The sequence below is a fragment of the Cryptomeria japonica genome, chromosome 3, assembly GCF_030272615.1.
Source record: "Cryptomeria japonica chromosome 3, Sugi_1.0, whole genome shotgun sequence".
NCBI classification, from domain to species: Eukaryota; Viridiplantae; Streptophyta; class Pinopsida; order Cupressales; family Cupressaceae; genus Cryptomeria; species Cryptomeria japonica.
In genome coordinates, this window is record NC_081407.1 from 286,418,910 (window position 1) to 286,490,998 (window position 72,089).

Sequence of the window (72,089 nt, forward strand, 5' to 3'; positions counted from 1 at the left end):
TGGTTATCTGACAATCCACAGACTGCGGGTAATATGTGGTTCTGCCATAAAACTCATCTACCTCTATTACCATCAGCTGGACACAGATAAGACAAAAGTCCCATTTACCCCCTTTTGTTATTGTATCCTGGATATCATCCATTTTCAGGGATAGTATTCGGGTACATAAGCAAAAGGTGGTAAACAGGTGATTCATAACTATGGATGTTCACTTCTCAAAATGAAAATTATCTAGAAACTCTGTTTATGAATATGCCATATTGATGACTTTATAATTTCAGATATATGAGGTTAAGATTTTAGAAACATCAGAGAAGGATGTCAAATCACGTTGGAATACTACATGTGACTAACAATCTGGGCAAGTGTTTTGAAAACTAACCATGCAGGAGGTACAGGGCCATCTTGAACAAATGACAGGATGAAAGTTGCTAATATGACAAAAGACTACATGCAATCAAGGCTCAAACTCTTAAACAAAGCACAAGGAGAATAATGACAATTGAAAAATAGTAATATGGGCCTGTAAGGGAAAGAAATTATCTTCCCACTTGCTCACCCTAGCCTGGGGTGTTATTGTATTATTCTGAATCTATGCTTATTGTAATTAGATGTAGAAACTATCTGGACTATGGTCCCAGGCAAGGCCAAATGTTTTCTTGCCTCCACTCTTTCCTACCGGCGCCCGCACGAGTGGAGTGATGTAAAAAATTAATTTTGATTAATAAATTTTTTTGGCTACAGCCTCTTACCGATCAAAAAAAAAAAGTTTGGACAAAAGTTGTTATTATGTTAAATTTAAAAGTCTATTTTTTAATATGCAAATACTTACTTATTGTAAATTTTACGTTCCATTTCTATTGTCAACTTTTATTATAAATTTTTTAAATATTATCTTTAATTTTGATTCTTTTAAAAGTTTGGACAAAAGTTGGTATAATTTATGAATCATTAAACATTGTATTGTAAAATTGACTGTCCATTTCTTAATATATATTTTAAACATTAATTTTACAAGTTGATATAATGTTACAGGTGTTTCTATAATAGAATCATTATGCATTTTCTATGGTAAATATGTAAATAAAAATTTAAACATAATCAATACATTTAAAAAATAAAAATTGCATAATGTTAAAGATATATAATGGAATCATCAAGTGTGGTATATATGTAAATAAAACTTAATAATTTACATGTTTTTAAAAAACTAAAACTACAATAAATAAATAAAACGAACTTTTTTACTAAATAATGTAAATAAAATAAAATAACTTTAAGCACATAAAATAGGCAAATAAAATAAAATATTTTTAAATAGGCAAATAAAATAGTCATGCTAGCAATGAAATAATTCAAGATTATATTTCTTAAGACGTGTTTAAAAAAGTCATGTATTGTTATCTTAATGTAATGCTTTTACAAAATCTTTGATATAAATTTAACAATTATTTAATAGTTAAATAAAGTTTTAATTATTTTTAGAATGTTTTTTTATACCATTGAAATGGATTTATATCATAAGTACATAAAATGGTTATTTACTAATCAATGCAAATAATTTAATTTTTTTAAATAATTATATTTTAAATAAGACTTAATTGTCAAGTAAATAGATTATTTTATTATCATATATTATAATTTAAGAATATTTTAGTACAATTATGTAATTTTCTAAAACTTGACCATGCCAATGGTTTAACTCATTTGTTTTCTTTATGCCTATGTTCAACAAATATTTTTAATAATTAGTGTCTATTAAGGATATCATGAACATGGATGATAACTTCTCATGATTTATCTTTTACCCTTGTTATTGTAGTTGTTGATTATATGCATAATAAGTCCTACCTTTCTTAGCACCCAATCCTCTCATAAATTAGCTTGAGGTCAACATGTTCTATTGCAATAGCTTAATGTACTTCCTAATTCTATATATGTGATATTATAATAACTTTGTAAACGCATTCTCATCACCTTACCTCATCAATTGCTAACCTCCTTATGAAATATAAACACGAATCAATTCTTTATTCTCACAAAATACAATAACTCACTAATTCTTAGTGAATGGCAGGGACTCTAATTGTATCACAACTTAATAGATTTTAAAATCAATCACAAAAATATCTACATAATTAAACAAGAAAGATCAATAAATTTATCCCTACTATTTTCATACATTACTCAAATTTTTTAACGAAAAATAAATCTCCTAATTGTTTTTACAAAATTTCCTATATTTACATAAAGCAAAGACTCAAGCTGTAGCACAACTCTTGTTAAATACATTAATCAATATTACATAAAAGATAATCCTTCCAAATAGGAAAAACAATATGTACAACTTTAATGAGTTATTAACATCACCAACAAAGAAAATGTAAGCTTTTAAAAGCTGGTAGTAATAATCTTGGTGGCCAAGTCCAACTAACTCCAATAAATGGATTGTCTAGATTTTCAACTACTTGTGCCAGTTTCATGTTATAAATTAAAATAATAATAAAAATCCAAAGAGCATCGAATAAATTGATAATCCAAATGAACGGTGCCACATTCATTCCGAGATGTTTGGAACAAACTTGGGCCGGATCTAATGTCTAGATCCCGTCCACATCAAAATTGAAGACATTATAATGAATAAATATAAACACTTATTTTCCAGTAAATAACATGAAGAAAATACAAACTGGGTGAGTGGGGCGGAGCATTCGATCATCTAGGCCTCGGTAATATCGATTTTTTTTCATGTACTTTACACCCAATATTTGCGTTTTTCTATATAGATTAAATATTTTCATATTCCTATATACTCACGCTCCCTCCAGTTCTGGATGTACCGGGACTTGCAGGCTGCAGGGCAACCATTTGAAGGTATTAATTTTGCTTATGCATTTGATCTGCTTATCAATTCTTTGTTTCGAAAATAGGATCGGTGTAGGAAGAAAAATTCAGAAAAAGCGCGATTTTGTTCTCAAATGAAGAAAAAATGACGGATGTCAGAGAAATCTCAGAAAATGAATGTATTTGTACTTCAAATCATGGAACCTGCCTCTTTATACTTACGCTTTTACTCTGCCTAATAGTTTCTAATCTAAGAAAATGAATGAATGTTGCAAAAATTTCATAAAATGAGTGCATTGCAATCGGAATAACTGGAGGTATCTTTTTTCCTTCTGTCTTTGATTTGAGATCCATTTGATTTGAAAAAATAAACCCATGTCACAGAAATATTTAAAGATGAGTACATTTTTGCTTCAAATGGTACAGGGCATTGTCTTGCTTCATGATTCTACTTTGTCTAGGAATATTTATGATAAAAAAGATTTACCCCGCCACATAAATCTCAGAAAATGAGCTCATTTACACTGCATATGGCAGAAGGCTAATTTTATTTACTCGTGCCTTTGATGTGAATGAAAGGGCCATTTAATTGAATCTCACAGAATGGCTGCAGCGGTTACGTGAATTGTACAAAGCTTAGATCAAGTTAATAACATTTTATCAAAATTTTTCTTTTTGGTCAATATGAGTTTTAGCAGTGGGGTATTTTAAGCATAATAGATGTTTGCTTTCTGTTTTTGCTATGCAACTAGAATTTCTTAAGCTAATATCAAGTGCAGCTTGATTTTTTAGTTAATGTCAGGCTACAGTTTCTATTTGGATTTTTATCAAGCTATAGTTTCATTGTTATATCGGTTGATATCAAGCTACAGGCTTTTTTCTGGGTTGATATCAAGCTTAGGACATTTTTTCTGAAAACCTAAAAGCTTTAGACAATTTTTTTTTTAAATCCAGAAGTTTTAACGATAGGATATCCTAATCTCTAGTGATTTTTTTCCCGAACTTTTACTAAAAGTTTTATGAGTTGGACATGCTAAGCTCTGGTAGGCTTTTTAAATGATTTTAAATAAACAGTAAGACATGCTTAGCTCTTGTGGTCTTTTTTTAACAGTAAAATTTGACTTTTTACATTCATGAAAGTTTGAGCCGTAGGATAGCTAGCTCCAGTAATTTTTTGTTCTGTAGACAATGACAAGGTACATTATGTGCAGGTCTATAGGGCAACCTGCAATCTCTGATATAGAATGGAGGCTTCAATTTTGTCCAATACCATATGCTCAGTTTCGGTATGACACTTCCATGGTTTTTTTTTCAAAATTAGAACGGTTTTCATTACTAAAAATATTGGTCAATGAGTGTCTAGGCTGGATCCAGACTAGACTAAGAGTGTAAGATCTGTTTGTAAACATGAGTCTTATTTAAATAACTCTGAATTGTATCACACTTGGGAATTTAAAAATCATATATTGTAAGGAATTTCGCAAAAAAAGTGCTTTTATTTCAACTTAACATTGACTAATCTTCCTGAAAATTCAAATAATGCTAAAATATCTGATTTATTGCTACTAAAATAGTCGTCTGTTAGTGCCTTTACCTGCCAAGATGAATTGAGCAACAAAAGACAAGCATTTTGATTGAGTCATAAACCTGTGCCTTAAGTTTATTGTGGGCTTTTTGTCCCCTCAATCTAGCCAGGTTTAGTTTAGTCTTGCCAAGTCTACTCGTGTTTAGCCAACCCTTTGGGAGAGTGAGTTACAAGCTTGTGCTTTAAGTTTATCATAGGCTTTTATGGTCCCCAAATCTAGCTGAGTTTTATTTAGTTTCGCAAGTCTACTCGCGTTTAGTCAACCTTTGGGAGATTTGACAGTTCAGTTAATTTGAGTCTGACTCATGGTTTCCTCAAACACTCAGCGAGTCCTGCTTCTATATTTTTTCCCTTTTCCAATAAAGGAATAATTTTTATGTGCATTAAAACACTGTCTACATAGAGTTGGTTAATATTATTGGAATACCGTCAGGAACCTAGCTTGGATGTCTGTATCATTATGCAAATGGCTAGTTAAATGAATACAGAAACATTACCTGCAAAGAGTTCATTACTTCTTGTTGAATTTTGTCAGGATGCCTAGCTTGAATTTCATTCTCAATAAAAAAACGGCTAGTTTTATGTACATGAAAAACACTTTTTGCATAGAGTTGATTATGTTTTTTGAAACATTGGCAACTTTTTTACTTAGGTCTTGTTTCAAATAAAGAAGTGACTAGCCTAAAGTATATGAAAATACCTACACAGAGTTGATTAGTTTTGTTGGAATGCTGTCAGGTTTTATCTTGGATACCATTTCAAAGTGAACAAATGTGCTTCTTATATAATACATATATGAAAACACTGTATGCTTAGAATTGATTACTGTCTTTTGAAATATTGTCAGGTTCCAAGAACTGTTGTCACTTCAAGAGGCAATAAGCCAAAATCATGCCAAATCTCTGGATGGAGCAGTAATTTGAGGGGCTCAACCAAAGGACCAAGGAGTGGAAGTTACAATTTTTCATATAATAGCAGTAGTTTCTTCTTCCGAAATGCCGACTCTCTCACCAGAAATAGGAAATCTCGCACTGGTGCACTTGTGTGCAGATGTGAGGGACAGAAGATCCTGGTTGCAAACAGAGGTGAGATTGCTGTTCGTGTGATTCGTACAGCCCATGAAATGGGCATCCCTTGCGTGGCAGTGCATTCAACCATAGATAAGGATGCGCTCCATGTTAAAATTGCAGATCAAGCTGTCTGCATTGGAGAAGCACCAAGCAGTGAATCGTGAGTTAATTCCTTTGTGTTAGTAGTGTTTAAAAATTTAAACATGGAAGAGTAGCTATAGAGTGATGGCAATTTTTAAAATCTTGTAAGTTCAGTTTACGAGCTATTCCAATGTTAAATCAAAGTCACTGTTTAGTTGCAAATTTTCTTATTAGTTAAAAATCACAATTTTAAAATTTTCTTAAATAATTGCATTTTTGGTGTTTTTTCCAATTTTCTTGATTCTTTTCCCTTTCAAATTCTATGCTATTAAACATTTATCATTATAATTTTTTTTGATCAATAACATTTATCATTATAATTATTCATTTAATGTTTAAAACTTTTTTGTCAGATTTTCCCTTATTAAATGTTTTGGGATCTTTGAAATACATGTTAACAGTATTTACAATAGTGGTTACATTTTGTCACTCTAGTTTTCTGTCATCAAAGTTATTTGCTGAATGAGATATCAATAAGGAGCATCTGTGACTGAAGATTTGGAAATTGATCCTTATAAGTTGCAAAGATCCATTAAGAAGAGTTATCCGTGTTCAAGAGAGAGCTTTTAGCTTCAACGTAGAAGCTAGTAGTTGATAGAAAAGGCTAATTTCTAACATTTCTTAGGAGTTATGAAAATAAGTCCTCATGCCTTCTTATCTGCTTTGCACTGAAAGCAAACACTTTGATCATTAAGAACATCCATTAAGGACAAAGGATCAACAATGTCTCATTTATAAATAGAAAACATGTAAATGCTTTCTATACTTAAGGTTCACCACTATTAGTGGTGTAAAGTTGTAAACTGACCTTAGCAAACGACTTTTTGAATTTGGTCCTTTGGGTTATTTTATTGTATTTAATTAATTCTCAGTCTTGTATTGGACTTTTGTCCCTTGCCTTTGTTAGATTTTTGGACTTTGTCTTACTAGCATGCCTTCCATTGGAACATGACTTTCCAATCCTTGCATTGAGTTACCTTTGGTGTTGGCCATCCCTTTACTCGGGTAGATTTTCCTTGGGATCTCTGATTCTCGACTTCTGACATTTTCTTCTATACACTTTTTTGGAGTTGGTGAAGTGGGAATTCTTCTAATGTGGTACAAGATATGAAGTATCCTTGAATCCCAATCCTTGACACTTTTCACTGTATTATCTCATTGGGATCTTGAGTTTGGACTTATCTTATGTGCATGCCTAATTGAATAAATTCCTTGTCATTCCTGATTCCCAATCTCGCACTCTTTGACAATGGTATGGGCCACAAGGTATCCTTGACACTTAAAACTTTAAAACTTTCATGTTTTGTCTCCCTGCACGACCCAGGTCACCATTATTGATTTGGTTTGATGTTACAATCACTCCACAAGGATTTTTCTCGATCAAAAACAATCGTTCATCTTAAAGGTGCGGATTCACATGTACTTCTAGCTATGAAAAAAAGAAGGTGACCTATGCAACCATTAATGCAATGGTTGAGTTTTCAGCTCTTGATGGTTCATGCTGACTCTTGGTCATCAATCGCATGGATTGCCACAAGTGTGGTAGGTTAATTTGAATTGTCGGATCTGCAATGGGTTTCCACATATAGATTGGGGCACAAAATACCAAATGATATAATACAATTTTGTTAATCATTTAAAGGGTTGCTTGTTGAGCCAATTTTTTGGTCTGACAAGCTTGCAGTTGGTTTTAGGGCATTAAACGTTGCTAGTATGAGCTGCAAATGAAGGAATACATTTTGTAAAGTTTAGGAAGGATATTGTAAAGCATATCTGCTTGTAATGGTATGTCTCCATGGCTGTATGCAATGAATCAGGGAAATATATAGTTGTAATTAAGTGTTTTCTCTCACCCATTTGCTAGTGTGATTGTAATGAAGGTTTGATGTTTGTGTGACAGCATCTAATGCATTGCAAGGCTTTTGTGACGGTCATTCCTTTGTTGAATATGGTTTACTGCAATTTTGGTATAGATTATTAAGAATGTCCATTACAAATGAGGTAATCTTTGATTGTCATATAAATGCAGTCTAGTTTTGTTGATATTTTGCTAGATATATCTCCTTCCTCTTTGCTGTTCATGACTCAGTTGCCTAATGGAGTAGGCATTGGGCACTGGTCCACATTGATAAGGGATCAAACAATTATCATTAGAACAATCTCTTTATCCTTCTTAGTTGTAGGAGTAGATTAGGGTTTCATACATCTTCATGATTCATTACCTGTAAAGCAAGGAACGGTCTCAAGCAAACTCAATCACAACTAAATCATTAGAGAATCATGGCATGCATGTCTACACATTATCATTGTGTGTGAAATATTAATATGAAATCATCCAAGGGGATAATAATAATAGTGTGATCTATTGGTGGATGTGCAAGGTGTTTTTTCGGCTGTATGATATATTTTATGTAGCTAGTTAGTATTTGACCTAGTACAATTATAGGGGTCAAACATACATTGGGTATAGTTGCTATTGCTATCATCAAGGTATATTTTAATTGATTCAAAAACATATTAAGGACACCTGTAGGAATGCTCTCTTGAGTCTAAGTTGGGCTCATAGTGTAGGAGAGACTACCAACTCTTGTCAATTGATCTTTAACCCATAGTTTGTTGATAAATTTTTGTTTTACCTTCTTGAATACAAATCTTTGGCCTTGAGGGTAAGAAGAGTTCTAGGACTGTGAAGCAACGGTTTTAGGATTCGATAGAATGGCTCTATTGTTGGGGAGATGATATTTTGGTTTTTATTTTGAAGGTCCTTGGAGCACAGTCATTGAAGTTGCTAGTTTGGGTGAGTTGGCAGCTCATCAACTTACGCCAACATGATAGTGCAATTGTTGGGGATCTAATATCTTGGTCCTTATCTTGAAGACTCCCTCAACATTGTCATAGAAAGAAACAAGTTTGGGTGAGTTGGCAGCCCATCGACTTATGCCAACAAATGGCGCCGGGGATGTAATTCATTGGGTTGAAATGAAATTGAAGACTCTATTCATGCGCTAACTTAGAAGTATTTTATTGCCTTGTAGGTTAGATGTACTTCAAGGACGTTCTCTTTTGAAAGAGGTGGCGACTTTGTTGTCTTGAAAAACAATTTATTGCTGCTGTACTTTCTTTGTTGTTAGTGTTTGGAGAACACATATCAGGTCTACAATAGTTGGCTATGAAAGGTACACTTCTTTTTTTTCCAACAGTAATACCTCAATTTTCTGTCCGGCATGGTGGTGTATGGTCAATTATGAATATTTGGTATGGATATAATTCTCCTTTGGGTGTTCCTTCAAATGCTTCATATGTCTCTACCCCTAGGAAGTACATTGAATTAGACTCCCATGACTATGTTATTGATGTTTACTCATGTTATTTAAGTAGCCCTACATCTTATGCAAACCCACGCTCAGATTTTCAAGCATCCAAACAAAAAAATGAACAAAAAATTGACGATTTTGTTAGAATGGTAAAATAGTGTGAAGAATGGATCAAGGAATTGGAGGTCAATGCTTATTTTGCTGCTATAAAAAAATAGGCACTCCATCCCATATTGTCCCCTTAGACACCATTTACAAATAGCTAGACCTCTCTTGGGTTGATTATGAAAGACAAACCATAGCTTCCAAGGTCTAAACCAAATGCTTAGATTTGATGGTTATGATATTCATGTAGGGGATGCACATGTTGAGGAATGTTCAGAACATATGAAAATTTTCAGTTTGAAGACAAAGACACGTGGATGAGACTTTTTGTTAGGTCTTTATATGGAAAGGCACATAAGTGGTACAATTTTTTTTAAAGCGCTCATTTGCTTCTTGGAACGACCTTGTGGTTGCATTTCAAGATGAATTTGCGCTTAGTGTTGACCTCGTTGCTCTTGTCCAAAAATTGGCAAATATTAGATTGCTAGATAGAGATTAAGTTTAGATGTCGACCATAGGTTTGTAAATGCTCTTTCAAGAATTCCAAGTGCTTTAAGACCTAAGGCACTTGTTTCCATTTACATGCATTTTGAGTCATATGAAGTTAATTTGAGTTAAGTGTAGGAAGATTTCAAGATTACAAATTTGTAGCAGGGTTACCTTTGCCTTAATTCTATTGAAAGAGTGAGGAATGATAATATTTTAAAATTATGATTGTCAAATGCAAATATTGATAGTAATAAACGGTTGCAGTGAGTAGCAACTAGATGGATGCAACATATGAGGTGAGTATAACATCAAATCAGCTTGAGAATGAGGTAAATGATGTTGGTGGGAATAAGGTGTTTTACCTAACTAGTTCACCTAGTAGGACCTATTCACATGTTAAGCTTACTTAGGTCTTAGGAATCTTTCTAGAAGTCTTAGTTGTCTTGATGAGATTTTATCTTATCTCATTTACTTCTTGTGTTCTAGGTCATTTGATATTTGTTTTTGTTAGCTGTCTCAAGTCATAGGATTAAGACTCTGATCATGATCTTGTCTAATCCTATGTCTCACCCTACCTATATAAGCAAGGTACCTCTGCATTATAAATCAATCAAGAATAATACAAGCATATTATATTATTATGTAATCTTGTATCATATCATATTCTTGATTGGTGGATTAGCATCTTCTGTGTTGCTTCTCTGTTGTGTGTGTGTGGTAGCCTGGTAGGTTATTTGGTGTTGCAGATCGTAGATCTGTGTGCATCTGTGTTGCTTACTCCAACATGGTATCAGAGCATGAGTGACTCCATCATGAGCTAATCTTGAACTCCCTCATGGTATGAGAGCTAATCTTCAGCTCCGATAGATGATTGTTGCTTTTGGAAGTGAGGTGGCCAAAGAGGAAGATTAGTGCATAAGTGAACAATTGAATGAATCAACTCTTTAAACTGATTATCTAGAATGTTGACTTGGATGTGGCTGCAATTGATGATAAAATTGTTGAGACCAATTATACCATAGTCAATGATTTTTATTGTGAAGACTTTGCTCTTGATGATTTTGAAGATGGTGATCACGTGGATGTCTATGAGAACCCATTTCTTTGGTGCAAGACATGTTCTCTACCTCATGCAGATTGTGTTTGAATTGGGTCACAAGAAGATCGTGTTATAGTAATTATTGAAGAAGAAGAAATGTGCCATAGGTTTGATTTTAGTAGTACATATGACACAATAGATTGTCAAAGTGAGTTTGAAATAGAGGGACAATTCGAGGAACTTGGTTCTTAACATGAGGCATTCATGGTGTAATTTTTTGTGCTGACAGCGTGAAATGTAGCTTGAATTATGCTTATGATTCAAATATTGAAGAGTGCATCAACCCATATGAAAGTGGTGTATATTAACCATTTGTTATCCAAGGGATTGATGAAGATATTATTGATTATGAGGTTTTCCTTTTTGAAGTTTAAGTTTCTACTACCGTGGATGATCGTTGTGTGCCTGAACATAGCTATTTTATGTAGTTCTAGCATACAAGTGATAATGATACTTAGCAGCAACACATATATGAACAAGATGATCAGTATGTTGCAGCCTGCCTTGGTAGTGTGCTAGAGCTTCAAGTTTTTCAGTTTGATTTGTAGTGGGGAGATCTTCTTTGTGCAAATCAACAATTTGATCAGGCGAACTTTTCTTTGCCATATGAGTGGGAGGTGTTTTCCTTTTGCCTTGATTCATATAAGGAGGTTAGTAGGTATGACAACATACACCCATGAATTAGGATAGTTTACTTTCTTCCATGTGTTTCATTCTGATGTTTTTAACTTGGTTTTAATTTTTTTATCCCACCTACAATGAAATAGATCTTGCACCTATTACTATGGTTGCCTTGCAGTAGCAAAGTTGATAGTGAGGTGGGTCTCCACTTTTTATGTGGTGTTTACATGTTGATGCATGCAGGTAGACTTCAATTTTTGCAGTTGGGTGGTGAGTACAATTGTGGCTTGAGTGAGTTTAGCTAATTTAGCAGGTTTGTATTTGACAAAGGTAAGTAATTACGGTAGTTTGTCCTATTTGGAAGTCCTATTTGTAGCCATATCATCAAGTTCCTTAAGCTGCCATGCCATTGGCTGCAAGTTGTTCTATCTTGTACATATTGTTCCTTGTTTTGTGTTGTGTTTTGTCCTATAAATATTGTGTTGTGTGTATTTGTGTAGTCATGATCTTTGCTTGATCATTATGAAGTGTGTGTTCCACTCTCTTATTGGTCCCCTATTTTGTTTGCTCTTGAAGATAATTGGATTCTTGTCGTGCTTGTAAAAGGCACACGTTTGCAACCAAAGCCACTGTTGGGACTCAACCCTATGGTGCTAGATTCTTCTTGAGCCCCTTTGTGCACATATGCCTTATTTTAACCATCACATATTATTGATTTGTGAAATCCTTGTATGGGTATCCATTTATGAATTTTGCCTAATTGTTGTTGTTTGTTGTCCCCCATGTGCCTATCAATGTGTTGGAGGTTGCTAAGGTCTCAAAAATTTTAAGTGTGGAGGTTTTGTTGTTCAATTTTGTAAGGAGTGTATTGAATGTCAAAGTTTTTCTTCCTGGTATGTCTTTCAGCCAAACTCTGCCTCGTTCCTTTGCCCTTGTTGGGATATTGGACTTTCCCATCTTGATATACCTTTCATCCATTTCCCGGTTTCATTCCTTTTCCTTGTTGGAACTTTTAAGTTTTCTTTTTTGGCATCCATTTTCTCCAACCCTTGCCCTTTTCCCTTGCTTTTTTGGAGTTTTGAACTTTGTCTTACTAGCATGCCTTTCGTTGAAACCTAATTCCTTGCTTTGAATTTCCTTCGGCGTTGAATTATCAACCATACCTTTACAGGGGTGTCTTTTCCTCAATATCCTTGAATCTTGACTTCCAATGTTTTCTCCTATACACCTTTTTGGAGTTGGTGATGCAAGAATACTTTTAATGTGGTACTAGGTATGAAATATCTTCAAACCTTGATCTTCGACACATTTCACTATGTTATCTTATTGGCATTGTGAGCTAGGACTTATACTTTTGATGTACAAATTCCTTGTCGTCCTTGACTCCTCAACAATGGTATGGGTCATGAGGTATCCTCAATCCCAAATTGTTGAAACTCTAAATCTTTCATGTTTTGTATTTTTCATTGCCACCTACCTCCTTGCACAACCTAGGTCACCATTATTGACTTGATTTGACGTTGCAACTACTCTAGAAGGGTTTCTCTTGCTCAGAAACAGTTGTTCAAACTTATGTGTGAATTCACATGTACTTCCAACAATGGAAAAAAGAAGGCAACCCATGCAACCATCAATGCGGTGGTTGAAATTTTAGCTCCCTATGGTTCTCATCAATTCGTGGTTATCGATTGCACGGATTGCTATAAATGGAGTATACTAATTTGAAATGAATTTCTGCGTATGGATTAGAGCATGAAAGATCAAATGATATAAATATGAGTTTGTTCATCATTCAAAGGTTGGTTGCTGAGCCAATTTTGTAGTTTGGAAATGCTTGTAGTTGGTTCTAGGGCATCAAACATAGGCAGTCTGAGCCGCAAATGAAGGAATATTTTTTGTGGAGCGTAGGAAAGATATTGTAAGCCATATCTGCCTATAGTGGTATGTCTCCATGGCTGTTTTTAATGATTCGGGGAAATATAGTCACATTTTTGTATTTTCTCTTCTCACATTTGCTAGTGTGATTGTTATGAAGATTTGATGTATTTGTTTCAACATCTAAGCATTGCAAAGTTTTTGTAATGGTCATTCTTTTGTTGCATATGTGTAATTCTAATTTTGGTTATATGCTATTAAGTATGTCCATAACAAATGATGTAATATTTTATTGTCATTTAAGTGCAATCTGGTTAGCTAGATATATCTCCTTCCTCTTTGCTGTTCATGACTTAATTGCCCAATGGAGTAGGCACATATCCACATTGCTGAGGGATTTAACAATTTTCATTAAAACAATCTCTCCATCCTTGTTAGCTGTAGAAGTAGATTACGGTTTCATATATGGCTGTTAATGATTCTACCATAAACTAGGGAATAATCTCAAGCAAATGCAATCAACTAAATCATTAGAGAATCATGGCATGCGTGTCTACACATTGCCATTTTGTATGAAATAATATAAAATCGTCCAATGAAATTAATTTTAAGTTACTGGGTTCGCCCCTGGGACGCCCTGGTACGGGTCCGGGTTCGACCGGGTCCGTGGTACGGGTCCGGTTCGACCTGGGTTCGACCTGGGTCGAACCCAGTCGAACCCGGGGTCGAACCCAGGTGAACCCGGGCGGACCCAGGCGAACCCCGGCGGCTGGGCGGCCCGTAAAGCTAAAAAACAAACCAAATTTTAATTTTTTTTCAGTTCCGCCTATTAAAAAGTGAAAATCATAACCTAAAAAACACTTCTAAAACACTTTATTGACACATTTCACCTCATTTGTGTTGCAAACAAATTTTTTATGAGAGCAGGTTGAAGAAAGTTTGAAGAAAATTTGGCTTCCAAGATCAAAGAGGAGGAGTTGAAGACTGATTTTAGAAGCTTCAACAAGTGTTGCAGCATCATTTCCATACATTTTCAAGCTTCCATTGGCTGCAAGAGGTAGGTTTTTAAACATTTTTTTCCAACTTTTTTTGTTTCACAAATTTTCAAACATGAAACTTGAATTTTTTTTCATTATTTAGTTTTTGTTTTTGAATATGTTTATTTTATTTCTTGCCATAGGAACTAGAATGGCATCTACATCTTCCTCCATTGGCAATGAACAAATAATTGCAAAACAAAGAAATGATCCAAATTCTCCCTTATGGAAATATGTGGACATTATAAAACAACTTCTGGGAGGTGGGGGATTCCGTTGGAAATGCCATGGATGTGATATTGAACGTAATAGTTCATATTATCGGGTGGTAGGCCATTTGTGTGGAATAAAAGGAAGAGGCATCAAAAAATGCCCTGGAAAAAATGGTAAACCTATACCAGATGAGATAGTGATGAAATATATTAGGGAGCATGAGGCGGCAGAAGAGAGGGAAGCCCGTAGATTGAACCAAACCGCATCAAAGAAAACAAGGGGAATGCAAGGCCCTTCTAATCCCAGTATTGTAGTAGAAGACCACCCCTTCTTTGCCACAAATGAACCTCAAAGTGAACCACCCTTGACACGTAAAAGAACAAAGGGGCCTTTAGAAACCGCATTCCAAAATGAGAGTAGAGACAATGCTGATCAAGATATAGTAAGGTGCATTTATGCAAATGGGTTGTCATTCAATGTTGTTCGCTCCCCATATTGGAAGCAAATGATAAAAAGTGTTAATGAGGCACCAAGAGGGTATAAGGGCCCCAGTTATGAGAAGGTACGTGGAACATTATTGGAGAAAGAGGTGAAGAGGGTTGAAGATGCATTGAAACCCATAAGGGATTCATGGGTTGAGACAGGTGTAACAATTGTTTCAGATGGGTGGAAAGATGCTAAAAACCGTCCCTTGATCAATGTCATAGCGGTGTCCCCTAAAGGGGCAATGTTTTTGAGAGCTGTGGATTGTGAGGGCCAAATAAAAGATGGCCAATTTATCGCAGAAATTCTCATCTCTGCCATTGAGTCTGTGGGACCTCGCAATGTTGTCCAAGTCATAACGGACAATGCAAAAAATTGTAGAGCTGCTGGTTTGTTGGTTGAGCAACGCTATGATCACATCTTTTGGACACCTTGTGCGGTACATTCACTCAATCTTATGCTACAAAGGATTGGGCAAAAAATAAAATGGATCAGAGATGTGTATGCAGAGGCTGAGGACATCCAGATGTTCATCACAAACCACCACATGTCTCAAGGGATTTTTAGAACCTATTCAAATTTGGAGCTATTGAAGGTAAGTGAAATAGTAATTTAATTTTACATTTTCTGATTTTTTTGAATTTTCAATGTTAATAATATCATTGTGTAAGCTATATTGTGTATTCTTCTTTAAAGTTTGGCTTTATTTTTTAATCATTTGGCATTAATTTGTGTTAGAGGTTGCTGAGACCCGTTTTGCATCAAACACAATTGTCTTAAGACGACTTGTGAAAGTTAGAGTGGCACTATGCAATATGGTGATCAGCACCAATTGGACTGTATGGAAGCAAAGTAGCACTGAGAGGGCAGAAAAAATTAGGGATAGAATATTGAATGAGAAATGGTGGGATCTTGTTACATATCTCCTAAGTATCACTGAGCCCATCATGAGCATGATTCGCTATACAGACATGGATAGGCCTTGCATAGGTGAGATTTATGATGGCATTGATTCAATGCTTGAAAAAATAAAGGTCACTATAAATGAAAAAGAGAATGATCCTCAGGAGAAATTCTTCAAAGAACTGGAAGTAATTATTGTAGAGAGGTGGAATAAGATGACCACTCCTTTGCACCTTCTTGCCTATGCCTTGACACCTAAGTACTATAGCAATCAGTTTCTTGATAAACCAGGAAGGATTCCACCATGGAGAGATCTAGAAGTATCTGATGGGTATAAGGCAGCATTTCTTAGACTATATCTTGATGATGATTTGCGAGATGTTGTTACAAATGAGTTCATAGAATTCGCAAATGGGAATGGTCTAAGTGTTGATGCACTTCGTCATAGATCCAAGAAAGATGCTCATAGCTGGTGGTACTTCCATGGCACATGCTTCCAACACCTACAACCCCTCGCTATAAAAGTTTTATCACAAGTAAGTTTAATTAATTAAAATTTTAAATTTACAAGTTTTAGTTTATTTATAGTTTACTTTGTCTTCATAGGTTGCTAGTAATTTTATTTTTATTAATGTATAACTTTAATTGTTTACTTTGTCTTCATAGGTTGCTAGTTCATCTGCTTCAGAAAGAAATTGGAGCACATACTCTTTCATCCACTCAGTAAAGCGCAATAGGCTGCTATCAAAAAGAGCGGAGAATTTAGTATATGTGCATTCCAACCTACGTCTTCTTTCACACAAACAACATGACTACACACAAGGGGAAACAAAGATGTGGGATATAGAGCCAGAGCATACTGATTTGGATGCTCCTGCTTCTCAGCTTCTTGCATTGACACTTGATGACTCGGAAATTGAGCCAACTTATAGTGCAAGTGCAAGTGGCATTGGCTCATGTAATGTCAATGTCAATGAGGAGGAGGAGGAGGAGGAGGATGAAGAATTAGATGATCCATTTGATGATTAAACTTTAAGTTTATATTGTTGAAAGTTGAAACAATGATACTTGAATATTTTGTCATTTTGATATTAAACTTGATGTATATGATGCTATTATCAATTATGGTATGATCATGATGCTATGATTACAAGTTTATGTTTGTTTTGTTGTTCATATGATGCTATGTGACATGCATATTTTAATTCATGCTTATAGGCTTCACAAATATCAAAATATATATATATATATATAAAAAATTTACATGTTTTTGTACTAATGAACCCAAACGAACCCAAACCCCTTTTCAAAATTTTGCCGTACCGGCGTACCGGGTTCTTCGAACCGGAACCGGAACCCGAACCCGAACCGGCAACTTAGAAATTAAATACTAATGAATCTGTAGGTGCATGTGCAAGGTGTTTTATTATCTATGTAAGAGGTTTTATGTAGCTAGTTAGTCCTTGACCTTAGACAATTTTAGGGATCAAGCATAGATTGGGTGTATTTGCTGTTTTTATAATTATGTCATAGTTTAATTTATTTAGAAACCTATTAAGAACACCTCTAGGAATGCCCTCTTGGGTCGAAGTTGAGCTCAAAGTGCAGTAGAGACTACTCACTCTTGTTAATGTAATGCCCCCATCCTTAACATCACTCCACTGATATTTCACATGGTGTCAGGCAAGTATTTCAATTGAGAAGTCTCTAAAAGAGACAAAATTGTGAAAGGATAGATAGTTTGAGTATGGTGAAGTCTGATGAAAACCATAGATAAATAGCATTGGTCTATGAGTACTTATATATATTCACATGATTAGAGTTGAACTTCTGAAGAAAGTAAACTCGACATATTGATCATCCAGCAATGATAACTCCATGAAGTGGAAGTGGTCTCCAGGACAGCGATTTCACCAATGAAAAGTGAATATTAACAAAGTGCGATTGAGAAGTCTCTAAAAGAGACAAAATTGTGAAAGGATAGGTAGTTTGAGTATGGTGAAGTCTGATGAAAACCATAGATAAATAGCATTGGTCTATGAGTACTTATATATATTCACATGATTAGAGTTGAACTTCTGAAGAAAGTAAACTCGACATATTGATCATCCAGCAATGATAACTCCATGAAGTGGAAGTGGTCTCCAGGACAGCGATTTCACCAATGAAAAGTGAATATTAACAAAGTGCGATTGAATAATGATGTACAGCAATCAATGCATGAGCTATTGTGATCATTCTAAAATTACATATCATCTATCAACCATCAGCAACAAGGATTTTGAGTATTTAGCAATTTAAGAGGTTGACATGATCAAAGTCTCTAAGCTGGCTATCACAGGAAGACAATACAGTCATGACTTACCATAAATGCTTACAGCGTGGAGAAGCTTTCAGACACTACAATCTTGATAGATATTCAATAATATTGAACACTCAAATATTATCGTGGATGAAGCGACTTGTTAGTGAGGTAGAAGTTTCTACATTCAATAATATGAAAGTAAGACAAACGGCAATCCATGACAGCGATAATCACTATTAAATAGCACACTGCCACTTCCAAAATAATGAGTCTATCGTATCATTAACAATTGATAATACTGGAGTATTAAATGTAGACAGCAATTAAGAGCAAAGGCTTAATTTAGGATAAATAACAAATATTAATTGAAAAGTGCGATTAAGATGGATTGACTAATCATTATCAAATGGTGCAATGAAGAGTTACCAATAGGGCTGCAACGAAGGGACACTTCTCATCCAAATCCTTGATACTTAAGTGGATCAATACTCATTCCCAAAAAGATATCGAATTGGAATTTGTTTGTTTATTGTATCCTGTTTGGAGCATCGATGCCCTTGGCACCCTCGGCTGCATGTATACATATTTACATCAGACACAGCACCATTGATTGCAAGGAAAGATTGTACATATCAGACACAGCATCAGATTACTGTTGCAAGGTTATTTGACACAGCAACTATATCTCTGTAAGCGTTATTGTATATCAGACATTGCATGACATAAAGGATCTCAATCAGAAACAGCAATCAATATTGCTACAAGCAAATATTACCGTACATTTCATTGCATAAATCACATTGACATATCAGGAAAAGCACCTATCTCTTATTTCATATTGGAATGCCATAAATTGGCATAATTCATAAGATTACATCAGATACAGCATTATCTTATCATCCAATCTCTATCCCTTATCAATATGGGTGAAAGGGAAAGTTTATTGGCTTATCATTCACTTAGTGTATTCCTAACTGTATAAATCAGAGATAGCATGCGGCATTGATATTTGTCATCTACAATATATTTGTCTTTATATTATCAATTTTATAAGTTCATAGAAAAATTCAGATATTGAAATTCATATAAGTGTGAGGAATTGAAGTAAATGTTCCGATATTCCAAGATATCCTAAAACGTGTCATTTAAGTTAATTGGCTTTTAACCCTCCTTAGTCTGTTAATGAACCCCTGTTTTACAATCTTGATGATAAATCCCTGGCCTTGAAGGGAAGAAGAGTTCTAGGATTGTGGAGCAGCGATCTCAAGACCCAACACACCCAACATCCTTAAGGTAAACATATCGTGAGCAATCCTTTAGCTTCGTGTCCCAAAAATTAGTTGTTTAAAGGACAAAAGCACTATTAAAAACAGACTTGAAGCAACACGTAGTGTTGTTATATGGAGCCTAATCAGACTCGGAGGTCAAATTTTCACTACTTCTATCGGCGTGGTTTCCCCCCATATTTTTGACGGGGGTTTGGGGGCAGCGCCCTTGGCGCGCTCCTTGTTGTGATACAGGGCGGGGTCAAGGGGCAGCGCCCGCAAGGCCAAAAAGACTCTTATTATTTTATAAAGGCGTCAGGTGTTATTTTTCTATTGGCTGACATGTTGTAACCCTAATTTTGTAACTGACATAAATCTTGATAAAAAGGCTAAGGGTTAGAGTTTTCTGTAGAGAATTTTGTAGCATTTTGCAGCAGTATTGAGTTGCAAGGGATTGCTAGTTGTAATCGGTTCAATTTACAGGATAATAATATTGGACCCTCTGTTTGGTGGATGTAGCCCGAGTTTGGGTGAACCACGTTAAAATTGTCTCCTCTCTGTTATTATTTCTGTGTTTTTCATTCCTCTGTTTAATCTTTATTTGCATATAATTGATATTTTCTGCATGCAATTCCTAACATATAGCCATAACTGAGTGCTTTTCATTAATATAACAATTTCTATACATCTCTAATCATTTCATACCTCCTATATTTATACCAAATTTGGACAACAATTTCTTTAATAGGCCTTGTTATAACAGTCTGCATGATAAGAAGTTTTCAGACAACATCAAGAGAGGCAGAATCTCACCTCAACCCTGCACAGATGGTTCAGCTTATTCACAATTTCACACAAACCATTCCTTGGATGCTCTTGCATGTGATATGCATCAGTGAAACTATAAGCTGAAAATTACTCTGTGGTCCCAGTCTCAGTAAAATACATTCTCTTTTTTGTTGAGGATCATACTCTCTCTCCCTCTGTCTCTTTGTCTGTCTCTCTCTCACACACACATGTATATAGATAGATAAAAGTGGTGATTTATCTGAAGTGATATTTATATAGATAGATACATGTATAACTATATGTATCATATATGTATTAATACATGATATATATATCTATACATGTATATATTTAAATATAATACATATAATACATCTATCTATTTATATATAGTACATATATGATATATATAAAGTTTTACATAAATCTATCTATATATGGTACTACTTTAGATAAATCATCATTCAATCTATCCTTCAAACCATAAGAGCTAATCATTGAGTTTCTCACCCATAAGATTAACCGTGTAGTTGTTGAAATGCTGTGTCATGAAGTAGCATATTCAATCACCAACCTGCATAGATTCAAATATTTCAAATGGCTATCTAGCAACCCTTACATTCCTAATCATCATTCATTTGTAAATTATAACAATTTTTTGGCATCAGTTATGTCTGCCTATAACTTTGTTCCAGCTATATAATTACAAGTTACAACTATTGCATCAACGGAATGACCTTATTTTGATGCCATGATTGCCATTCAATCATTGTACTAATAGATTTAAGTTCATGTGACTTATCCTTTGATGCTGATAGTGGGGACTTTATTTGCCCTTAAAGATATGGTAATATTGTCCTTATCGTTTTGGATAAGTTTCTCTAAGCTAGGTGACTACTAAGAAGAGTAAGAAACTTAAGATCTTGTACTTGCTACTTTAATCCTACTCTTGAATTGTTAAGGTGATTAGCTTCTTGCCCATTTTATGTGAGATACTGATTGATGGAGCAACTTTATAGGTCATTCAAAATTAGTTGTATAATTCTATTAAGCTGTTAATTCAGTATATATCCTTTTTTTAACTCCATATATAATAATGATGGAGTTCCCTTTGATTTGAAATTCTGTCCATCCATATTTCTTAACCAATTTTATCCCTTAATGCATAGCTTGAGCTACTGCTAGATCATCTGTAGCTGTTTCAAAATGTTCATAATACACCACCATGGCTTCCCAACCAATCTCATATAACTCTCCTCTATGCATTTCTTGTGTTTACTTTAGCTTTTCCATCGAAATTTAATTTTGTCGATTTCTATCGTGTGGAGTTGACTTTGGTGGCTGCTACTGTGTTTTTTTTCACAAATCCCATTATCAGGGAACTTAGAGACATTTTCATACACTAAACTTTGTAGTAGTTTTATGGATGCTGTCATTTATTATATTCTTATGTAGATCTATCTTGTCAGAATTGTGTATATTAACAATAGTTTTATCTGATACCTGTGGGAAAGTGCTTGTACGATCACATGATAAAACCTGTTGAAATTATAAGCCCCATACGAATAGCTACACTGAAGTGGCATAGTGAACAATAGGTAGTATATGAACTTTGATATGCTTCATGAATTAGTATAGAGAGAGCATCAAATTCCTTTAGCAAATTGTCATTCTTTTCAAATGAATTTCAAATGAAGTATACATTTTTAGTTTCAACAGTTCTTTTTTAGTTTCTTCTTTCCATATTCTTAATATGTAGTCATAAATGAAAATATTTTTAAGATTTCTTGTACTTGCAAAACTGGAAATCATTTGCAGTGCATGCTACTGTTAGATCGAACTGATTATTGGATTTTTTGTGGATTTAATTTCAGCTATTTACTTACCTCGAATATTTTATCAGCAGCAGTTACCCATAACTGTACCATGCTGCACCCTGGATATGGTTTTCTTTCCGAAAATGCTAATTTTGTGAGCATGTGTAAAGAACATGGAGTCAATTTCATTGGGCCAAATGTAAGTACCTTATGAGGGATTTGTTTTTTTATTTAATAACAGCTTATATTCACAAAAAAATTCTTTGATGTTGTTTCCATTGTTATTTTTGGTTATAATTCATTTACAATTTTATTAACAAAAGATTAGGTTCTCTATATGTCATTAAGATTCTCTGTGTATGTGTATCCATCTATCTGTAAATTGTTTCATTGAATGTCGTTTTCATTCTCTTTTTAAGTGCTCAATTTATTGGAAGACATTGGCTGCATCCCAGAATGTCTGGAATTTACTTACATGTTGCTCCATGTATATAGACAGACATATTTGTTAGAGGGCAATATGTTCTGTAAATGTCTTTTATTACTTACGTTAGTCAAGATCTTCTTTTGAAGGTACATTTCTGGATCTGAATGACCAGTGATGTTATTTGCTTCACATTATTAAGAATTACTAGCGTCACATTATTAAGAATAATACATGCTTTACTTATAGTGCCTTTAACTTATAAGTTATAAGTGTTCACTGCATTGGTATCGTGAGTTTTAACTTTTATGCTTTTGGGGTATGCTAGATTTTATCCTAGACATTCCCACCTGAGAGTGACATGTAACAGAACTTTTGATGGGATCAAGAGAAGGGGCTACAGCTTTTTTTATGGTTGTTTTGTTTATAATTATATTATGTAAGTTGTGTGCTTATCTGAACTTAAGTCCTGTTTTTAGGCTAAAATATGTATATATTTATGAAAATTATAGATTTTTTGTATGGATGTATTCAAAATGTACCCGGCTCTGAACCCAAACCCAAACTGGTAACTTAGACATAAAATGATTTGATATCTCTGCCATTGATTTCTTCTGTCAATGATTTCTATTGGTGTAGTTTTTGAGCCTTAGTTAAGCTGTATATTGTTCCAGTGATGCGTAAAAGAGCATTGCACTCTGCTGTGATTAGTTCAATTTGTAATTGAGAACAAACTATGGATATTTGTGCATGTGCATGTTGATTTCCAAATAAACTGGAATCAGGAAAGACCCAGCAAAAGAAAACACTTGAAAACAAAGATTTCATATTTACCCTACCCATTGCAAATGTGCAACAAGAACATTTTTTCAGTGTGTTGATTTATTCTGTTATTCTCATTTAGAAACCAGGCTAGGTATACACATGAATTGCAAAAGCTAGTGGATATGAAGAGATTTTTTTGAAATTGTGAAATCTAAATCTAAATTTAATTATTTTCTATTGACAGCCAGACAGCATTCGTGTTATGGGTGACAAAGCCACAGCTAGGGAAACAATGAAAAAGGCTGGTGTTCCAACTGTACCAGGAAGTGATGGGTTGATAGAGGTAAGCATTTGAATCTTTTATGTCAATTTATTCACAGCCCTGCCAATTTATGAACTGTCTTTGCATATATTGAAATGGCCATTGATTTGATAGGGTTTTGCAACCTTTTCATTTGCAATTTATCTAAACAGATTCTCTTTTTTATCTCTACTAATCATCATTGCGTATTTGGTATTGTGAATGCAAATTTACAGTCAACAGAAGAGGCTGTAAGACTTGCTGAGGAAATTGGGTTTCCAGTAATGATTAAGGTATGTGCTTTCTTTTCCTGTTTTAGATTATTGGGATTACGTTGATAAAAAATAATATTAGATTCTATCAAAGAATGTTGTTACATTGTTAATGCCATTGTCATCTTAGATTGTGCCTTTTTGTTTTTTTGGGGATGTTTAATAATAGAGTTCATACCAAGATCTCGAGATTATGACCTAATACTTAGCTAGAACTGAACTTGCTTCGGCTGTCAAGATCCCAGCTAATCCAAATAATCAGATGTATATATTGGCTTGATGAAAATATTTAGTGGTTTCTGTATGAATCTTTGTTGACTAATCTAAATTTGTTGGAGTTTGGAATGGATTCGTATTTCTATGCTTTATTGACTTTATTGATTCTGTGTCAATAAGAGTTCTCATGTCAAACTTTTAAAATGGCGCTCAAGTATGATGGTCAGATTGCAATCCTGTATGATACTAATTCTGCCAAGCAGCTTAAATGCTAGTGGGGACTTAAAAACAGAGATTCCATTTTATTGGATTACAAAAAACTGCTTGCTTTAATGTAATAGACCACTTCAAGCCTGTGAATGTGAATTAGAGTGGCACATGGCTAAATCAGAATGTGCTTAAGCTAGCTATGTGTAGAAGATAATGGGATAACTAAAATTTTTGACCATTTAAATTTGCAACAAAACTGCTGTTTCTGTTTGAGGAGGAAAAGTGTTTAAAGTAATATCAGGTGTATCATATAAGTAGGGAGAAGGCTAACAGTTAAGATACACTTAATATGCAGATATGGGCAGTTGATTATGTTAGCTCCATGTGCTCTGCAACAATGAGCAATTATATCCCGTGGCTTTAAAACCTGCAAATTCCTATAGTTTGAGATGTCTGTATCTCTCATGCAATAGCTGTCTTCTAGAATTTTTAATTGCTGCCAGTGCTTGTTGATATACTGCTGATTAAGAAGTTGATAATCATTCTCTTCTAACGTCTATTGCTACCATTTCATATGGATGTGCTTTGTCTTGACTCCTTACTATTTAGCAAGACACCTCTTTTCATTGAACTCAAAGTCTTGGTCTACAATATAGTTGACTGGAAGTATAATCAGCTAGTTCTTGCACGTGTAGAACATTTTCATTATGCTTTACAGTTTATTTTATGCACTGTTTCATGTCCATGCACTATCAGATGATCATCTTCAACGAATTTGAATTCTTTACCACACTGTAATTGAATTGTCTTTGCTATCTAAGGCTGCAATATTTTCCATTTTTATTGTTAATTTATCTTGCAACAAATTGACATGGTTGTCTACATGCTATTTAGCTATGACATGTAGAACATTTTCATTATGCTTTACAGTTTTTTTTATGCACTTTTTCATCTTCATGCACTATCAGATCACCATCTTCAACTAATTTGAATTCTCGACCATACCATAATTGAATTGTCTTTGCTAGCTAAGGCTGCAACAAGTAGATGCTTTATCCATTTTTATTCTTAGTTGATCTTGCAACATGGTTGTCTACATGCTATTTAGCTATGACATGAAGAAGCAGAAGCATCAGATTTCTACTTTTATAGATATTCAAATTGTTCCTATTTTCACACTAATAACAATATCCTATTCTTGTATGCAAATGATGTTTTGTTGTTTTGCCATTTTGATCTGATAGATTGTCTATATTCCCCATGTTTGGATTAAATGCTTGTCTGCTTGATATCTTCCTTCATGCCTCTTATCACTATAGCTTATTTACTGGTTCATCAGAAAAAAAACCTTGGATTTGGGTACGATTTTCTTTCAGTTTGGGTGTGGATGCGGTCTGGGCTGGAGTTGGCGAGGGTTCTAACTTTTGCCTATTGGTTCTATGTCGATGAATTGGTGTGAACTCATGTCAAACCCCACCAAATTATTGAAAATTTTAGTGAATCTGATAGAAATTTATCAATTTTTGGAGGAAAATCGAAATGTTTTTGAGTTTTTTTCCTCCTCTTCCTTTCTTCTTGAATGCTCTTGGAGGATGCAAATGTCATGGTGAAAGGAAGGAAGATCCTTTCCTTTCTGTTTTTGAAGAAATCCCCCCTTCATCGGTTTCATTCTTGCAATTATCCCTTGCACTACGATATGCTACACGTTTCATGTTCAATCTGCAACCTTGCCCATATTATAATATAATATTATAAATGTATAATAATATAAATATTCTTTAATAATATTATATTATTATTATATATATTCGAATAATATTATTATATCAGTAGTATTATTATTTTATGAATTATAATATTATAATATTTATTAATTGCAGGTGAACAAGGTGTAATTATTAATACTATTAATGAAACAAGTTAGGGCAAGTTTGATAGAATAGAAATATTATGAATATTAATTAAAAATATTGATAATTAATTTTAATTAATTTTTAAATGTAAATAGAATTATGAATTTTATGAATATTAAATTAAGTTATAGCTACATTAATATTATATTATATTGTATTATATATTGTTTTTATATTTCATATATATATACAATTATAATAATATATTTTTAATTTTTTTTTATATATATATATATATATATATATATATATATATTGTTGGGAATTAGTGTTCACATCTAGGTGTTAGGAATATTAGAATGCATAAAATAATTTGGTGTCATAATATTAAGTTGTTAATAAACAACTTAATATTATTAATAGTCATAAGCTTTGTTCAATAAGTTATTTTATTAGTGGTATGTCTGTTGAGTTGTTCAGGAGGATTGCTATAAAATAGGATATGGAACTCCTATATACATGTAAAGGTGTTGAATGAAAATAATATGAGGGATGTATTGTTTTGCTTTTGAGTATTTGGCTTCTCTATCTCTGCCCGTATTCTTAATATGGTATCAGAGCTCAGAAATTTGTGAGAATAATTTCTCATTTTGACTCGGCCATGATTGGCAGATCTGTTGGTTCTATCGGCTTAGATCTTGCTTGCAGGTCCATATTTCTTTGGTAGACAGTGGCGTGAAGAGCTCTGTTGTGAGCTCTTATAGCGCCATTTCATTGGCACGTGGTAGTATTTCTTTTAAGTAGCTTTACATTGAGGCTAGCATAGGCGTTGTGTGTTTTTATTTGGCACTTGAATCAGGCTCGTATGTGCATTTGGTATTGTGGCTTTTTGCTTTGATTTAAATTTGACCGAAGTTCCTGAGCGAATTATCTTCATGTGGAAGAAAGCCACAAAGTTGTGTATGGATTGAGGAACAAACCCACTATAATGGAGTCGAAGATGCATGATGATTTTTGACATTATGTTCTACGTTGACAGGAGAAAATAAAGTGCTCAAGAAGAGCCTAATTGTTCGGGCTAACCAATGGCCAGTGCACAGGGTTCCATACTTTTCAACCCCTTTATTTTATGTTGGGTGGAGTCTTTGTTTTGTCCGCACTGTTATTGTATTGTCTAAAGCTATTGTGAGCCATGGATCATGGATCTGTATTTGTATTCTTCCGTGGGGGGGCTTCACTTTGTTTTTGATTAGATGAATTATTGTTGGTATATGCATTGGTATTTCCTGTTTGGTGTATGCATTCGACTAATATTGGTGGTAGATCTGTGAAAAAAGTTATACTTATCCAATTGTGGCCTCTACATCAATAATATCTTGCTTTGGTATCAGATTTCTTTGGCTCGCTTTCATATTGTTCTGCTTCCTTTCCACTTCGTGGTTTATTGTCTTCGAAGGCATATACCATTTGGTTTCTTTGTGCATTGAATATCATGTTTGGAGCTGAGGATTGAAGATCGTTTTTGGATCTTTATCTTTCTTGATGCATTGACTCCATTGATTGGCCTTGTTTCTTTTACTTGCGGTTCTTTGTGATATGTTCTTTGACGCTTTTTGGCATCGTATATCTGTGTTAATGTTTGTTCAATTCATATCTTTGGCATGTGACATCAAATTTTGGAAGTGGATGTCATTTTCTGTGTTTGCCAAATTGGTTGGCAAGCCGTTACACCTCACGGTTTCTCATGCCTCACCATCTTTCTTGGTCAGAGTTGATTCACAGCGTATAGATTTCTCTCTTAACTAGTCCTCTTGGAGGAGGACGGTTTGGTCGTGTGAAGCGAAAGAAGATGAAGGAAGCATCAAAGAAGGTTGGAGGTGGAGATGAAGAGGAGGACGAGAATTGAGTGATTGCAAAATAGATGGCTTTTATTTTATTGTCATTTTGTTTAGAATAGGTTTTATTATCACGAGTTGTTGTGCTATCTAAAATATTTGAAGTCAAAGTGTCATGTATTACTTTTTTTCGAATATGGTCTATTTTCACAAGTCATTAGTTGTGTCAAGATGTAAAAGTCTATTAGGAGTGCACGATTGGTGGAACCCAACACTCTTTTAAAAAAAAGGTTCACATTATGAGGGGAATATATTGTTTCCTCATAATTGACAAAATGAGCCTAAAATCCAATTTTTCTAACTAAGTTGCAAACTCAACTGGAGGTTGGAGGCATAGGAGCTGGAGGAAATTTAGCGACCTCTCGTTAGTCTCTAGCGATGTGGTCGTGAAATTGCAGTAGTGACAAAACAACTTGTGCCAAAATGACTAAAGCCAAGATTGGTTTCCAGGTGGCAGTGGCAACCATTTCATATCATTTGTGATTAGAGTGGCAATGATCTCAAATGGTGGCTGCATACGCAACAACAAAGACTTGGTTCTCAAGCTTTGTAAGTTGTGGATGGATGTGTTTGGCCCCATTCACAAGATGATGTATGTGGTTGGATGTGTTTGTCCCCAATCACTATTGTTGGTTGTTTGTGAATGGATGTGTTTGTCCCCATTCACAAGATGACTGGATGTGTTTGTTCCCAGTCACAAAAGTTGGTGATTATGATTGGATGTGTTTGTCCCCAATCATAATTGTTGTGAGCAAAAGTGTATGTCCCTGTTCGTGACTGATTTTGGATAGATGTGTTTGTCCCTATCCAAATTTGATGTAATACCTTGGATAGATGTGTTAGTCCCTATCCTCGGTTCCATGGATAGATGTGTTTGTCCCTATCCTTGGATGAAAGTATAGTGAGCATAGTGAGGCTAGTTCCACTATTGCTTGACATGAGGAGATTCGTATGTCCCTACTCTTATCTTATCATGTTTGGTAAGCTAGTGTGTGTGGTCATCAAGTATTGTGTTGTTCTTTCACCCCATGTTCACACTAAGGGGGAGGGGTGTGTTGGGAATTAGTGTTCACATCTAGGTGTTAGGAATATTAGAATGCATAAAATAATTTGGTGTCATAATATTAAGTTGTTAACAAACAACTTAATATTATTAATTGTCACAAGTTTTGTTCAATAAGTTATTTTATTAGTGGTACATATGTTGGGTTGTTAAATCAACTCAACATAATAAGGAAAGTAGTTCAGGAGGATTCCTATAAAATAGGATATGGAACTCCTATATATATAAAGGTATTGAAAGAAAATAATACAAGGGACGTATTGTTTTGCTTTTGGGTATTTGGCTTCTCTATCTCTGCCCACATTTCTAATATATATAAATGCATATTAGATATATGTTTTTATTTTACTATGTTTATTTATTATTTCTTAAAGAAAAGTCTTATATATGCAATTTTTAATATGTTTTTGTATGGATGAGCCCAAAATGAACTCAACCCCCAAATTTTTTTGCTTAACCTGCAAACTGAACAACGAGCCTGAACTCGAACCAATACCAGCACCAGTTTCTTAGCTCTATAGTGTTGCCTCTATGCATGAACACATCTCTTTAAAAACCTTGGAATGAATGAGGAATAATGTTGTGAGATTAGTACTAATTCTTTGTTTTCACATTGAGATTTTGACCAACTATCCTTAGTTGATCTTCTAACTTTTTATCTCATTAGGAAATAATGGTTACTCCTCCATTCTGTAGGATTAATGGTGATTTCCCAACACCTCAAGAACACTCATAAGACCAAAATGTCTTCCACAAGAGAGAAAATGGCAAGAATAGCTTGCTTCAACAATGCAAGATTGATTGATTGAATATGCAATGAGATTCCTTTCTTATAAGAAAAAAAGGTTGGGATGTAGGATTAGACAAGATTATGACATGTGCCTTAATCCTATGTTATGAGACAATTACCTAAAACAAATATTAAATGTCTTAGGTAACTAAAAGCAAATGTCAAAAGATAATATAAGATCTTGTGACAGGTAATACTTTCTAGACAGTTTCCCTAGGACCTAAGTAAACTTAAGTATGTTAATATGACCCACTAATGAACTAGTTGGGTAAAATACCTTAATCACACCAACAGCCCCCCTTAAGTGCAACTTAGGAAGTAGATCATTATGCAAATGATGCAAATATTATAATGGGTATCGGCTACTACTGCATGTTGGTACCAATGTACAATGTAATCTCTCAAAAATAGAGAAAAAAAGAAAACCAATGGGACAAAATTGCTCTCCAAAAGAGGGAAAAGATACAAACAAGGATGATGCATGAAGGACTCAATGATACCCCCCAAGGACTACATACATCACAAAAATACAATCAATTATCCTTACATAAGAGGGAAAGAGAGAGACTATATAGCCTTTCAACAATGTATGATATCTTGTAGAAATGGTGATCATTTGGAGACAAAACATAGTCCAATGCCAACAAATAACATTTCTCCCCTTGGTAAGAAGATAGACCAAGTACAAATGTAGGAATGCTTCCCATTCCAGATGGAATTGGTAGGAAGGTGAATCCAAATGTAGAATGATGTCTCCGGAATATGCTCATGTGTTGCCGAGTCCTTGTTGGATGATGATGCCACAATCCAATTAGGTACATACCCAGTCACAACAAAAGGTGACAAACTAGGAACAAATGGAAATTGATATTGAACTAGCTTCAAAGACAAAAATGAAGTGACAACAATTATGCCATGAGTGTCATCAAATAGGAGAGATAAACCCTTAAATTGGTCCTCCAAATTTGAAATGTGAGACTCCACAGACAAAGTTGCAATGTCTGATAAATAGGAATCCCAATCAGGAAGAAAATTAGATACTTGCTGCAACGACTGTTTGGAAGTCCTCAATGAACCAACAACAAAAGGTGAATATGTGATCTCAATTTGAGAAGTGGGAGTTGTAGGAGAAGTCTTTGGATCATCAAGATGCTCAAGTTCTACATCATATTGAAACTCCTCTAAGGTATCATTATCAAAAGGTAGATTGCCAACATCATCAAGTGAAATGAGGCAATTTAATGCAGTATCATCTAAGAACGGAGGATTATGTGGATCTCCATAAATCTCCCAAATCTTGGTCCAAACTATGTGTGAGCACTAGATTCCTGAAATTTGATTGTAGGTCTCTTTGAAGATGTTTGCGCTAAAACTAGAACCAATCAATTCTATGATATGATCATTCTTATTACCCAAAATTGATTTTTTTCATCTTGTCTTTGGCTCATGAATGAGTCCCTAAAGATAAGGCAAAAGATTGAGCCACCCACAGTGTGTTAGGATGCCTTTTTGCCAAGACTCATGATTGCAAAAAGATGAGCTGCATAATCTATGATCACACTGATGATACACTTCTCAATTAATAAAATCGGAGATCAATAGATGTAATGTGGCTGAAATAAAGTAATCCTCACTTTCGCAACTACTAAAATGTCCAAGTAATCCTCCAGGATGCTAACATGGCAAAAAATGAATAAAATATATCCGGGACAAAATCTGGAAGAAGTGCATGGATGGTTAGATAGAGCTCCTCAATACCTTTTCAATGCCACAAAAATCACAAAAATTGGAGATCCTCGCAAAAGTTATGAGTTCGGGAGACCAAAACAAAATACTTTAGTCAGCAATTACTGTCACCAAATTGCAAAATTCTGAAAAATAATTTGCACCACTAGAAAATTCATTGAACCAGCTTTTCCATAATATTTTGTTTTCAGAAAACCCATACCCTGGCCCCCATTTTAGCACTTAGGGGTCAACTGTAGCACCTGGTCGCTTAGCTCTAGTTACCCATGTTTCCGACAGGGTGCTGGGAGGAAAAAAAAAAGTGTTGCCTGCAAGGCGGTGACAGGGTGGTGTTAATTTGTGCAAAGGGTGGTGGCCGAGCACATGCCACCCAAGGCTTAGGCCTTCTTCAAAGCAAGCTGTGGACTTCAATATGTCCATGGGTGAAAGGGGAAGTGCTTGGTGGGCCAAAACACAAACCAAACGTGACCAAACAAAACAAACAATTTTTTATTTAAAAGCGCATTAATAAATGTTGTCGTATTGCGATCATTAATCTTTGACCAAGCGCACAATATGACGCAGACAATGCACAGAAGTCAACGATGATGATGCATACAAATAGAATATTCACTGATTAATGCTGCAGATAGGAATATTTGCCTGAGCATATGTTTTTTTTGCAGGTTGGGTATGAATCTGTATGGCCGTATGGATTTCGATGACTAGGACAAACAAACCTATGTTGCCCTTAGACCACAATCACCAAATTCGATGACTTGACAATCAATCCATATTAGGGACATACACACACACTCTTCTGTAGATAATATACATCTGTAGAATATTCACACACCAGTAATACACTTCTATAGAAGATTCTAAATATTCAAGACATTACCCTTTTTGCTCGGGGGTGGCTAATATTCGGGAATTTCCATTTAGGCAAACTACTGATCAATTTTGTAACAGAGGGATGACAATGCAAATGTTATTTGTTTGTTAAATGAATAGAATAACGTCTTGCAGACTCTTAAGCATGAGGAGTGCCATGAAGTCAACAATTGTAGATAGGCAGTAGCTGCATAGCATATGCACACACACACATACACAAACACACACAAAGTAATACACTTCTGATATACTACTGTAGAAGATTCTAAATATTCAAGACATTACCCATTTTGCTCAGGGGTGGCTAATATTCAGGAGTTTGTTATACAATGTGAAACGTACTGATATGGTATAAAATATACCATTTAGATGAAGTACTGATAAATTTTGGAACAGAGGGATGACAATGCAAATGTTATTTGTTTTTTAAATGGATAGAACAATGTATTGCAGAGTCTTAAGCATGAGGAATGCCTTCAAGACAATAATCATAGATAGGTAATAGCTGCAGAGCATATGTTTAGGCAATGGGGTAGATGTCTCAAAAAGTACAAGTGTTCAAAATAACAGCCAAAGAGACTCTTGCATTGCATATGCTATATCAAGGGTTCTGAGATTTGCTTGTTATGAGTTTTGGTTCCATGCATCATTTTTTGATTCTAGTATTGATCTAAATCTATCAAAAAGGAAAAAAACTATACATATTCTGATGAACATCTCCTGATCTCTAACTAATAGGGGCATCCTTGTATCTTTCCTTAATGAACAAATTCTACTATATTATACATTTTAAGGCTTAACAGATGCACACTAACAGTTGTTTTATGGTTAGATGGATAATATTTGTTGTCTTTTATCTTCTGAAGGCAACTGCAGGTGGTGGAGGCCGTGGAATGCGCTTGGCAAATGAACCAGGAGAATTTGTAAAGCTATTGCAGGTATGCAGCTTCACCTTATTTTCTCTAGCTTCTTTTCTTGTTTCTAGTGTGGCAATTTACATTGTAAATAATTTTAAAATAACTAGCCTTGATCATATGCTGTTAATTGGTGGAATTGTCTCTGTTGTTCCTGTGAATTTCTGAAATACCTAATGGTTGCATTCCTTCTAATGAAATGTTAGAAATTGAGAACAATATTGAAAAATATGAATAATCAATAAACCATGCAACTTTGCTTTCCCATCGAGTAGTCAACTGTGATTAAATGCAATGTACATGAAGTTAAATATACAGAAAGCATATCTTGGGAAAATGTATGCCACCTTATCCACCTTATGAAATATCCCAAAATAGGAATAACAATATCTTCCTCTTATTTGACAACACTTAGTTCTATTCCAACTTTAATTCACTGATGTACTTTTATTAGATTGCTGATCATGGCATCAATCATAGAAGTATTTGATATAAAAGCATGAGCAGGACAGTTTAACAGAAATAAAGCTTGACCAGATCATAAATTTGAGAAACCATTTACAGAATCATTTAAATTGAAATTTGAATCAGGAAAGAATAAAGTCTGACTCTACACCCAAAATAGATTGCATTAACCTTCAGCTGAATGAGTACAGAGATATGATTTGGCGTTGGAAGTCACCAAACAAAAATGTATTCAATCTTTCCACAGTCAGAAATGACTGAAGATTGTCTGAAATCAAATTCAACAGCAATATCCTTTAATCAAGGGCTTGTACCAATCTGAGATGAGGCGCACCAGCAATGTTCCTTCACGCCATGAACCAAAGCAACTTCTTCACGTCACAGACAGACTGATCCAGAATCAAACCATGATTGCTAATGGACAGGCTGTGCTCAGATTGAGCCTTCACATCCTCAATGAAATGTCATGCACTTCAGGAGGCAAAGCACTCATTTCCTGCATGGGAATGACAGAATATTGCTGCCCGATACTTTGATATTTCCTCTTTTATCTGAATTGGCTTATAATGAAATAGCTGCCAAATAAACAAAGCCAACATAAATCTTATAACTCCCAACAATGGGTTCCAGCTTCTCAATCGCACAAGTGATTAGAATATTCTCCTATGCTTCCAATGCATCACGATTCGGAAAACTCAATATAACCTTTGCAAATCAAATCACTAATTATTTGCCAACTATGGGCATTCCTTATTATTATCCCCGATAATGGAAGAGTCCCACGATTATTATGCCGAACCTTATAAAGGCTTCAAACAAATAATTAAACTCCTCGACTCTACAAAATGAAGTGCTTATATTGAAAAGAGCAATCAACTTATGATGTGGGTATGTTCAGCAATAATTTTATTCTTCAGAAATATAGCCACCATTCGCCAAAATAATTTTCTTCTGATAAAACATTTATTTTATTTCCGGAAACAAACATTAATATCTGCAAATTTGAAACACTTTTATTACTGCAAATTTGTCTTCAGAAGAATACTTCACAAATTTGGCACAGATGTAGACTTCGTCGTGAATCCACCCCTTTGGAAGAGTTAGGTTTCTGTCCAACCCTTCTGTCAACTCCTGAAGGTTTCTTTTTCCAGAAATTATAAATTATCATATCAAATCCAAAAGCATGCCTTTCTTCCCCCATCCAGCTTTTTTATAAAGAACTCCAAGAAGCATCTAGAATATTAGGCCAGCTTGCTTGACTTTAATATTAATCATATTTGGAGAACTTTATTTAATAAGGTGGCATTATAATAATATTTTATTATTTAATTAAATTAATTAATATTAAGTCATCATTTGAACATTTTATTTATTTTTTGACAACTTAATAAAAAATAAAAAATTAATTTAACTAATTGTCACCTTAAAAATTGGGAACATGACACCTTAAGACATATTTTAGTAATCAGAGTCTACATGTAGCAATCACTATGGAGTTCACCAAAATAATTAATAAGGTAATGCTGTTATGAAGACAAATCTTCCTCTGAGTGCATTAATCTACAACATATTAGGTGCAAAGTGCATTCAGACTCGTCAATAAAAAGTAACAGGAAGATCTGCAATGGGTGATTATGCATGGCATGAAGATTTAGTCACTAAATATTAATTTGCTGCTATAATTAATCTTACTGCTCATACTCATAGATTGGGTTTATTCCAACCCATATCTTGTCAATGGAGACCAATCCTTTGCTTGATTTACTGTTGATGGATTGTGAACAACCTGAGTCCCAGAGAAAGGACCAAGTTTGATGCCTTAATTTAAATTTTTTTTAAACAGTATTTCACATTTGACAGCGAAATCTGTTCAGGGCATAGGTATGGTCTGGCATTTTAATTTTTATTAGTAATAATGGATGTGGCCACAAAGTTAAGAATCATTGCATCAGGGCTGGCTGTCTCTCGGAACAAGATCACACTAACTGAATTTAATTTTCCAAATAACACATGCTTAGATATGCCAATAATGAGAACCTATCTGTATTTTTCTCAGTTAATGAAAAAGTTTCATCAATTTAATGTTTGGATAACCTATTTTTTCCATGAATAAGCTAGCTATTTCATCCGGACAACTGAAAATATATACCTCTTTTTTATATCTTCAGCAAGCAAGAAGTGAGGCAGGTGCAGCCTTTGGAAATGATGGTGTTTATTTGGAGAGATACATTAAAAATCCTAGACATATTGAATTCCAGGTAAATAGCTTTTCTTAATGTTTTCAGTTTGTTGTAAAGAATGCACTGTTACCATTTTACTACTTCATCTTTTTGCAACATTCTGTTTTTTATTGGGGGTAGTTAAATGTCCATCCAATCACTGATTGACAATTCATAAGGAAATGGTAAAATTCTTCAATTTGAAAAATCCGAAAATTAATGAGGGACAAATTTAATTCACAGTGCTTTGTTACATTTGATAATTCTAGTGTTAGGCAATAATTGATTTACATGTCGGCTTACATCAAATCTTGATTGGCAGATTCTTGCAGATAAATATGGTAATTGTGTTCATTTTGGTGAGCGTGATTGCAGTATCCAGGTATTAATTTTTTTTAATTCAGCTAATGCTCCTGTTAGTGTTAATAAAATTGATAACTGAACAAATAACCAGGTAGAATTTAATTTGTCTCAAGACTCATATAATTTCAGTTGAGTTTCAAAATATAGTCTTTTCTTTTTTGTTGGGCACATTTTGATCCATAAAGTAACATGGATTGTCCATTGCTTAGTTCATAACAAATGGATCCTTACCGTAAAAGTGTTGTTCCAACTTCATGGACAATTAAACAACACAAATGCTTGAATTTAAATGTTTCTATAACCTCTTCAATGGCTATCATCTAGTTCATTCATACAGAATTGGCTCCCTTATCGTACAAGACATGCTACATACATTGCATGCTACTGTAAACCTCTAGGCTTCTAGCCATGCCACTCATTTGCTGTACTTCGCTTGTTAGGAGCCAATTGGATGTTTCTTCCTTCATTAGTGGAATTGAGAAACCTCACCTACTTAATTTTTCATGCATTACTTGTTTCCTAATCTTTTGTAAGAATTGGCTTATGAGCTTGCAAGAATCAAACATGTAATGGAACATTTAAACACACCAACAAATTAGAAGGAACCAGTTTTGATCTTGAGTTTCTGGGACAGGGGGGCATGTGGCAAGGTTTCAGGGATGGTAAGAAAATTTCATTGATTTGGGGATGGCTACTCACACAAAATGTACAAAATTAAATAATAAATATAGAATTGACTACACACTACACAACTGATGATTGATAAGTTATAACAACTAAACAGTGTGAACCGTCAAATCATAAATGTGATCATATGAATATTGCAGTAGCTGAAAATAAAAATCCGTTACAGATGAGCAGAAATTATTAACTACAGTCTACAATTAACAAGCATCGAATGAGAAAATGGTACTGCCCAAAAATGATATTCATAGCCAGTTTTTGTTTGAGCAACAAGCCCAAAATTGGAATCATCATCATTGACTAGATATCTTGGAAACTTCTCATCATTGTAACCGCTAGAAGGAACCGCCCATCCAATATCATATGCACCTCATACTCCTAATCAACTTGTTGCAGCTCCTCAAAGTCTACATACCAACTTGTCATTGTGCTTTGCCTATACTTAGGTGTCTCGCAATTAGTGAGACGTAAGGCACCATGTACATCAAGATTTTCTGTTTGTTTAGAGGTAAGTATGTTCTTTTTTAGAGCATGGATAAAGTTATATGTGGACCAGTTCCTCAACTAGGTACTTGCGAGAGAAAAATGGCAAGTGTGCATAGCAATGTCGGAGGTCCATAAATTTGCCACTAACTTACTAGCTTGGCTTATGCCACAGTGTGCTCATTAATCCCTGTTTAGGTTTTGTAGCCTTATAATTTTGTAGACAAAATCCACTTAACTCTGATTAAAGTAGCTTCCTTCGGACTATACATTTCCTTGAAGGCATTAATGAAGGCTATTCCTTACCTTGTGGTCATCAATAGGAAGACTTGCTAGGTTTCCACATACCACCTTGGATTCAAAGTATATTGAACCCAATGTAAAGAGGTGTTCCATCTCTCCCACCTTTTCGGGATGATGGGATGAACATGCTTAATGTATAATTTAGGGTTGGGTCTCTCATGAATATTAGCCTTCATCTAGCCAAGAATGCTATCAATTGGCTCATAGATCTCTCTAAGAATAATACTATGAGAATCCCCAAATTTGATGACCATGAGATCAAGTTGTATAAAAGATGTCATGTATCCCACATTCAACTAAACAATATCACTAACCATAGTCTTCTTCCTCCTCTTTCCTTGTCTTTTTGTTGATTCCTTCACCTATTCAATTCATGTATCATAATCATAAGTTTCAAGGGCTCTTGTAATTCAAACATCCTCTATAATAGAATTAAATAGAAAGCAAACTGAGTCTCAATTAGTTTGAGTAATTCCTTTCTCACAAAGGTCCATAACAATTCCGACAAAATATGTTGGTTGCAAATGAACATTTCAATTCCCTTGCATGCATTACCATTTGTTTGATTCATCCTATCTTTCCAAAGTCTTTGAGTGAATCGTTCATGGCATGTGCACACCTGTATGTGGATTGAATCAATTTGCATGCTGGGCTACAATTATATGTTGCATCTGTAAGCATGTACACCACATTTTGAGGGCCAATTTCCTCAATGTCTTCTCTTAGGATCTGAAATTGAAACTAGAACTAACATCCTTGCTATTTCTTGAGCATTCGATTGCCCTTAAGAAGTATGGTCCATCGACACATGAAACCATAACGTTGATGAATGGGTGGTGTCTAATATCTGTCCATCCATCCATGACTATGCTACAACCATATGGTATCCATTCAGTTTTCTCCTTCATCAATAGGCTAGCCTTGAAATAACTTTTCTCCAAGAGAGTCATTCTCAATTTAGTCTTGCTAGGATCCACATAACCGCCTCTAGCTTTGCCTAACTTGGTGATAAATTTCTCGTCATAAGGAGGAGGAGCTTAATCAACATTTAAAGGAATACCATTACCAAAAATAATTTGGCAATGAGCTCATTTGCATCATCCTTAACCTACACATTGAACATATCTGTAATTGGGTTTGGTGATAACAAACCTATGGCACTCCATTTCCCTCTCGATTCCACTGCACTCTCCTCAAATGTTGGAAATGCAAGTGGTCTGCTTCAACCTTTTGATGTACAAGAAGGCATTGTTGCAGTGATGGCCTTATGAAATAATCAGATCATCTTAGCTCTCTCTTCAAGTGTGATTTTGGCTCAAGGGCCAACCCTATACCATTGGTATGCAAAAAATGTGCCTTAACCCCTATAATGTGACCCTTGTAGTGCTCTGGGCAAATGTCGCATTTCCAACACCAACTTCCACTTGAATTAGTTGCCCTATTAACATCAAGCAATGTTGCAAATTGGTGCGAAGGAGTTTTTTCTGTTCAATTGGCCTTTGGCATATGGTCGCAACAACTTGGAAGGACGAACAGTTTGCAATGCACTCCCAGCTGAACTACCTGTGCCTGTGGTTGGAGTTTGGCTGACCTTAGCTGATTCTTTAACAACTCCCTCAAGTTTATCACCTAAATCAAGGTTGTGATTGCCTCTGAATGAACTCATCTTGATTCTGGAAAGATGCAAACATAAAAAAAAACGAATATAAAAAATAACCAACTTCTTTTTACATCTCAGCTCAAATAAAAATGAAAAGAAGATATTGCATGCCAAAAACAATAAAAAACAACAGCTCTGCAAGTTTGAACAAGCTCAAAAATAACTGAGGTTTGTAGGTTAAATTTTTGTAAGTCTTGAAACAATAAATGAAAGCATTTTCAGTTATATAAGTTTTTATAAATATCTAAAAACTTAAAAATGAGTATGTAAGTTTGTAACAGCAGCTCCGAAGGTCTGGAAACAATACATGAAAGTATTTGCAACTATGGCCCAAGTATTTGACATTTTCAAAACGAAAAGGAAAAAATAAATTTTACAAAACTAAGGACATGCTATTATAGCTTTTTTCTTTTCCTTTTCCTCTTCTTTCTTCCTACTTAGTCCTTTCTCATTTTCCTTAAACTCTTCAGTTCTCAGTTTCTTGAGCTCTCTTCTTGCTTGCAAAACCAAAATTCTGAAAATGCAAATGAAAACAAGAAAAATGGTGGTGGGCTAGGGCAAATAGGAACAAATATAAAACTTTCATGTTGGGTGCCCTTGTTGATCCCCTACAATCCTGTAGGGTTTTTAACCTTTTAAAAATGGTGAGTTTAAATTCTTTTTTTTGCATAGTTCAAGTGGGAGCCCACGTGGAACTTCAGGGATGTCTTGATGCTCCCTGGGGTCCTTTCTGTAGGGAACACCTCAGGAGACATCCCTCATTTGAGGGGACATTCTGTTCCCATTCCCCCTGTTCTTGAAACAGCCTAAAACCTCGGGGATGCATCTCCAAGGAACACTGGACAGAACACAAGATTTACCTTGGTATACGATGTGTGCAATTTAGTGGAGAAGTGTCCTAGTTACACTTTACCAGCTAGCATGGCATGCACTCAACTAGCTGGTCTAAAATCCAAGATTGCTCATCCTTAGCTTTAATGGCTACAAAAATGGCTATAGACATTTCCTATCCCTTGGGGATACAACACGCCCCTTTAGACACGTTGTGGGCTTGGCTTGGGAGCCCAACAACCAAAATATGAAGGCAAAATGCTTCCTTGTTGCTTCCTCTACGTTCAAACTTAACAAAACTGCTGGTTCATGCAGACTGAGTTACAAAACTGCCTCATGATAGAAACAAAACCATCTTTTCAGTGCTCATTTTCTCCACCTTCCAAAAGCTGTAAGTTTTGCATATGGACTTGAAAGGATGTGCTTTTTTTTTTTCTTCTAAAAGTGCATAATGCTTCTAGAGGAATATGAATAGGTGAAGATATTCAATATTTAAAGAAAAAACATAATTCTTCTATTTGTACTTTTTGGGAATTTTTAGTCTGGTCTGAGCTGGTGAGATCATAAATGGAGGATCTCATCCCTGAACTGAATCACTTTGTGTATTAAAGACTAAGTCAACCAACACGTCCAGTTAATGAACAAATTCGCTTTATTCAACTTAGATGACATACAAGTCCTCAATGGAAGTCCAAGAGTCACCACTTAGAATTCCACTTAGATGTCACAATGGGGATTTGGACTGTAGTCTTCACAACGAGAACCCCCAATGCTTTTAACAATTGAGCTCAATCCTTTTGACAGTAAATATATTTAACTTTGGATGCTACCGAAGTATTGTTCTGACCTCTGCAAGATAACTGCATTTATGAGCCCAAAACTGGATTTAGCCACTCAAAAACTGATAGTGGTCTGAAGCAACTGATCTTGATGATGACCCAGATCCATTTTTGGATCGCATTTCAAGTACTTGTAATACCGAATTAGCACCAATGTTATGTGGGTGATACATAAAGTTTTATTTTGTATGATTTGTTGTTTTTGGAATCTAACAAGGAGAACCTAATGCCGTAGGTTTAATATTTTCTTTTTGTTTTGGAACCTTGATGTGGTCAAGTGCTTCAGCATATTGTACTTTAAACTTCTTTTTTATCTCATCCTCGATGTTTTTGAATGTTGTAAAGTTGGGTTTTGTCTATCTAATTTCAGAAGTTTTCACAACATTTAATCATCTCTCAAATGCATTTTCTATAGTGTATAATGCAGTTACACTAAGTTGCGGTGGTACCAAAAGAAGTTTTTCTTGATGACTGTTCTAACTTCTATATTCATATCAAAATCCTTATCAGATACTGAAATTTTTTTAGGATTTCATTGTCTTTGATCTCTTTTGATATTAGTTGTGGTTTTAACTTTTATCGGCTATCTACTGAATACAGAGGAGGAATCAAAAACTTTTAGAGGAAGCACCATCACCGGCTTTGAATCCTGACCTGAGAAAGGCAATGGGAGATGCTGCTGTTGCAGCTGCTACATCTATAGGATATATTGGGGTTGGCACTATTGAATTTCTTCTTGATGAAAGTGGTTCCTTCTACTTCATGGAGATGAACACTAGGATTCAGGTAAGACTGCACTGATCACATTCCTTGACCTTTTCTTGTGAGACATATTGCACTTATCAATCAAATTTGAATGACTAATGGTTGAATTGTTTATAAATGTAGGTGGAGCATCCAATCACTGAAATGATTTCCTCGACAGATTTAATCGAGGAACAAATTCGTGTTGCTATGGGAGAGAAGCTTCGGATGACACAGGTGGCATTTCTTGAGACAATACATAGAGTTGATTTTGTCAGATTTGGCATTCTCCACTTTATATTGGGTTTTGAGCCAATCAACTGTTTAAATAAATTTTTTATCACACAGGATGATATAGTCTTACGAGGACACTCCATTGAATGCCGTATTAATGCAGAGGATGCTTTCAAAGGATTTCGCCCAGGACCAGGTGCACCCTTAAACCCTTGTCTAAAGCTTTAGATCTGTATCCAAATGTTGAACAGGTAACTTTCTTTCTGTCACATGGCATTGGATACCTAAATGTGCAACAAAACATGGCAGTTGAGTGTGAAACTTAATACTGGATATAAGTTACAGTTTAGCCCTAAAGCTTGTAAAACCAGCAGACTGATGCTGTGCACTATTCACAATCTCAAGTTATCATTCTTGATAGCTCAAATCAAATGGGCCTGTTTACTGTTCTACAGTTTGCTAGCCATATAAATGTTATTTATCCAGAAAATTGATTTTTAATATTGGCGGCAGGTGAAGAATTCTTATCCCTTTCTAGCCAGCTAATCTTTTGGAATCATACAACCAACTGTGAATAAAATCTTCTTCCTTGTCTGTGTGATAACCACTGCTAGTAATCATGGGAACACTACAAGGTAGGTGTTCTTAACCAACTGAATCTGCTTCCCATCTCCCACAATTGAAGGGTGGCACTGAAACTTGAGTTTTGGAGAAAAGAGTGTTTGGGGACTTGGAGGTCACAGTCCTGACTATACCAATTAAGCAGCGAAGAAAATGGCATTTGATTTGTGATTGGAAATTGACTGATTGAGAATGATCAGGAAACCTCCCCCTTCAAATACCCCCTTAATTGAGCCTCTGTCTGCAATTTATTATTTTTACATCTCTTGACACTCTCTTTCATCCTGATGATGGATCATAGAGTGTGATCTGAAATGTTGATGCAAAAAAGATACACACAATCAAATCCAGAAGAAGCTAAGTGATTCAGTTATGGATTGTGGAAATTTGATAAAATTAAGACCATGGTATTGCAAAAACTGTGCAGCCTATACTATTAATATTAGTTTGTTTACCTCAAGAATTCTGTCCTATGTTTTGTTATGTATTTTTGGAACATGGGCCCCAGGGTTGTTATACTAGTCATTTATATTTGCCCCATTTAACCTTTTCTAATGCATTACATTCTTTCATGACGGGCTCTTGTCCAATTTATGTTTTTTGAACATCCATAGATATGTTCCAATTTTTTCTTTCTTTTCAGTTCATAAGAATGTATGATAGTTGATAAGAGAATTCATGGGACCCAGTGAATATGAAAATTTGACTCATTACGTGCCCTCATGTGCAGGCCGGATAACAAGTTATTTGCCAGCAGGAGGTCCTTTTGTACGCATGGATAGTCATATTTATGCTGATTACGTAGTTCCCCCAAGCTATGACTCTCTATTAGGAAAGGTGGTTATCTGAAACGTTTTTATCATGCTCCAAAACAATTGTTTTTACGATGTTCAATTTGGAATTTCTTTTCATGCTCTTAAGTATTTAGAGAGTGTATTCTTCTATTTGGCTTCTTTAATGTGTTGAATTTATTCATCTTATCTACAATTATTAACATCTTTAAGTTCCTTTTCAGATTAAGCAATCATATAGTTCCATGCCAATTTCTAATTTGATCTCATATAACACAGTTTAGGTTATAATCTTTTTATTAGGTATTATAAAGTTGTCTTATGAGCTGGATATTGATTCATTGAAAATTTGTTTGTTGTTTAGCTTATTGTCTGGGCACCTACAAGGGAGAGGGCAATTGCACGCATGCAAAGAGCCCTTGATGACACTGTTATAACTGGTAGGATCAAAATTTATCAATGTTGGCTTTTTATTATAAAACATTTATTTTGTTTACTGTCATAAGCCTGTGTTCATGTAGTTAATTGGAAGGATGGGTTCTTCAGCATCGCTATATACTTGGTATTATTGAATATGTGCTTTTAGGTATAATTGTAGACATTATTTTCCATGGAGATGACAATAAGAGAGCAAAATTGATTTTGTAGTAATTCGTTTTCTTAATATTATCATGATGTATTGTTTTTTAGTAAAATAGGTCCCAACTTACAATATTATGTAAACACAATACTTCAAATTTTGCAAATTTGTTGCAAGATTGTATCCAGTAATGGATTTAAATCAAAGTTACCCCGAGTTTCCGGGACGGCAATATAAAATATAGGAAAAATTTAAAATATATAGGAAAATTTCAAAATTCTAAATGTTCATATGAAAACATGGATAAAGCATGCATACATACATTATATTCATATGAAAACAATAAAACATGGATATAGCATGTGTATGATACTATGAAAAGTTGAAAACATTTTAGAATGTAAATTCTGAACATACAACATTGTTAATACTCAATAGACAATATGCAATTATGCATTCATAAATCAGAATTTCAATTCATTCACATTGTCAATATGCATATCAATAGACTCGGAGGTTAAATTTTCACTACTTCTATCGACGTAGTTTCCCCCCATATTTTTCAACAGGGGATTGGGGGCAGCGCCCCCAAGGTGGGGTCAAGGGGCATCGCCCCTTGCGGGGTCAAGGGGCAGCGAGGCCAAAAAAACTTATTCTTTAATAAAGGCATTGGGTGTTATTTTTCTATTGACTCGATGAGTTTGGAGATTTTCTAATCTCTATATAGTTTCATTGTCAAAATTATGAATTAAATTAATAAATTTAAAATTTAATTAATGTTATCTTTTAATTTTTTTATTTTTAATAACAATTTGAATTAATAAGGGGCCTCTATTAGAAAATTTAAATAAAAAATTAAAAATACAACTTTTTAAATTTTTTTAATATTTTTCAAAGGCCTTAGAATGGGGGACGTCTGGCTGTCCCTGGGACGGATTGGGGACGTCCCAGCCGTCCCCAGCCGTCCCCGGGACGTACGGACGTCCCCCAGAGCTAGGGCAGGCGTACCCCCGTTTCGGGGACGTCCCCTCAAAAAACAGGGCAATTTGGGGACGGGGGGAAATGTCCCCTGGCCGTCCCCAAGTCCCCGAAGCGTCCCCGGGACGGGGACGGGGGTTTTCAGGTCGGGGACGCGTCGCCGGGTAACTCTGATTTAAATGTTTTCTTGCTGTACATGCATACTTGAATGCTTAAAAATTAGTCAATATTAAATTAGAGCAAATAGATTATAAGTCCATTGTTTGAAGTTTCAATATCCAGCAGTAGAGGCATCTCAATTGTTGGAATTGACAACTGTTTGGATTTCATTATTTCAACAAACACCGCTAGCACAGGAGTGCCATTCAAATTTAATTGATGACATTGATTTTATATGCCTGGGCATATTCTTGCTAGTTATACATACATCTGACAGTACCATACAGTTTTGAACAAATCTAGCAGTAGCTACATCTAAGGTTTTAATCTGACTTGATGTAAAATGCATAATTGCAGTTGATCATATTATGTTTTGTCCTCAAAACTATCAATGTAACCCTGGCTGCTTTGGCACCCCAGATCATCTACCAATGATGTGTATAAATACTTAATACTTCTAATGTTCTATTTATCAACATTTTTATACATCTGAATTCACCATTTATTGCATTATTCCTTTCTGTATTAGCCATTTTGATGAACTGAGTGGCAGATCTTGTACTCTTTAACTACTGACTGAAAATTGCCATCTTTATGTTCTCTGAGTGTTGCCTATACTTGAGTTGTGCGTGACCATTTATCCTTTCAGTTCTTGTATGCATCTTGTAGACTAGTAGACAAAGGTACATTTTATTAAATGTCAAGTTGCTGCCTTTTATGACTGACGGGGATTCAAATTTCAAACATGTAATGGCATTGTTGATTGTAATATGGCACACCTCTAAACAATATGCACCCCTAGAATAAATTGAAGTAGGAATCTGATATGGTAATATATTTGAAGCAACAGAATAGAGAAATATGCAATGTTTCTTTCATGTCAGACAATCTGCATATAAAATCTTGATGGGAACGATTGAGAGAGTTGTATTGATGTTACTTTAGACTGTCCTTTTTACTCACATGATTTACATAGTTGTACATACAACTGGTGAGCATGATCAAACACACAATTTTGTGAGATCATACACATCCGGTGATGTGTATCACATTCGCGTAATATGAAATCAATAAAGCAAAAATAACATGAATTAGCAAAACTAGAAAGTACCTAAAAGATCTAGGTGTATGCCTCGCTCCTCTATAGGTTGACCTCTTTAATTGAAGACCAGTCAGCCATATTTCACTAGTATGAACCCATGGTAAAGAGTTGTTGATTTTGTTGAAGTTATACTTTCAAGTCTTGAGCATGGTATTCTCTAGTTGCGATTGAAGGGTGATTTTGTCATCCAGCTTGCAAGTTCATGTTAAATGAAAATCCATTGTCTATATTCAGTTGCAGGCATCATTAGCGTTTGAAAGATTTGGAAAATTTGTTAAATTTTCTTTAGGATTTAAAAAATCTGGACCACATCTGACAAATCTGGCTGGTCTGAAAAATCCAGTCTGGATATGATAGTTCTCCATGTTGTGTCAGCTCATCATAAGTTGCATGCAAAGCTGAAAGGGTGTTACAAAATAATACTTATTGGTACTTGTTGTGGAGGTAACTGCAGAACTAACCTGCATGAGTAAATATGCAGTTTATTTATTATGCAATTTCTACTTGTGAGCCATATAATTCCATATTTTCATTACATTATCCGTAAGGTTTAGAAGTCATAATTACAATAGTCTTCTTGGGTGGACAAGTGCTCTCAAGATACTTTTAGTAGTTAGGGAAACGAGTAGAGTCAATTATTTCGCCAAGATTTTGCCTAATTTCAGAGTAATTATGGTGATATAATTATAAACACAATAATAAAGTTTTTAATGCATATAGTTAAAGACTTAAAGTGATTGATTCTAGCAGAGGAATTTTTAATAGCTAATTATCTTATTCAAGAGGAATATCATAATCATGATGATTCTATCACAGATGGCATATAGAAATAGTTTCTAGAAATGACTCTTTGAGTGGTCGAGCTCTCCGATTTCAATTTTCTGTAGATAAAACAATCACAGTTAACCTATGTTACCCTGAATTTCTGGGATGGGGGGATGGCGAAATGGGGGAATATTCATAAGATAACATTGATGAATCATTCGTCATATACATTATACATAAAAATTGAGCTGAATTGAGAGTTCAAATGAGAGTTGAAATTCATAAATTCACATACAGGATGTAACTTAATAGTTAATACATTAGGGGCTGTTCCCCTGTCCCCGGGATGTTTCCGTTTCTGGGACAGCCTGGTTTTACCCAGGAAACACATCCCTGGGTAACACGAGTTAACTTTTGCTGATTTGTTGCAAAGTTTCAGGCTAATTGTGAAATTGACATCAATAAAGTTTCAAAATTAGATACATAGATACTTATGGCTGTCTCAGGTTTGTCTACTGTCAACCAGAAAGTGGCAGACAGCACAAGACAGGGACATCTAAGCTGATTTATAACATGGTGAAACAAAATTGAGATTTGTAACGGACATTAAGCTTGTCCAATGATAAAATATGCAATATTATGTGCAAAGATGTGCTGCATACTCCATAGTTCTTTAATAAGATAAATTAATGGGGGTTCTATAGGGGTCCCCACCTTGAAAAGAAACCCTAGATAATAGTACCAAAGACACTCAACCGTAAAAAGTAAAAACTCTAGACTGAGAGCTAGAGCCTACTAACGAAGCCCATTCCACTTACCTAACAGACACTAAATAACCCTAGTCAACATTTTTCTTTCTGTTTAAATTAAGACCTCAGAGGTATACTTAAAGATGCATTCTTTTTGGCTCTTGATTTCTTGTTTTTAACCATCTGGTGTTCACTATTTTTTGGTGAGTTGAGAGACTCCACCTCCATCTTACCATTACTAACCACTGAAGTATACTCTTCTCAAGAAGATACTACCTCCTGCTCCAAGGTATTTTGCAGTTCAAGACAATTTTCTGAGTTAAGTCAATTCATTTTTTTAATTTTTTCCTCTCTTGAATTAGCATGAAAATTAGCCCCAAATCCGGGAGAGGGATCTTTCTCCTCTGAGATTTTCTCTTCCTGCTTTTTCACCTGATCTATCCTTCCTTGGCTCCTTGGATTTTGAAGCTGCCTCAGGAGGCAACTCAACATCTTACACTTCATCATCCAAAATCTCCAGGGGATGCTTTATATTATTTGGAGGAGCTGGTACTAATGGTCAGCCAACTAATTGGTGCTGAGGGCTAGCAGTTTTCCATCAAGAGGATCTACCTGAGATCCATTGAGTTTTCTTACAATAACCAGCAGTATGCCCTATTGGAAAACAGTTCCAGCACCAAAAAGAAGTCTTCAAAATTTGAAGGTTGTTTCCAAATTTTCTTTCGTACTTTCAAACAAATTTCTTTAGGTAGGTCATTACTCATACCCATTTCTATAAGCATCCTTGCTATAGAAGCTAGAGAGTGCCTGAGGGTTTTTGGAGGGAGCAATAAATTAAGCCAAAGCATTACCTATATTCTTTAAAGTAGCTTGCATAAAAAATAGAGAGGCAGATTCAGGACTTTTACCCATAAAGGAAAACCCCTGAAGCTTTCTGTAAAAGTGTTGAAGCTAAGGAACCGCAGCTTCAGAAATAGAGTAGATTCCTGCCAAAACCACAACTCTTTCTCTATAACCCTATTTCTATCTTCTAAAGATCACAACCAACCACAAAGAAACCTTGCACACACAGCTACATAACCACTTGAGCTTTCAATAGAGGGTGCCATGATTGATCTATCCAAGTGTTAAGCATTGGAAGAGATGGACATGACAAACTGAAATGTCTCATCAGCCCCATCTCCTCTAGCATCTCCTCCCCCAGCTCCAATACCTACATCTTTGCACTCTTTACCCTGCTATCTGTTGCCTTCCTTTTGGAAGCCCTATCAACCGCCATCCCTTGATTAGTTTGTTAAATTATACCAGAATAAGAGAGTCTCTGCCAGCCCCTGCATATTGGCATTACCAGCAGGAAACAACACTTATTAATTATTCTTCTAGCTGCCATTCATTTTGATTGGCGTTATTGGGTCTACTTTAATACTCCTAAATACACTCTAGAGGAGCCTGTAGAATTTTCTCAAACATTTGTTCCTCACTGACATCCCCAAGTCCAGACATAGCATTCGTAACAGATATGCCAGTGGACAGATTACCCTTAGCTACTATCCTCTGTTCCTTATGGTGTTGGCATTATAACAGACAAGAAGAAGGTTGGCATTCCAATTACAATGAGAGATTGTTGGCATTTCAATAAGGATATTGAGAAGGTTGTTGATGACTATGGATATAACTGATTAAGGATGATTACTGTCTTAATATTATTATTTTGTCATTGATGTCAAGAAATTGATTTTCTAATTCAGTATGATGTTGCCATATCTTAAGAAGTATGATTTGATGAGTATAAAGATGTCGGTAAAAGACACAGAAAGAATATGATGAATAAGGGGATAAGTTATTCAATGGGCAACTATTACCGAGTTAGACAATGATGAGATCATGATGTTTAGATCGTTTTGATATCCTACATATGCTATTGTTTGAAAGGTTAATACTATACTATGTTACCGAGCAAAGAACCTAGTCGGTAAACCCTAAGGTTATCGCTATCGGTTAATGAAGGCAGAATGTCTACCGAGTGAAGTTTAGTATTTACCGAGTTACAACCGAGCTATAACAGAATGCATTAAATGTTTACATGTGATATTTAATGAAGGAAGTTGATGAGCTGGAGCGGATTAAATGATTGGTAAGCCGTGTATGAAGATTGTTAAAGAATCTATGGTAAAGAAAGATCGGTAGGAAGATCTACAGCTCAGATTGAACCGCAATACCCTAACACAAGTTCCAAGGTGAAAATGCAAGTTCCAAGGCGTGGTAAAACGTTCAGATCGAAAGATACATTGAACCTGGACAAGATTGAAGATCTGATGGCTATGATTGATCATGGGAAATGTGATCAAGGAGATTAAGCGGTTGGAAGATTGTTTATAAATAGGAAACTGTTGATAAACAATGTATGCGGGCAAGTGTATGCACATGGATGCTACATAGTGATTACCGAGCATAGAAGCTTGAAGACCTGTTTTGATAACAGAGTATAAAGCCCAGCAGAGGGACAAGATAAGTCCTATGAATTGATTGTATTAAGCAAATAAGAATCTGCTTCAACATTTTTAGATGTGAAGTTGCAGACATATTTTATTACTGTTATTTTGAGAAGTAGCAGAAAATCTCTTAACCGAGTGGACTTAACAGTCTTATTTGTAAAATCCTTTAGCAAGGTGACATTCTTATTGAGTGTTTGAAATCCTTTAACAAGGTCACTTCTAACAAGGTGAAGATCCTAACAGATCTGAGGGAAATCCTTTAACCGGGTCACATCTAGCAGTGTGTTTGTAATCTTTAACAGGATTTGCTTTTAACCGAGCATACTCTAGAAGAGTATATTTTTTAGTGGGTCCGAAATCCCACAGTGGTTTTTCCCTATTTGGGTTTCCACGTTAAATCTGGTGTTATATGTTTGTGATCTTATCTATTTATGGGTCTGCATGCATTACTGTTTTTCTGATAAGGTTACCGAGGTTGAATCTGTTGTTTTTATTGAAGGTTAAGTTTGAATGATTCACCCCCCCCCTCTCATATTGTTAGCTTGGCATCTGTACTAATCATATTTAGTATCAGAGCTATCATATGGAACCCATCAACCTGCATCAAACTTTTAGGGCATGCCATATATATTGCTCCAGTTTCTCCTCCATTGTAGCCTCCGATGGGCAAAGAGTTCGACAAGCTCCATGCAACCCTATTAAACCTTAACTGCATTTCTCTATTGTTATATACACTATGGGTCAAAACACACTATTGATGTAGTTATACTTGTTGGTACCTGTTCACTTTGATTATAAAATAAATTAGTAAAGCTATTATAGAAACTTTTTGTCAAATTTGGATGTCCACGGAGAAGTTCCTGACATGAATCACCCTCCAGCCTTCACTTAATTTGCAAACATGAACCTCATTTACTTAAAGCAATCAGATTTCTGCTTGTTTACAAATGAACCTCATCATGGTTGGTGGGTATAGGAACCGTAAAATAACATGTAAGTTAACTTTTATTCATTTTTGCTATTAAGGTGTTGGTGAATGAGGAATTTAGGGTAAGGATAACAGCATAGGTTTTTTGTAGGAAATATTCTTTGAATATGCCTTAGTACTAATCTAGTGGTTTATTTTCCTTAACTAAAATATAGCATGTTTAGGATTTTCCATTTCAAGCATGCCAATATTCAATTACGAAAAATCACATTGATTGAATTGTTTATATTTGCTTGCCTGTTGATTGGTTTTGATACTTAATCCCATTTTGCAGGAATACCAACTACGATTGACTATCATAAGCTTATTCTTGATGTTCAGGTCTTATCTAACATCCTCAAAGACATCCCTTATTGATGTTGCTTTTCTTATTTATAATTGGGTTGCATTATCAGTCAATATCTCCGAGGACTGATGTGGATGGACTTTATTACAGGATTTTAAAGATGGAAAAGTTGATACAGCATTCATTCCCAAGCATGAAGAAGAGTTAGCTGCTGTATGTTTTACCATCCTTTTGTGCTTTGTTTACCTTTTTCTTTTTCTTTTTCTTTTCATGTACACAAAACCCATTTTCTGATCGTGTTTTTCATTTTTACCAATGGAAGGAACCTAAAAGCATTAGTGAAGTTAAATGATGACTATTATGTGTCCTCTCTTTCTTATCTTCCAATTTGTTCCTGGATATCTAATATTCAATTGTTTTATTGTTGCAGCCTGATCAAATTCTGCGTTCACCTACAACTGTGAAAGCATTGCCTTGAAATCAAGTTTAATCATGCGATCATCATTACAGGCAGCATTGATTGCTTTTTTCCTGTGGCAGTCACAACTTGTTTTAGAGGCTACAGTGTATGCAGAAAGAAGCTAGTTAATAATTGAGTCTTCAATTTCAAAAGTAAAGTTGCCTTTATATCCCCTTCAGTTGTAGTTTAATTCTGGAGGTCGTTGAGTTGTCTGTTAATGTCAAAATTATTGTTCCTTGGTCTCTTTCATGGCTGTCTTCTCCTGTAGCCATTATTATTTTTGAACTCATTGATGTGATCCATATTTTTAGTCTGAAATCTTCTCAAATTTTGGCTCTTCATCTATCTTTGACTGGATGAGAAGACTTTTTTTCTGCTATTGTAATACATGCGATTTTGTTTTCACTGATTGAAATATGCATGTTGGGATACATAATGAGATAAATATTGCCATGCATGTAATTGGAATATGAGAGAAATTAGGATCATCTGAAATCCAAAGCCTGTCTTATTGCTTGGTCAGATTCAATAAAAATCATGTTTTTGTTATTAAAATGACCACCCAATGGTGGTAGTGTAGGTGTAGATAGAAAAAAAACAATGGCAACATTTTGGCGTGGTAGACAATAATTGTTAGCTTCGTCACATGTTATAACAGTAGTTCTTACGACCTTCTGCAAGCTTGTTACAAATAAAGTTGCATGTCTCACCACTAAAATATTTATACGAATCATTTCACAAATCTATTATCTAGGCACAGTGCCTATGATTTGAACCTGGATATTTATCGTGCACTCAAGCCTTTACTATTGCTTAATATGTGCTAGACCTTCCATATAGAACCCAAGCATTTACCACTATTCAGGGTGCACATATGATTCGAACCTGGACTTTCCCCAAGTTCTCAAGCCTTTACCATCACTTAGGGTGCACCGGACCCCAATATGGAATATCCAATCCTTTAACATTACTCAGGGTGTACATATCCATTGTTGAATTTCATTCAACATCTATGTAACATGCATAGCCCAATAATTATCAATAGTGTATAAATTTGAGGTATGCATATGCACTTTGACCATGCCCCATATACTATGTTTTTCCCTTATGGCTAGTGTTAGCCACTATAGTTTTAGCGCAGGCTAAGTCATCATTGTTGTCGTGGCTGAGTCTGTAAATAAAAATGCTATCATAAGATCAGCTTGCACACTACTATGGAAGATAGTGGTAATTAAGCTTTAGAAATTCGTTGTGATTATACCAACTTTTTAGTATTGTAGTGCTTCTAGAATGGGTTAGACTTTCAACATAAATAACCATGTTGAAAAATCATCTTCTACTACGAGATTCTACACGTGCCATATCTATAACATGGCTGTAACTATAATTTCAGTTGCCCATAACGAAGGCAGCACCACTACTAAAGATAGCACAGGACACAGCCAGCCAGATGGGAGATCTACGTTCTTTGCAGCTCATGTGGCTGCAGTTTTTCATCCATTTGTACTCTGCGTCGAATCAATAAAAATAAATAAACACACACATCTATATTTAGAATAAATTATGTAAAAGATTTGGAAAGATGTTATGATGAACACAGTTATTTTATTTGTCCACTATTCCACTTAATAAATAATTATTTTTTAATATTTCTAGTAATCTCTTTACATAGAAATTTTTTTATTAAGACTAAATTATTTTGATATTCTGAAATTATTATCAAACTTTTTGCAAAAGCAAAATAAATTTGAAAATAAAAGATTGAATTGTTATCATATCATTATATTTTTAATTTTGTATTATTCTTATACTTATCATTGCAAACTAAGTGAATTTTTTTTCATTCATTTTCATGCTGCCATTGTAAAGCCCGTTCGGCATAATAAAATTCAATTAATAAGCTTTTGGTACTAATATAGTCTTATATGAATATTGTCACTGTCCTACAAACTTTGTTTGATTTCGTAGTAATATTTAACTATTTTGCTAATTTGTAGGTAATTAGGAACATTCTAATGTTCACAAAGAAATGTGAAAAGAAATGCCTTTAGCTTTATTTTCTAAATAGAAAGGGATAGTAAATGTAATCAAGCAATAATACATAAATTATCCTAGGCTAAGCTGTTGAAGTTGGGACACTTCTTAGAATTGATAAATAGAATATGAAGTTATTAGCTTCGCTTATATTGTGACTTGTGCATGAGTGCTATGTTCTTTGCTATTTGCTAAGATTTGAGAAAGTTAAGCTCCAATAGATAAGATGATTGTAGTTTTGTTTAGATTAAGATATCATTAGAACGAACTTTCTCATTTGTGAGAGGTCACTTACCCTCTCTTTTGGCCTCAATTAAATCTTTGAATTGATTTAATGATTTTGAACAAGATTTAAGACATATTAAAGGTAAAACATAAATGCCTAAATTGTCCTATTCATTTAAATTGTTTATGTAGTGCTCCTTTAATGTTTTAGTGCTCAAATGATAGATGCTAAGATGTTCAAGATGGATGGTTTCAAAAAAGAATTATAGTTTGTCCTATTAAACTACACCTCGACATCAAAATTCAAATATTTTGTGCTTGAGTCAATGGGAAATGACTAATTGGAATAGGGTTAGATTGGCCCCATGTTGCTTTTGATTTGAGAAAGTTGGGGTAAAAAACTATGCATGTGGTTTTAAACTAGGGGAGAGGACCTAGTAGCCCACCATAACTTAGGAACCCTAAGCTCCTAAAGTGTACATCAAGTTTTAATAATTTTTTTATTGTTTCAATGCCCCCAATATTACCCTACCCTTGATATTGGGAACAATGCTTAAGTGGTAATAGCCAAAATGTTACAAAAAAATGTTTAAGCATACATAAATGTTAGCTAAGATATAATCATGTGAGCATAAGCATGTGCCCTATGAGATGTAAGCATGGAAGCATAAGTTTTAAGTGAACATGGTAAGCATACAATAATATGATGCAATATCCAAGTGATCATACAAGCAATAACATAAATGAGATGCCTCTTTTGGTGTGAATACGGTTGTTTCCCTAACTAGTTTTACTATTGGGTCTTATTCACCCCTTGTCACTTAAGTTTACTCGAGGCACATTTTAAGACATTTTCATTTTGTCCCGTGTCATAAAATAAAGACATTTTTCATAATTTCATGCTGATCTATGTCTCACCTTGGCCTATATAACCAAGAGTTTCTTATTCATATACTTGGTATTTTATTTATGTTCTTTGATAAGAGCTTATAGTTTATTCTTTTCATATTGATCTTTCAAGTCCTTTATGCTTTCCATTAGGTTCTATATTGTGGGTAATCGTCTTCATAGCCAAATTTACATGGTACCAAATTAAATTAAGTGCCATTGGTTAGTCTTTTGGGGCAGATCTTGTATTTTCTTGAAACATTGACTAAACTCTTCTCTTGCATCCTTGCATGACTTAAGAATAAAAAATGTAATAGAAATATTAGATTCAAAGTTTTTTTTTTTTTTTTTGTTGCGCTAGAGTTATCCCTGTGACCCAACCCAATTCCCAACCCGCCTTGCCTTGGACTTACTTGTTGTCAAGTTGGGGTCAGAGAGTGGCGAGCTAAGGCGAGACTAATCCTTTGGGGATGCATGCAATCACCTACAAACCACGTGCATTGGGTAAGCCCAGGCTTCGAAGTCAAACCCAGAACCAATGGGGAACAAACCCACAACCCAAGCTAAGTCCACTACATATGGCTTTATATTGCAATGAACTAGAACTTAACTATATTAATTTTTGTTACTAGTTTATGCTTATTTTATATGGAGTAACATATGGCTTTGTATTGTAATGATATTTGACAGATTGATGAAGCAAATATGAGTTCACCATTACATTCGGCGCTTGAAAAAATTATTATGACTTGTGTTGCATCCTAGTTGAAGAATGGAGGTTAAATCTATAAGGATTTGAATTTAAGAGGTGATTATTAGATATAGAATGTAACCATGATTTTTGAGAATTTTGGGTCAAATCTAGCCTTGTAATTGCTTATAAATATCCCAAGAACCAAAAGATTGATTGCCAATTTGTTGATTTTGAAACATTTTGTTCACGACCTTTGAAAAAACTGTCCCTTAGTTGGCCATATGAATCAAAATATTTTACATTACTTTTTTCTATTGTATAGGTATTGGGACAAGTAGGATGTTATGATTTTTCTAATTATTTTTTAGATTAAGAAAATTGCAACAATTTTTTTTGGGTACATGAATTGACATTCTCTATGTAGACTTGTTGGGCCTTGTATGCCATGCCATTGCACTTGGCCCCCTCCACAAGGCCCACACACCTTTGGAGAGTTCTAGGTTATATTAGCTATAGACCCCCCTTCTAGGGAGGATGACCCTTGCCTAGGAGGGTCTAATCCCTTGCTAGATGCCTACTCATAAGCTTTTGTGATCTTTAAAAACATTTCTTTTAGATTTGCTGAAGTTGACATTTTTCCTAGTAGTGTTTGTGATGATTTTTCCAAATATGGTGGCTCCTTAAACTGGCCAATAGTCATTTAGATTGAGTAGCCACCATTAAAATTGTTCAACGTTTCGATTTAGTAGTAGTTTCTCAAAATATAGTAGTGATGTTTTTCTAACATCAGTAAGTGGTATTGAAATTTTCTTTTCACCGTTGTAGTTTTTTAATTTGCAATTCAATTTCAGAGACTGATATCTTAAGCTCATGACCTTTTTTGACCTTTTTTAATTTGGGTTATTTTTTTGCAATCTATGTGGTGAAGTAAATTGGTTTAGATTTCGATACACAATTTTTTTTTTCAAAATTTACGGTTTTCCACTAGTGATGTTGTTAGTTCTTGCTTTGAAACTTTCAAGGCTCTATTTGAGCTCATAAATGCTTCTTTTCAATTGCATATTTTTGGAAAGCGCATACTTTTTTGTGTACTTCACATTCATGGTATTGGTTTGTATTTATTGTGATAAAAAAATTCATTCAACATAATAGCTTTATTTTGGCAATTATAAAGCATTGAAATCAAATTTCATTTTGTATTTTTTAGCAAGTGGCAATTGTAACGTCACTAATCATAAAATGCCAAATTATATTTTCTTTTGGAGGTTCTTTGTTTGAGTAATTTGGGGGAGCAAGGGTCGAAGGGGGATAAGACGAGGGGTGTTATGTGTTTTTGAATTTCCTTTTCCTAGATTATCCTATTGTTTTGACCATTTTAAGAATACTCTCATGGGTCTACTAATTCATCCTTCAATTATTCAATTGAAAAGAGAAAATATAAGGCTTGGCAAGATGGTATGATGAAGCATTTCCAACGGCTTAACATCTTGCTCTATTTCTATGAAATTATTTCTAAGCCACTTCTAGATTGGTAGAATCATCTATGGTATTCTAAAGATCACAATATCATTGAAATTATTTGTTGTCATGTTGACACCAAAACAATGTCGTCTCAAGGTTTGATTCCCTTCATGCTTGTTGGACTAAATTTTAGGAAATTTGTTGAGATCTAGATTACCCTCCTTTCTTAGATGATCCAATGTTGGATTATATTATTCCCTTAGATCCTGTAGTGTAGAAAAATTGATCCTTATGAAGGAATATAGTCTCCTCAAGAATTAATATCCTACTTTACATTTAGATGAATTAAAAGTTCTTTTCTACTTGATCCATTTTTTTTAATATATAATGACTATAGTAGTGATGTTTTTCTAACATCAACAAGTGCTATTGAATTTTTTTTCCCTTCATTGTAGTTTTTGAATTTGTAATTCAATTTTGAAGACTGATATTCTAGGCTCATGACCTTTTTGATCATATTTCATTTGGGCCATTTTTTTTGCTAATTGCGGTGATGCAAATTTGTTTAGATTTTGATACACAATTTTTTTCAAAATTTATAACTCATCACAAGTGATGTTGCTAGTTCTTGCTTTAAGAACTTTTAATGCTCTATTTGAGCTCATACATGCTTCTTTTCAATTGCATTTATTGGAAAGCATGTGTTTTTTGTGTACTTTTCATTAGTGGTATTGGTTTGTATTTATTGTGATAAAAATATTCATTCAACATAATAGCCTTATTTTGGCAATTGTAAAGCATTGAAATCAAATACAATTTTGTATTTTTTAACAAGATGCATTTGTAACCTCAATAATCATAAAATCCCAATTGTATTTTCTTTGGGAGGTTCTTTGTTTGCGTAATTTGGGGGAGCAAGGGGAAAAGAGGGGCTAAATGAGGGGTGTTATGTGGTTTTGCATGTTCTTTTATTGGATTAGTCTATTGTTTAACCACTTTGAGAATACTTTCATGGGTCTACTAATTCATCCTTCAATTATTCAATTCAAAATTGGGAACCATAAGGCTTGGCAAGATTGTATGATGAAGCATTTACAATGGCTTAACACCTTGCTCTATTTATATGAAATTATTCCTAAGCCCTTTCTAGATTGGTAGAAACATCTATGGTATTCTAAAGATCTCAATATTGTTGGAATTGTTTGTTGTCATGTTGACACCAACACAATGTCATCTCAAGGTTTGATCCCCTCGTGCTTATTGAACAAAAATTCGGGAAATGTGTGATCTAGATTATCCTCAATCAGATGATCTAGTGTTGGATTGTATTGTTCCCCTAAATGATTGTGATAATGTTTTTATAGTGTATAAAAATGTATCCTTACAAAGGAATATAGTCTCTTTGAGAATTAATATCCTACTTTACATTTAGATGAATCATTTTTTTCTATTTGGTCCATCCTTTTTATAGAATAACTATAGTAGTGATGTTTTTCTAATGGTAGCAAGTGGTATTGAAAATTTTGTTCTCTTACCATTGTAGTTTTTGATTTTTTAGAGACTGATATCTTAGGCTCATGACCTTTTTGGGCACTTTTTATTTGGGTAATTTTTTTACAACCTATGTGGTGATGAAAATTAGTTCAAATTTTGACACATTTTATTTTTCAAAATTTGCTGTTTGTCATAAGTGTTTTTGCTAGTTCTTGCTTTGAGAACTTTCAAGGCTCTATTCGAGCTCACACATGCATCTTTTCAACTGCAATTATTTGGAAAGCACATTTTTTTTGTGTACTTCACATTGGTGGTATTGGTTTGTGTTTATTGTGATATAAAAATTCATTCAACATAAGAGCCTTATTTTTGTAATTGTGAAGCATTGAAATCAAATACCAGTTTATATTTTTCAGCAATTGGCATTCACAACTTCACTCATCATAAAATTCCAAATAACATTTTCTTTGGGAGGTTCTTTGTTTGAGTTATTTGGGGGAGCAAGGGGCAAAGTGGGGTGGGACAAGTGGTGTTATGTGGTTTTGTGTTTTCTTTTCCTAGATTAGTCTATTGTTTGATTGCTTTGAGAATACTCTCATGGGTCTACTAATTCATCCTTGAATTATTCAATTGAAAAGTGGGAACTATAAGGCTTGGCAAGATGGTTTGGTGAAGCATTTCCAATGGCTTAACCTCTTCCTCTATTCCTATGAAATTATTCCTAAACCACTTCTAGATTGGTAGAATCATCTATGGTATTCTAAATGTTATCCTTGTTTTCAGTTTTACAGAAAACAAGATAACTCCCCTACGAATTTTTGAATTTGTTCTCATTTCTCTAAGGTTTGTGTTTTGAGGTATTTTTGTCGCCTCATTTTGTCCTTGAATATTTGTTATTCAATCTTGAAAATCTCATCTTATTAGTTAAATTTTAACTAAAACTGATGATTTTCCTGTTTTGGTGTAATATCGGGTTTAAGTCCAACTTTACACCATCTTTGGTCTTCAAGTGTAAAATCGGATTTAAAACTTGATATTACACTTGTATGTTTTTCCTAACTGTGTTTCGGACTTATAAGTCCAATTTACACCTTTTAGGTCATATTGGTGCAAATCGGACCTATAAGTTTGATTTACACCATTATGAAGCACATATTGGCAATTAATGATTTAAGAGTCCGATTTAAATTGGGTTTCTTATCTTTTTATTATCAATTTGATTCTTTTTCTTCTTCATTGTTGTGTGGTGATCCTTTTTGCGCCAGAGCTATTCTTGCTTGGGATCGATTTTATCTTATTTGGGTATGTATTTTTGCTTTCCCCTTTGTGATTTATCACATTAGTATTTTAATATTAACAATTCAAATCAAAGTTTTTAAGTCCGATATGCATGTTAATATTAAAACTTGTATTATTGTTTTGCATTAAAAACCCTAGTTGTGATGTGAGGTTGGGTTTGAGACTCGACACACACCAAAGCCTCAACTTTGATTTGTGTCCGACCTCAACTCAACCCACATCATTATTTTGTTTTGTGTATTTGAGATACCCTTTGCTCTGTAGTGTCCCCTTTTTGGGGCATTAGGAAAACCCATTAAATAATTAAGTTTAAGTTGTCTAAACATAATAACTTTAAAGACAACTTATTTTAATTATTTACTTAAGCACTAAAGTGACTTTTTATGTCAAACATTAAATTATAAAATTAAGTCACTTAATAAATAAAAAGGAATTTCGAGAGACAACAATGGGTCCCATGGGTTGAGCTATTTAATAACTTGGAGAGGCTCATTTTTGGTATGCTTGGTTTATGTTTGGAATTTGATATTTTTAGAGAGTTTCTGAAGCTCTAGTTTCAACAGGTTTGAGGACACAAACCCTCGAGCTTGGGGGCAGTGGATGGAAACCCATTGTCAGTTGGAGTTATCATGCAGATGGCTCACACGTGCTTCAAATGCGATTTGCTGGTTGTCCAATCCGACTGCTAGGATTGGTAAATTTGGTTGTAGTTCTTCTCAGGATATTTTAAATGCAATTTTTATTTATAATTTTCAGAACGTAATTTCAATTTGAAATTAATGTATATCAGTTTAATTTGAGGGTGTATTGAAATCTTTTGCATACATAATTGTTGTAATATTTCTAAGAAGCATTGGGTGGAAATCTGAAATAAATATCCTAAAGGGATATTTCAGTGGTATCAGAGCTGGTTATCCAGACAACGTATGTCAATTAAGTTCAAAGATTGTTTCTAAAATTGTGCAGCCTTCAGAAATCTCATTCCGGATAGATTTGAAAGATTGATCTTGAATTAAATGTCACTTCAATTTCTATTTGCGAAAAAGGTAGTCATATTCAGAAGATTTTAGATTTCCTAAGCATCATTGGGCAAACTTTCCTAGAAAATTATTTGAAGGCAATGCTGGTAGGACGGGCCCAATTTATTCATTCTGGAGTATGTGGCAGTTGAAGACGTGAGTATTGAGCTGATGCTAGCCGCAATAAGCTATAGTGAGTCGGGGATGAGCAGAGCACTGACTGGACGTGTTAAAGGAGACTGCTGGTAATCGCACAATTTCTGAAGGCTACCGAAGAAAATATTTCCGGCAAATGCAGCAACGCACATGGTGAAGATTGAAGATTAAATCGGGTATTCTGTCGAAGTAATACTTAATTGCGGGACCCGTTTCTTGTGTATTATATCTGCTGTTACTTGAAAGGAGGTCGATTTAAATAAGAGAAGATTATTAAGGCCGGGAGAAATAAGATCGGTGGCCTTGGTCAAACAGCTGACCTTCCCTAGTAAATCATCGAAGGTTTTAAATATTCCTAATGTTTAGAAAAATGAAGAGTCAAGTTATTACTTTGATTTGAGCCGTTTCTTCCCATACGCGTCATTGAGGCGTTTTAATTTTGTAGCGGATGATTGCCGTTTCATTTCTTCGCAGGAGCCGTGTTTTGAAGGCATGGTCGAGAAAATTATGACATGTTTTTCATTCTTTGTCGTCTTTATTCATCATGTGGATACAGCTACCAGGGAAGGTTCTGATCTTGATGCCTTTGAAAGATGCTGAGAGAGTTATCGATTTTAAAATCAAGTTTTTCTGGGCTCGGGATTCTATTCAAACAGCTCATGATTGTGGCATGCAAGTTGAAACAACGCATCCTCATCCTTTGAAGTTGCAAATTATATTCTGGAATCTAAAGATGTCATCTTCCTTAGTGTGAAATCGTTTTTTTGGTAACCGGAGCATATTCAGAATAATATATACTTCCCGAGTAATCTTTCCTGGAATGTGTCGTGAGTTTCCACGGTAGTGGCAAATTGATCATTTTGAATTGTCGTAAATCTGTACGCCCTTCTTCCACAGCCGTGAGTTATTACATAAGGTTTGAGAAATATTAGCCGTAGCCATTATATCCACCACGACTCAGGCTTCAAGCTTAATCACTGTCGTGGATTGCATTTGAGAGGGTCATTTTGGCTAAATTCCCGGAGTTTGATTTGCAGCAACCCACGTGAAATTGGTCATTCTACACAGCGTGGGAGTCAGTGATACCAGTTCGTGGTCCAACAGGGAGTGAAAAGGAGGTAAAATAAGCAAAAGCGCAGCTCCATTGGCACCAAAAACTTACTACTTGCTGGGCGTAACCATTACTTTCTACTAGGCATCATATTACATCATACACAGAAATAAAAATTCAGTCATACATTTCTAGGACAGGGCATCATATTACAGTAGCATCATTTCTATTAATCTGCTATTAAGAGGACAACATGAACACTTACATTAATGTTTTTCTGATCAAGCTGAATGATAGAATTTAGGCAGACCAAAACATAACCTCAGAACACCACATTATGAAGAGAAAGTCAGAACACAGGATGTTTGCTTAGCAAACTGTTTGACCAAATCTCACATTGACTATTTGGGAAGAAGTTGTTTAAAATAGGAGTAGCCTCTTGGAAGAAAATTCAGAGTTCTGATTTTCAGTTCAAACTATGGCAGCAGAGGACATTAAACAATTGGCCAGAACACTTCATATAGCGGGCAACAAGCTCAGTGAACATTCTCAGTCAAGGGCTGATGTTTTGAACACTTTGAATAAGATAGAGGAATGGTTGACTCATGTGGACCAGTCACCTCATGATTTGTTACAGTTGGTTATGTCTCTTGTAGTGGATGCCTTAAAACAACACAAGTGGCTTAGACATTCAGATGAAGACATCAAGTTATTGGTGACTTCTTGCTTATCTAAGATTATGAGGGTTACAACATATGCAGTTCTTTATAAGGATGATACTATGAGATAGGTTTTACAACTGATTGTGGATAGTTTACATGGGTTACGTGATGTCAAAGCTCTCACTTTTGGTAAGAGGGCTAAAATGTTAGATATTATGGCTTGGGCTAGATCATTTGTCCTTATGTTGGATCTCCAATGTGATGAGTTGATTCTTCAAATGTTCAACTGTTTTATTGCTAAAATTAGGAAACACCATTCAAATAAGGTGAAGACAAATATGTTCGACATATTGTCCATGATCCTAGATGAGGATGATGTTATCTATAGGTAGTTACAATCAAATTTGTTAGCTATTTGGAGAGAGGAATTGGTAGTCTCACATTGTGCTTATAAGTTAGCCAAAGGGTTGATTGAGCAGAAAATTGGAAGGTTCAGGTGACATATGTCTGAAAGGGAACTAATCTCCATGGGTTTACAGGTTTCAAGATCTTCCAAAAAGAGCAAGAACCAAATGAGAAGAGAGCAGATTTGTTTCAGATGTCGGAAGGCTTGGTCACCTAATCATATTTGTGAAACTAATGAAGGGGAAAAAATTTGGCAGCCAAGTGGTGATGAGGGAAAGGATGTAGAGGAAAGAGATGCCATGACTCATGAGGAGAAAGCTAAAACTACAACTTAAATGCACCAGTTATTGTTGATGGTGAAAGTAAAAAGGAAAATGGTTTCCAATTAGCTAGGGTACATGATATGGAGGAAGAATCAATTGCTATAGGTGAGGAGTATTTTGAACTCTTTATTGGTGATTTGAAGATTCCTATTGATAAAACTAGTGAAGAGAAGAACTCCTTTGGTGAATTCATATATAATCACAATGCTGTTCCATTACTACTTCATGAAGAGTGCACAATATAATCTAGAGAGTCTATTAAGGGTGATAGTGATAATGCTTCCATAATTGAGAACAAATCAGAAAATATACTATGTGACAACCCATGTCTCTTAGATGAATTTGAACTTAAGCTTTTATCATTGCAAGATTTGAAGGACAAATTTTTAGTTACAAAGGAGGAAGTTATGCAAGTATTAACAAGGGCAAATGATTCTCACAAATATATTGAATATCTTATGTGGAAAACTCAAATTGATGAGAGGCAAAAAAGAATTTCAAGTGGAGTCACTAGTACACAATTACACACAATAAAAAAGACACTTGAAAATATGAAATCAAACTACTTATAGCTCTTAATGATAGGGATCTTGCTATCAAATTTGTAGAAGACAAGGAAAGTGAGATTGATGATCTTTGTTACCAGCTAAGCGTGACCCATTTATCTTTACACAAATCATAAAATTAGATGTCTATTATGATTACAACCAAAGAATAAGAAGTTGATACAAGGGAAATGGAGATCAAACAAACTGTAGTTGGGATTGATGAACTCTTAAAGGAAGAAATGGGAGACAACTGTTGGTTTGTAACTATGTAAGAAAATAGGGATGGACCCTCACGCTACAAGAGGTAGCATGTCCCTTTAGGGCCGACCCTAAAGGGAGAACACACCTCCCTTATCAAAACGTGTGGCCCCAAATAAAAGGGATTTTCGATAAAACAATAAAAGGTTTTTAGCGCCAAAGTTTGAGGCCGACCTCATATTGCATCCCCAGCAGCTCATATAAATAAAGAGCATTTTGATTGCAAATGATATAAATCAAGTTTCAGATTTGCTCTTAAAAGGGTGAGAATTATCTCCAGAAGAGTGCGAATTGTGTTGAAGACTCTCCTTCAAAGGTGATGGTTGCTTAGGTGCTGTTCTTATCTGCTGTTGAGGTGCTGTAACAAAAGCCCTATCTATGCATTGTATTGTTACAATTAAAGTGAATACATAGTCAGACCTGTGGGTCTTTATAGCTGGGTTTTTCCTCATCAGAGGTTTTCCCAGGGTAAATGTCTTAAGTCTCTTGTGCACTTGCTTTGTTTTCATGCCTGCTTAATCCTAAATTCATTTTATTAAATTCTGATTTCTGATCTGAGACACAAAACTAACATGGTATCAGAGCTAGGTTATACTAACATCAGATTTCAGTAAGGTCATTTTTTGCATCTAGTTGTTGTTTGTTTTCAGATTAAAATGTCAAGTTTGAAGGGTGAAGACAGACTTGATGGAGCCCTTGGCTTTGCTGCCTGGAAAGTTCGCATTCAGCTCATACTTGAGGAGAATGAGCTCCTCAATTTTGTTGAAGAAGAAAAGTTGTCCCCTCTTGAAGATGCAGAGGAACTAAAATAGTTCAAGAAGGATTCAGCCAAAGCTAGGAAGATCGTTATTGAATCCATCAACAATCATCTTGTTACTGTCATATCGAAGTTTGCTTCAGCCAGGGAAATAATCAAACACTTGGAAGGGATTTTTGAAGTCAACAATCTCAGTAGACCCCTTTCTCTAAGACATCAGCTACTTTATATCAGAATGAAAGAAGAGGACTCAATCGTGGCCTACTTTATGAAGATCAATGAACTGAAGGATAAACTAAGCACTCTTGATTGTGAAGTTCCAGACAAAGACCTTGTTCTAATTGCATTAAATGGTCTACCTGATGAATAGGATCCCTTCATTTGTAGCATTGGTGGGAGAGCTGAACGTCCCAACTATGAGCGTCTTCAAGCTGATTGCGTTGAAGAGGAATCTTGCATTGAAATGAGGGGAAAACACAATAACTCTCACAAAGATGATAACCATGTTCTTACAGCTAAGTCCAAGAAAGGTGGGAATTGGAAGAAAGATAAGAGAGGCAAAGATTTCAGATCTCCTTCCTACGATCCAAGGAAGAAGTCAAGAGATTGCTATCATATTTGTTGTTTCAGATGTGACAAGTATGGTCACTATGCTAGAGAATGTCAGAATGAACCTAAGGAAAGGGAAGCAAATTTAAATAAAGTCTCTGAACAAAATGAGGACTATCTTCTTATCTTTGTCTTATCAAGCAATGTTCCTACAGATAGTAATACTTGGATAATTGACAGTGGAGCCTCCAGACACATCTCAGGTTACTGTGAACATCTTTCAGATCTGATAGAAAAAGACACCAATCTCTATGTGGTAATCGGTGATGATGCTCGATACTCCGTAAAAGGTTCTGGTACTACTTTAAAACTAGATTATGGTATTTCCTTACAACTCAGTGATATTCTTTTTGTACCTGGAATTAAAAAAAATCTTATTTCCATTTCTGCTTTAGAAGATAAGGGTTTGCAAGTAGCATTTTCTAAAGGTAAAGTACTTGCTTGGTCTAAGAAATCTAGTTTCAAATCTGCTCGTGTTATTGGAAATAGATGTGATAGTTTGTATAAGCTTGCAGCTAACCCAGTTCAAGCTCTCATTCATGAGGCTCCTGAATCATGCGAGCTATGGCATAGAAGACTTGGACATCTGCACTTCCAGGCTCTTCCCACTCTTGGTAAAATGGTTAAAGGTATGCCTAAACTCAGTTTATCTCATGATGATGCTTGTAAAGGTTGTGCAATCGGTAAGAATGTGAAGAGTCCATTTCATAAAAGTGATAGTAGAGCTAAAGAAAAGTTATAGCTTATCCATTCAAATCTATGTGGTCCTATGTCTGTAGCCTCTCCTAGCGGTTTCCTTTATTATGTTATCTTCATAGATGATTTTTCTAGGAAAACATGGATTTACTTTCTTAAATCTAAAGAATCTGACGAAGTCTTAAATAGATTTAAAGAATTCAAAGCGTTGGTTGAAAATACTTTTGGAAAGCGAATTAAATGTTTAAGGTGTGACAATGGAGGTGAGTACACCTCAGGTAGTTTTCATGATTTTTGTGTTGAGACAGGAATTAAGAGGGAGTTCTGTGTTCCCTACAATCCTCAGCAAAATGGAGTTGCTAAAAGAAAGAACAAGTCCATTGTTGAGGCTGCAAGAGCCACGATTCATGATCAAGACTTGCAACCCTTCCTATGGGCGGAGGCATCAAAAACAACAGTTTACATTCATAATAGATGTCCTCATCATGCTCTAAAGAATGTAACTCCTGAAGAAGCCTTTACAGGAATCAAACCTGACATCAGCCACTTACGGATTTTCGGGAGCCCTGTGTATGTTCATGTGCCTAAGAAAAAGCGAACCAAGTTGGATCTCCTGGAAAGAAAGGCATCTTAGTAGGATACAGTGAATCTTCCAAAGCCTTCAGAATATACATTTCAGGTAAAAGGTATGTTGAGGTAAGTATAGATGTAACTTTTGAAGAAGATATTGCATTCAAAAGATCTAAAGGTTCATTATCTGATGATGATGATATTGTGACTGAAAATCAAGAATCAAATGTTCATACTAACCCTGAGATACAAAAGGAGTCTATTGACCTCCCAGAACAGGAAGTTCAGGATGATCCAGATGAACCCATGGATTCTACAGATATACCTAAGGATATTTTGGTTAGCAAGAAGAGGCCACTTTGGGTTAGAAACACCATTCAAGATGTTGAAAGATTTGCTGCTCCCGGAGGAACCTTCAGAGATAGCAAGAGACCTCAAAATCATGCCAACTACATTTTAGTAATGTGCAACATCATTGAGTCTAAACCTCACAATGTCGAAGAAGCTATGAATCATCATGCTTGGAAGTTAGCCATGGATGAAGAGTATGAGTCTATCATCAAGAATGATGTTTGGGACATTGTACCCAGACCCAAAGGTAAGTCTGTCGTTACCTCTAAATGGTTATTTAAAATTAAGCATAATGCTGATAGTAGTATTGAGAAATATAAAGCTAGATTTGTAGCTTGTGGTTTTTCTCAAAAGGAAGGAATAGATTATGAGAAAACATTCGCTCTTGTTGCTAGATATACTTCTATTAGATCTATAATAGCTATTGTTGCAGCTAAAGGTTGGAAACTACATCAAATGGATGTTAAGACAACTTTTCTAAATGGCGTTATTGAGGAAGAAGTCTACATTGAGCAACCAGAAGGTTATGTAATACATAGAAGAGACTCTCATGTTTGTAGATTGAAGAAAGCCTTGTATGGACTCAAACAGGCTCCTCGCGCTTGGTATGAAAGAATTGATAAATATTTACTAAGCTCAGGGTTTTGTAAGAATGATGCTGATGCTAATCTTTACCTTAAAATATGCAATGATGATATGCTTATTTTGGTTCTATATGTGGATGATTTATTTCTCACTGGTGAAGATAAACTAATTATGAGATGTAAGAAAGAATTAGCCTTCGATTTTGAAATGAAGGATTTAGGGTTAATGCATTACTTCCTAGGATTAGAAGTATGGCAGAAATCTAATGAAATTATCTTAAGTCAAGAAAAGTACACTATTGATATTTTGAAAAGATTTAGAATGATGGATTGCAAACCTATGTCTACTCCTATGGAATCTAACTTAAAGAAGTTGAGCATCTCTGCAGCTAACTCTGATTTTGCAGATCCATCTGAGTACAGGCAATTGATCGGATCTTTGATGTATCTAGTTAACACTAGACCGAATATTTGTTATGCAGTGAATGCTCCCAGTCAATTCATGAGCATGCCTAAGCATGTTCACCTTGTTGCAGCTAAACATATACTGAGATATCTGCGAGGCACTATTGGGTATGGACTGAAGTATTCACTCAATACTTCAATCTCCTTGGAAGGCTATTCAGACTCAGACTGGGTAGGAAGTGTCAAAGATAGGAAAAGTACTTTGGGTATCTGCTTTAGCTTGGGATCTGCAGTAATCTCTTGGACTAGTAGAAAACAATCTTCTGTAGCATTAAGTACTGCAGAAGCTGAGTACATTGCAGCATCTGTTGCATCCAGAGAAGCAGTATGGCTCCGCAAACTTCTTGTTGGATTGTTTGAACAACCTAGTGGTCCTTCTACCATTCATTGTGATAATCAGAGTTGCATAAAGATGTTTGTCAACCCAGTACTTCATGACAGATCAAAACATGTGGAAACTCATTATCACTACATTCGGGATATGGTTAAAAGAGGCGCCATTCAGCTAAAATATATCACCACAGATGAACAAGTTGTAGATATTCTTACCAAGCCCTTGTCCAGAGTGAAGTTTGAATACTTCAGAGACAGACTTGGTATTGTGGAAAATGAAGCCCAGGTTGAAAGAGAGCCTCAACCTCAGCAATTCACTATGGATAAAAAATGGCCCATTCTTTGCTTGTGTGCAAGAATGGAAGGTTCCAATCTACGCTTGTGTGCTAGATAGGAAGGTTGTAATTGTATAAAGACCCACTTGTGTACTACACTTTCTATGCTTGTGTGCTAGAACCATCTTATGCATGTGTGCTACGTGGAAGATGTAATTCTATGCTTGTGTGCTAGATCCATTCTATGCTTGTGTGCTAAATGGAACACTAAAGGTTTTGATTATGTATTCATTTTCTTCCTAGTTAAGAGGGAGTGTTGGTTTGTAACTATGTAAGAAAATAGGGCTGGACCCTCACGCTACAAGAGGTAGCGTGTCCCTTTAGGGCCGACCCTAAAGGGAGAACACGCCTCCCTTATCAAAACGTGTGGCCCCAAATAAAAGGGATTTTCGATAAAACAATAAAAGGTTTTTAGTGCCAAAGTTTGAGGCCGACCTCATATTGCATCCCCGACAGATCATATAAATAAAGAGCATTTTGATTGCAAATGATATAAATCAAGTTTCAGATCTTCTCTTAAAAGGGTGAGAATTATCTCCAGAAGAGTGCGAATTGTGTTGAAGACTCTCCTTCAAAGGTGATGGTTGCTTAGGTGTTGTTCTTATCTATTGTTGAGGTGTTGTAACAAAAGCCCTATCTATGCATTGTATTGTTACAATTAAAGTGAATACATAGTCAGACCTGTGGGTCTTTATAGCTGGATTTTTCCTCATCAGAGGTTTTCCCAGGGTAAATGTCTTAAGTCTCTTGTGCACTTGCTTTGTTTTCATGCCTGCTTAATCCTAAATTTATTTTATTAAATTCTGATTTCTGATCCGAGACACAAAATTAACAACAATGATCCAAGCAATTCACATACTAGAGACATCCAAAATATTGATGAAAGGATTTTAGAATTCCACAAGGAAATACCTTGCAACCTTGTAACTTCATTTGAAGAAGACGCATTTGATACACCACCACTTTTGTTCACTTGGGATGGACACGTGACAAGTCAAGATTGGGGAAATTGTGATGAGCTCAATGAAAGTAAAGAGGAGCCTAGACTTTTGATTTGGGACAACAAAGGTTTACCCTTACAATCACATAAATTTGCAGCTTTTACACATGGGAACAATAACGAACAGGGGTCTACAAGTGTTGGTACCCATAATGCGGGTATTGGCCATAAAATTTTCAGTGAAGAGGTGTTTGGAAGGGATGAAGATATGACACAAAGGTATGGTAGCAATTCAAAATCTTGTCACAACAGTCATACTTCTTTACACCGTCACGAGGTAACAAATTTTTCACATGAGGATGATGATAAGGAGAGTTTTTCTAGTTTCTCTCTTGATAGGGCAACAATATATTTGTTGCTTGGCAACTTCATACTCTTTGATTTCATATGGACTTGTGGCTGTCCTAGTTGGAATCATATAGCATTTCCTGATTTTGCATCAACAATTCAGTGGTATGGTAGTGTTAGGGGGTGCTTCTTTTGGTTAGAGATGGAGTGTGGAAGGTTTTTCTTTGAGTGGGATTGGACTCGTGACATGTTAGAGACCATTTATGTTGCTGATCGGTGTCATGGTAGCGAGATGTGGTATCCTTTTGTGTTGGTTTATTGGCTTGAGGGGGTTCATCTTCATATTGTCTGGTTATCCTACATGTAGGGATGGTTACCTCAGGGTGATTGGGTGACAAACTCCTTCATTGCTTATAACAGGTTCTACAGATTGATATGAGATCCAAATAGTGATATGTTTGGTGCATTGGCTCTTGTGGACCAATTTATGTTGCTACATCGTGGGTATGCAGATGAATTAATCAATGTGGCGCAACAGATTTGTAGAACAGTGTTCTTGAGGATGGTTTTGGATCCTGGTATTGGTATGCAGATTCATGATTACTTGAGGACAAGCAATCTTTAAGGAGAGAGGACTGTAATTTCCTCTTTTTGGGACATTAGAAAAACCCATTAAATAATTAAGTTTAAGTTGTCTAAACATAATAACTTTAAAGACAACTTATTTTAATTATTTACTTAAGCAGACTAAAGTGACTTTTTATGTCAAACATCAAATTATAAAATTAAGTCACTTGATAAATAAAAGGGAATTCCAAGAGACAGGCAGTGGGTGAATGAAGAGTCACAGGTTGAGCTATTTAATAACTTGGAGAGACTCATTTTTGGTATGCTTGGTTTATGTTTGGAATTTGATATTCTTGGAGAGTTTTTGGGAAGCTCTAGTTTCAACAGGTTTGAGGACGCAAACCTTCGAGCATGGGGTAGGGTGAAAACCCATTGTCAATTGGAGTTATCATGTAGATGGCTCACATGTGCTTCAAATGTGATTTGCTGGTTGTCCAATCCGACTGTAATTTGCTGTGGCTGGGATTGGTAAATTTGGTTGTTGTTCTTTTGAGGATTTTTAAATGCTATTTTTATTTATAATTTTCAGAGCTTAATTTCAATATGAAATTAATGTATATCCATTAAATTTGAGGGTGTATTGAAATATTTTGCATACGCAATTGTTATTAATATTTTTTAGAAGCATTAGGTGGAAATCTGGAACAACTATCCTAGGGGGATATTTCATGCTCGGTGTATGGCAGTGTCATGACCCCGTCATGCACCTGAGTCTTTTATCCAATGTGCATGTTGGGGCCATGACTCTGTCATACACATTGTTTTTTATTGTTGTGACCTTCCCTTGGTGCAAGGTGGGATGGTAACCCTGCCATGCACCAAAGGTTTGTTTCGTGATGTATGTCGAGGCTACCACCCTAATTTACACCCTGCACTACATT

General features: G+C 35.1%; 1 protein-coding gene across 5 annotated transcripts; it reads left to right on the forward strand.

Moving 5' to 3' along the window:
• Nucleotides 1-2,580: 2,580 nt before the first annotated feature.
• On the forward strand, nt 2,581-52,481 carry LOC131068520 (biotin carboxylase 1, chloroplastic). 5 transcript variants are annotated; one of them, XM_058003706.2, is made up of 18 exons: nt 2,583-2,729; nt 2,829-2,874; nt 4,056-4,130; nt 5,277-5,659; nt 22,013-22,154; nt 23,389-23,487; nt 23,682-23,738; nt 33,230-33,301; nt 35,911-36,000; nt 36,284-36,343; nt 41,725-41,910; nt 42,013-42,105; nt 42,217-42,298; nt 43,454-43,560; nt 43,879-43,954; nt 51,605-51,651; nt 51,767-51,829; nt 52,047-52,481. In XM_058003706.2, the coding sequence occupies exons 3-18, from the start codon at nt 4,089-4,091 to the stop codon at nt 52,092-52,094; spliced, it is 1,647 nt and encodes a 548-aa protein (XP_057859689.1). In that variant the 5' UTR covers nt 2,583-2,729; nt 2,829-2,874; nt 4,056-4,088; the 3' UTR covers nt 52,095-52,481. The 5 variants fall into 5 exon arrangements, with proteins under 5 accessions (XP_057859690.1, XP_057859689.1, XP_057859688.1 ...); XM_058003705.2 differs by having other exon boundaries at nt 2,853-2,874; XM_058003707.2 differs by lacking the exon at nt 2,829-2,874 and having other exon boundaries at nt 2,581-2,729.
• Nucleotides 52,482-72,089: the final 19,608 nt, after the last annotated feature.

Coding starts and splice junctions, on each gene's coding strand:
- LOC131068520 (XM_058003707.2), top strand. CDS start 4,089: ATGGAGGCTTCAATTTTGTCCAATACCATATGCTCAGTTTCG. Junction 22,155..23,388: donor TCAATTTCATTGGGCCAAAT/GTAAGTACCTTA, acceptor TTCTATTGACAG/CCAGACAGCATTCGTGTTAT. Junction 36,001..36,283: donor CTAGACATATTGAATTCCAG/GTAAATAGCTTT, acceptor CTTGATTGGCAG/ATTCTTGCAGATAAATATGG.